This window comes from Talpa occidentalis, unplaced genomic scaffold, assembly GCF_014898055.3.
Source record: "Talpa occidentalis isolate TD23 unplaced genomic scaffold, MPIMG_talOcc4v2.1 talOcc4.3, whole genome shotgun sequence".
Taxonomy (NCBI): Eukaryota; Metazoa; Chordata; class Mammalia; order Eulipotyphla; family Talpidae; genus Talpa; species Talpa occidentalis.
Window position 1 is genome coordinate 57765747 of NW_023603184.1, and position 69247 is coordinate 57834993.

The 69247-nt window shown below is 55.6% G+C and overlaps 1 protein-coding gene across 12 annotated transcripts; it reads left to right on the plus strand.

The window, feature by feature from the left end:
* The first annotated feature begins 2946 nt into the window (after window positions 1–2946).
* BIN1 (bridging integrator 1) lies at window positions 2947–55440 on the plus strand. Of its 12 annotated transcripts, XM_037523189.2 has the most exons (19): window positions 2947–3079; window positions 27684–27764; window positions 33409–33463; window positions 33690–33784; window positions 34223–34318; window positions 35195–35302; window positions 36162–36254; window positions 40193–40278; window positions 40441–40516; window positions 42208–42290; window positions 45742–45880; window positions 47020–47148; window positions 50023–50130; window positions 50519–50542; window positions 51349–51456; window positions 52387–52476; window positions 52727–52837; window positions 53101–53202; window positions 54808–55440. In XM_037523189.2, exons 1-19 carry the CDS (start codon window positions 2996–2998, stop codon window positions 54913–54915), a joined length of 1776 nt encoding a protein of 591 aa, XP_037379086.1. In that variant the 5' UTR covers window positions 2947–2995; the 3' UTR covers window positions 54916–55440. The 12 variants fall into 12 exon arrangements, with proteins under 12 accessions (XP_037379086.1, XP_054555595.1, XP_037379087.1 ...); XM_054699620.1 differs by lacking the exon at window positions 50023–50130; XM_037523190.2 differs by lacking the exon at window positions 36162–36254.
* Window positions 55441–69247: the final 13807 nt, after the last annotated feature.

Genomic DNA, 69247 nt, shown 5'->3' on the forward strand with positions numbered 1-69247 from the left:
TGACATCACATCTGTTTCTGCAGAACTAAGCCCAAGATGGCACATAGTAGGTGCTCAGGAATGTACGGACCTGGAGAGAAGATGAACACCACAATAGTAATGTTAGTTAACACTCGTGTTCTGTTTTGTGCTGTAATAATGTATGAATAATGTGAACATTGTGTCATCAAAGCTTTCTAAAATTTTGAATTATTTTCTAGATTTGGGATGCTGGGTTGGAGATTAGGAGTATTTCGATGATTCTTAATACATATTGCAACATTTCTTTCCAGAAATTCTGTCTCTATTATACCCTCAGAAGCTGTATGTAAGCGTGTCTGCTTCTGATTTTAAGTAACAATTGAAAAATGATTGGCTGAATTGGTGCAAGTGGGGTGGGAATGGTATGTCATTGAGTCAATGAACATCTTTTTCTGGTAATACTGAACTTTTAATCTTGACTATTTCTCATCATCAGAATCTCCAATTATGTAAGCTGTCCATTGAGTTATTTTCTATTTATATGTCAGGATCTTCATTTTACTTGATGAATTGTAAGAGTTCTAGTTTATTTTCAGGAATATTTCTCTACTTTCTTAAGCTTTAATTTTTTATGTAAATTCATTTTTAAATTGGAATTAACTTTTTTTCTGATAGTAAAATCAAGGACTATCATGATGGAAAAAATCAGAGACTCTGGAAAATCATAATGAAAAAAGTAAAAATCGCCTACATTCTTGCTTTTGGACTTACATTAACATTTTTGGATATTTTCTTTTAAATTTTAGCCCTACATGCTGAAGGAATTTTTTGAAGTTTAAAAAATTTTGATTTTTAAGTATCACCTAGTTGGCATTTTTTATTTTAATATATCCTCCAATGATTTTGTGCTTAGAAAATTCTTTCTAATCTAGAGATCAGATCAAGAATAACCTTTAAAGATAGAGCTGTGTGTTTTTGGCTATGAGGCATTAGCATATTATAGCTGATTCAGGAAATTAAGGAAAAAACCAGCCAAATGCTTTCACCTTACCATGAGCATTTATTTTTAACTTTAGATGTTTTAATTGCATGCAAAATTTCCCATCTTTTTCTTTTTATTCATAATTATAAATATCATGTAGCTACATGATCTCTTTAAAAGTTATTTCAAGTGAATACCTACTGGCTTCTCCAATGGCTGTGTCATCTACCTGACCCCATCCCATGATAACCATTTAAGTTGCTTCCATTTTTTTTTGTCAAGAGATATTTTGGAACACTGAAGGCCAACAAAGCAGACTCTCTCACTGTTCCCTGGGGCTGGCTGGAAGGAGATGTGACTTGTGCATATTTCCTCTTTTCCTCAGAGGAGCCTTGGAAGAAAGTGCTTGAAGAGAATGGTCAGAAAAATGCCAAAGGTAAAATTAGGAGGAGTGAAGCCAGAGATGAAAGCAAACTGAGCTTTTAGGAGAAAGCTGCTTTAGAGAGACAGGCTGTACTATTTAGGTTTTTTCTTTTGTAGCTCCTAAATTGGGCATGAGTTTATAATAATGATTAGACAAAGTGCTTTCTACTTGGTGCCTTTTCTTGGGAGGTGTTTCCCTGTATCAGTTGGTGGATTTAGGGCAGAAGAGCTGGATTTGGATTCTGCCAATTGCTTGTGCAATGAAGCCACTTTGAAACCTTTGTCTGCAAAATAAAATTAGTAATAGGGCAGGGGCTGGCCCGTAGGCATGGAGAAGTGATGGGAAGAAGCAGGAGTAGCCAGAGAGAGTGCTTGCGGGTCGTCCAGGCCAAGTGAAGAGAGAACTGGCTCTGTAAACCCAGGTTGAAGAGTATTCCTGGGTCTGTTTGTATGGGAGCTTTGGTGAGTGGTAATGATGCGCAAGGATCCTTCCTGCCCCTTCCTGAAGCTCCCAGGGACCCAGTCCTGTGCCTCTGTGTGCACTGAAATATCTGGGCCTCCAAAGCAGGGTCCTCTCTGCCTTCCACTCAGTTCACAGGCCCTAGGAAACCCTGCAGGGCCAAGGTCCAGCCTCCATGGCATCAAAATGTTACTTACCATTCATAAGAGGCGCTATGATTTGGAGGACTGCTGTGGATGCGTTCAGCAGACTCAATACATATTTATTAATTTGGAATAATTGTTTTTGGGCTGTCGGTAAAGTCGGCTAGCAACAACCTTTTCTTGTCTTTGAATGATGATCCTTAACCCTTTTTTCTTTCAGCCAGAAATAGAAGCCCTCCTGGTCTGGGTCGGGTGTGTGGTTGGGGGGTCTCTCCTGGCCTGGCTTGTGGCATGGAAGTAAGAGTGCTGGGGCGGTCGTGGAGAGAAATGCGATGATGCCCCTGGAGCAGGGCCAGGCACACACACACCGAGCGCTCAGTCACGCGAGTCTGTGATCATAGTAATAATAATAATATTAATAAACGGGAAGTTCAAGGGGCTAGGACGGGCACAGGGTGCACCAGGCCGGGCGCAGGCACGGGGAGTCCCAGGACACCCCGGGTGGAGAAGGGTGCGCAGCGGCTGGCGGCCGCGCCGGTGCCAAGCAGAGTCAGCCCGGGGTGGGGGGGTGGCGAGGGGTCCGGTGCGCTCTCCCCGCACCCCTGGTTTTAGCAGCCCATTATCCTCTCCCCGGCCCAGTTCCCAGGCCGTGGGGGTGACTCCCGGGGAAGAGAACCCAGGATCGTCGCGGTCGTCCCCGCCCCGGGGCGGTGTCACCCTGCGCCCCCCCCCCCAGTCCTGCGCGCCGCCCGCCCCGCACCTGCGCGCGCCTCTCCCCCGCCCGCCCAGGCCGGGGCGCCGGGGTGGCCCTTTAAAAGGCCGCGTCCCGTCCAGGGGGGCGGGCGGGGGGCGCTGACCATCGCCCGAGGCCCGGCCCCGCCCCTCCCCGCCCCGGCCCGCGCTCGCCCGCGCACGCTCCGCCCCCCAGTCCGCCGGCGTCTCGGTGCGGCGCGGAGCCGGGGCGCGCGGGGCGCTGCCGGCTGGGGACGCGGATCGGGCCCGCCGCGGGGCGAGGGCTGCGCCGCGATGGCGGAGATGGGCAGCAAGGGGGTGTCGGCGGGGAAGATCGCCAGCAACGTGCAGAAGAAGCTCACCCGCGCGCAGGAGAAGGTGAGCCCGCCGCGCCCGCCGCACACCTGGCTCCCCGCCCCCACCCGGCGCCGGTCCCCCCGACCCCGCGGCCCCGGGGCCGCCGCCTGCGCCCTGGCGCTCTGGACGGCCTCTGCGGCCGGGGTCCTCCGCGGGGCCCGGAGGGGACGCGGCTGTCGCCGTCCCAGCCCCCACCCCGCCCCAGCGTCGTGTACCCCGCGGCGCGTCTGCGGCCAAGAGCGGCCCACGCACCGGGCGCCTCCGGGTCGCGAGGTCTGGGCGCCCCCCGCCCGGGGGCTGGAGACGAGGGGACCCCCAACCCTGCCAGGCCGCGCGGACTCGCCGGCGGGGCGGGCGCAGACCCGCGCCTCTCCCCGGGCACCCCGCGCGCCCGCCCCGCCCCGCCCCGGGCCCCGGGCGCCTCCTGCGCCGCCGGCCCCGGCCCCGCCGCTCCTCGTGCTCCCCTCCTGCCGGCGCGGGTCGGAGTCCCCTCCGAGGGGCGCCCGCGCCGACGCTCTGGCCTGCCCGGGAGCCGCGGGCTGCGCGCCCCGCCGGGAGGTGCCCGCTGGCCTCGGCGCTTCCGGCGGCCGGGAGGGGGGGCGGCTCGGACTTGGGGGCCCCGCGCCGGCCGGAGGGGGCGCGGCGGGGGCGTGGAGGGCCCGGCTGGGAATCCGGCCGCTTTGCGCCGGGAGTCGCGGCCCCTGGCGTGGGAACTGGGGCCGGGGCACCCCGACGGCGCAGGAAATGTGGGCTCGGGGGCGGGGGTCTGCGCGGCTCTGCTCTCTCCCCCTCGCCACCTTCGGGGTATTACGGGGATCACGCCAGCGGCTGACGCCACTTCCCCCGCCGGCTCCGGCTCTGAAACCTGATAGTGCAGAGACTGCGCTCGCGCCTGGGGGGACCCCGGGGTGCCCCTACCCCTAGCGGAGCGGGGCCCTCTCCCGACCGTCGGGAGGCCACGTGGGGACGGAGGGGCTGGCTGGGCCTCCACGGCCAGGCTTGCGGCTGTTTATAAACAATGACTTTTGCAGCTGAGACCTGCGGCTCCCCAAGGATGCGGTCACGTGACTGGGCGGGAGGGGGTGTGTGTGGGGTCGGGGGCGGCGGGCGCTTCCCCTGACTCTGGCTCACGGTCCTGTAGCTCGTCCTTACGGGCCTGGACGCAGGACGCTGAAGGGCCTGCAGCCTGGCTCCAGACCCGGCTGGCCTCCGCTGCCCAGGCCCTTCCCCCGACAGGAGGAGGGAGTGGAGTGCCACAGATAGCTGGCTGGGGGCTGGGAAGGCTGCAGTCGCCCAGGTTGGGGGTGGGGTGGCAGATGCTGCTCCCCACCCTCTTCCCAGCACTGGGTAATCCCTCTAGGTGCCTGGAGCAGGCTGCTCTGGGTGACAGCACTGCCTGCTTCGCAGGGGCCCTCGGAAAATGAATGGCAAGCAGGGGGTTAGCTGGACAAGGGCCTGGCCCCACTCCGCGCTGACCTACTGCGCCCCGGCGACCCTTTAAAGGCTCTTGCTGTGTCCTCTTCACCCTGATGGCCTCGTTTCTGTGGCAGTCTCTTCCAGGCATTTCAGGAGCAGCAGACATGGGCCCTGTTCCCTCCGTGTAAGTGGGATGTGTCATCACTGACCCCACCCCTTTCAGCCCCCTGTGCTGACCGGCAGCTGGTGGGGTATGGATGTGCGCCTGGGCCAAGGGCTGGCGCCCGCTGAGCCTGCAGGGTTTCATGACACTGGAGAGTCTTAGTGCCACTCTGCCCTGGGTGCTGGGTTAGCAGCAGCCAGAGCAGCGGGGCAGGTCTGCTGGCTGCATCTCTGAAAGCAGCCTTTCTTTCCTGCCTGCCCTTGGGCTCTGCCCCATCCACACCAGTCTGTCCTTTTTGCCATTCTGTGGCACGGAGCCTGTCACGCCCAGGTGCCCCTGACTCGGCTGCCCTCTTAGCTTGGTCTGGCTGCATTCAGGGCCAGCTTGCACTGTCGGTGGTGTTACAAGCACACATCCCTCCCACCCCCAACCCGTCACATCAGTGAATAATGAGGCAATGTCCTGTTTTTCTAGAAGGCTATTTCCTGATCTAGGATAAGCAGGGCTTTGTGCTAGATAGTGTAGATACCAGATAGCATCCCCATAGACGGGTCTCCTCTCCTCCCTCGATTTCTGCACTTCCCTTTCAACCCAAACACCCACCAGGATTCACTGGGTGACATTGTGGTCAAGGAGAGCTAGCGCTCCTCTGCCCTCCTGGCTTGGCATCACTCATCCACCTGCCTGCCTCCTGCGTTGCTCTGGGCGCTCCCGGAGGCCATGGTGTTCACCTGGCCCCAGCCCATGTTGAGTAACTGTTAATGAACAAATTGGCTGGGGAGCCTGGCACAGGCCTGTGGGCGGTCTGAGTGGTGAGGCTGCTCTACCATGTTCCCTCATTTAGCAAATCCTGCCTGGATACTTCCCTGTGCTGGTCCTGGGTGCAGCCTGTGGGGGGAGGGGGTACGCAGGGTTCTGTGCTGATTGTTCTCCGGCCCCTGGTGTAAGGAGGGCATGGGATGACATCAGCAGGGGCAGCCAGCATGTCTGTCCCTGCTGCGACTAGCCCCAGTTATCCCCAGAGTGCCGGTGCTGTGTGCCTGAAGCCCAGGCCCATGGGCGCCATGAGGTCATCTTCTCACAGTGTTTGGCTTGCTGGACCCTGTATAAATGTCTATGTCCATTTTTGGGCCTCAGAACGGTGGCTGGGCAGAGTCAGCTTTGGGTGGAACTGGATCAGATGACAGAGAGGATTAGAGTTGGCGGGCCGGGCCCCTGGGCAGTGGTTGGCATGGGATGCTTGGGGAGAAGGGACAGCTGGAGGTAGGAGTGAATCTGGCCTCCCGGCCCTGTGGTCCACCGCCCAGAAGTTGTCGTGGAGTGTGCTCGGGGGAGGCGGGCCTGGTACTGGTGGAACAGGGCTGAGGATGAGCACGAGGAGAAAGGCCCAGCAGGGTGTGTTCAAGTTCTCAGGGAGGGGCGCAGGCTGCTTGGTGGGGAGTCCAGCTGGGGGATGTGGGGCTCAGGGCTGTGAGTGGACACACAGCACAGGCCTGGAGGAACAGATGCTTGCTAGAGGAAGGCCCAGTGGCAGTTATTTATAGAGCCCTGACACATGGCCAGGGCAGTGCTGCTCATCTGGGGATCAGGGTCTCTTCACGCAGGAGCCATGTTGGCGGCCTCCACAGGGGGAGCTGGCCTTGTCCTCACGGCTGCTATATGAATAGCCATGCCCTGCCTGGAAGCCCCCCTAGGCCCCTGGAGGGTCTCTGAGGCCCCAGGCGCCTTCCACCTCCCTTCTTGCCCTGTCTCCAGTGATAGTCGCTCACCTCCACCGACATTCTCTCTTTCTCTCTTCAGGTCAGGGTCTGTCCTTGTTCTTGAGAAGCTGAGCCCTTTTCCTGCTCCTTTCTTGTCCGGCCCTGTGCTGTCTCTTCCTCTCTTCCTCCGGTCTACATAAACTTTTTTGTATCCCTCCAGTTTGGGCTCATTTACTTATGTAGATGAGCTCGAACTGACTCATGCAGATGAGCTCGAACTGACTTGTGTAGATGGCTCATCTCGCTTGCTGGAGGACACTCCTGAGTGTATCTTCCCAAAGTGGGGTGTATATGGGGGAGGTGGACGTTGAACTAAGGAATGAGAGCAAGAGTGGGTCGGAAGCACATCCTGCAGACGTCTCTGGTCCAGCAGCCCCTGAGTGGGGTGCAGAGGCCTAGCCTGCTGCTTCATGGGAGGGCTCACTGTCAGGCAAAGGCTGTTCTACCCATGGGCCTGTAGAGGTCAGTAACTCCTGGGCTTCGTGGGCCAAGAGAAGGTTCTCAGGAGGGACAGGTATGGGTCAAGGTGAAGGGTGAGAGCGACCATCTTAAGAGAGGGACGTCAGCACTGTGGGGGTGGCCGGAGTTAGGTTTGGGTCAGATACAGTTTTGAATGCAGGGGACATGTTTGTATCCCACAGAATCTCAGAGAAACTGAGGTTTCAACCCTTCTCCCCCTTTACTCACAAATGACTTTGTCCAATTCCCCTTCTCACCTTTGCTGTCTGGTTTCTGACCAGGCCCTTGTCCTGGACAGGTGATGGCAGCCCCACTCTAGCATCCTTATAAGCTGCGTGATTCGGACAGTGTGAGGCGAATGCTCTAGTCACTCCCTCTGGCCTTTACCCAAGAGCCAGGCCTTACATAGTTCTTTGACCATGATATTTAAGGATTCCTGGGTCCTACCCTGTACAGGCCTTTTGTCTTGCCATAGAAGAGAAGGCCCCACAGTGCCAGAAAACGCGTGGGTTTGGCGGGCAGGCTGTCCAGGTCTTCCACTGGGCCTTCCTGAGCCCTGTTCCCTCATGTATAAGTGGGGGTAGTCATGGTCTTCTTCACATGTCCATGGTAGAGAGTGAGGCCTCTGACAAGCACCCAGCCCCTAGCAAGTGCTCACACGGTGCGAAGCGGTACAGTGAGCCTGCACTGCAGCTCAGGCCCAGCCCAGGCCTCTCCCCAGCCCTCACCTGGGAGTGTCTGTTGCAGCTCTGTGGACAGCTAATCCAGGCTGAGCCTTAGCTGGTCAGGGTTTACGATGCCCATTCCTGTCCCATTCCTGGGTGTGTGGGGGGTGGGGTGCCCGAGTGCCTGCAGCAGGGGAGGGCTTGGACTCAGAACCACATAGTTCCAGGGTGACTCCTGACCCAGGGCAAGTTTTCTCCTTTCTGTGCTTCACTTTGGCCAACAGCACAGGGATCGTGGGTTTACTTATTCTTTCATTTATTTGTGAAACGCACACTGAGTCCCCCCTCTGTGCTGGGCACTGTTCTGAGGATGGGTGAGACCGGGGTGAATGAAACCAAGCCTCTGCCCTTAGGGAGCCTACATTTTATCTGGGGAGCCAAGGGAGAGAATGCCAGCTACCATGGCAGGTGGTTATAGGATCGGTGTGGTTGGGGTTTTCTGCAGTGGGATGGATTGCTGACTTCGCCTTTTGCCAGCGTCCCCTATCTGACCCTGCTACCGGAGCCCTGAGCTGGGGACTCAGGTGAACGTGACACTCACACAGTGTAAGGGGGATTTGGTGGTGAGAGGGCACCTGGGGGGTGCGGAGGGCTTCCTGTTGGGTGTCACCTGGCATGTTGTGTTTTTTTGAAGCTGCCTCTTCGGCAGGTCTTAGAATGAAGGCTGCAAAGAAAAGGACACCAGTGCTTCAGTCATTCATCAGGGTGCTGAGAGGGGGCAGGCCTGGGCAGATGCAGCATGGCTGGTTGGGGCTCTTGCCCAGGAGGTAGGATGGGCCGTGGGAGGGGCCCCTGAAAGTGGAGGAAAAGGCAGCAAAGATGGCCCCTACTGGGGGGTTGCGGGGGCATTTGCAGGATTTTCACATCAAGCAGTGCCTCGGTGTGGTAGAGGGCACCCAGGCCCTCGCCCCATGAGTTATGACCCTTGGGCAAGTTACGTTGATCTTTGCGAGCCTCAGTTTCCTGAGATAGGGGTGTGTGCTGTGGGGAGGTGGTCCAGACCTGCCGGGGAGCTGCTGACAAAGGCTGGGCCTGTGGTTCTGCTCCCTAAAGGCACCATTTTTGTGCTGTTGAGGGGTACCCTCCTGGGGCCTGACTGGCATGCAGGCCCCCTGGACCTCCCCAGAGAGGCCTCACTGTTCTGTACTGGGCCAGAAGTGGGCTTCATGTCTGGGGTGGACAGGGTCACGGCTGGGGAATTGGGAAGAGAAAGGCAGGATCTTCTCATCCCAAGGGAAAGTGTTGTCAAATACAGACTGAATAACAACAGCTGTGGGTTACTGCGCCCTCCCAGTGCAGGTGCTTGGGAAAAGTTCTCCTTCGATGCCCACTCAGTAGGGAAAAGTGAGGTTGAGCAGGGGTGTGACTTGCCCTAGGCCTATCCTGACCCTCCTTCTGGGTTGTCACCTCTCCTGTTAACCTTGGGGGCTGGGAAAAGGCTGAGACATGCAAATAGATGCTTGTCTCCATGAAGCCCTCTAAGGCCTATCTGTGGGGGGCTCATTGGCAGATTTTAGTCCCCAGGAGTTTCTTTCTCCTCCTGGATCTCTACTTGGGAATGCAGCCTCTCCCCTTCCAGAATGTGTGGTGGGCTGGGGAAGGGGATGGGGCTTCCTGATGCAGGTCTTAGAGACAGCAGTTTCTGCTTGCAAACAAGGACATACAAGGTTGTGTGTGTGTGTGTGTGTGTTTCTAAATATAAAATCTGCATCCAGCTGATTCAATATAAAGAAACACCTTTTATTCTGAGATTGCATCTATTTTTATGTTGTTGCGACAGAGTTTCTTTTATAAAATGATGGTAATACCAGTTGTTCCTTGATGTTCTTGGGGAGGAAGTTGTCATGCCCCTGACCACACACACTCTGGGAAGGCTTCATGGTGTGGGAGCTAAAGGCCTGGGACTCACTGCTTCTGGGGTTCTCTGTTCCACTCTGTGACTGACCCCATGAAGCGAGGAGGCCGCTGTTCTGGGTCCAGGCTGAAGGCACGCCCTGGCAGCCTGGGGGACCTGGGCTTCACTCCACAGCAGCTTCTCCCACAGCAGAATGACTCAGGGGCTTACCTGAGCAGGGGCTGCAGTGTCTGAGTGCAGAAACCTGGGTGCTTGGGAGCAGTAACTGGGCTGGGGCGGAGGCCACAGTATGGCGGGAGGGCTGGAGATGGGGCCTGGAACTGCTGTGGTGCCCCTGTGCTATGACTGATTCTGGAGGCATGGTAGGCTCTCCACTGCTGCCTCTGTCCTGTGAAGGCCAGTGAGCTGCAGATAACTCCCCCTCCGCAATGTGAGGGCCCAGCTTAAGGCAGAAGGCTGCAGTGATGCGGGGCCGCAGCTGCATCATGGGGCCACCAGCAGCACGGGCTACTGCGTTGTGGGCTAGGTGTGCGTGGGCGGCTGGTGGCAGCAGCCGCCACAGGACTGGGGGAAGGGACTCCGGGCTGGGCTGGGCTCTCAGGCCTTCGGAGGCCCTGCACTCCACCCCATCTTGGAGCCCCTGGGGCACCTTCCTGGGGGCATAGCCTTGGTGGGGGATGCTCAGTTTCTCACACTGAATAAGCTCCCAGAGACTGTGATGACTGTATTGACTGTGCTGTCATTCTCCTGCTTTTTGGCTTGCCCACTGTGGAGCCAGCAGGCGGGGTGCTGAGGGTTCTCACAGAAGGATCTTCGCCTGCCCTCAGAGGAGGTGGCATCCGAGCTAGACTTGAGGGCAAAAGAGGTAGGTCGTGGGTGGGGAGGGACGAGGTCTGAGTGGGAAAAGATAGGTGGAGGGGGGACCAGGCCCTTGTGGGCTGCGAGGGACTGACAGGAGCCCCTACCCATACAGTTTTCTTCTTCAGGCGTTGCCTGAGCCGTTCATCTTTCACCCAGTGATTCACCGTTGCTATGGGAGGTCCCCTGGCTTTTTGATGAAGAGGAGGAAGCTGGGGTTGTGGGGGATGAGTCCCCGAGTCCCCTGAGGGAGTGGTCTTGGCTTTGGGCAGGTTAGAATCCAGCCGTGCCCACAGCAGAATGACTCAGGGGCTTACCTGAGGCAGCAGGGGGTCTTAGTCAGGGCTGCTGTCCTGGAGGCCCCCCCAGACCTGGCAAGGCTGATGTGTATACGGTATCCATCACTGGCATAGCTGCTGCTTCTCTTTTCTGCATCTCTGCTTGAAGCCCCAAGGGCATGCCAACGGTGGGGTACACAACCTGGAGAGCTTGACAGCTTTGGGGCTGTCAGTAAATCTGTTCACCTCTCTTGTAGGCATCCCGTGGAGGCCAGGCTATTGACCAGTTGACTTTGTGGGCGTCTCCTTGTTCCTGGGTCAGGCGGGGGAGGGGTCCTCAGAGATAGAAAGGTCATGCCAACAGGTGGGGATCCCAGACCCCAATTGATACTTCAGGGGGAGGTGTGGACAACTGTAAGGTAATGTGAGGACGGAGATGTGAGGCATTGGCAGTGCTGGTCAGTGAGGGAGGTGGGGCTTCCATGGAGGCCTGCGGCTTGAGGCACTTTGCAGAGGTTGTGGGGCCAGAAGGGGGTGAGGTGACAGGCGAGCCTTTGCCAGTCCAGCCTCTTTTTCCAACAGCTGCTGCTGCTTTCTTTGGACCCTTTGCTCAGCTGGCCTCTCAGGACTATCTCCAACATGCCTGAGCCCTGGGCTAGCCTGGGCGCGCCATCGGGCCCTAGGGACAGACCTGGCCAGGGTGAGGCCCCTCCCGCTCCTGCCTGCTCCCCCTCCCGTGTCTCCCCTGTTTCCCTGTTCTGCTATGGTGTCGGCTCTCTTAGGATGCCATCCAGTCAATTGATAGCTATGGGTGGTAAAGATACAGGTGTTGGGGGAGAGGAGGGTGCCAACCCCACTGGCTCTGGGTGAAGGCAGGAATAGGGGCAAGGGGAGAAGAAAGTTCAAGGGGATGTGTGGGAGGGCAGACCCCAGGCAAGGGAGGAAGAGTGTGGGCCGAGGCCTATTCTGGGGCCCACAGGCAAGCTGTACACTGTGAACTGAGCCCTGTGTCTGTGACTGGGAACCAGAGTTCCTTCCCTTCCTGCCTTGCTGCCTTGTGAGGTATTCAAGAAGAAGTGAATGTGAGGGGGCCTGGCCCGTTGGAGGTAGGAGTTCTGACACCAGTGTTCTTTGCCAAGGAGCATTTTGGGGAAGTCCCTGAAAACTGTTAAAAAATTACAAACTGCTAAAAAAACAAAACAAAATTAAATTGATTACAGTTGGCCAGTCGGCGCACATGGCACAGCAGATCTTTCCTGTCGCGCCCGCTGCTCCCCTTAGCAGTGTGTTTCGTCAGTCTGCTTGTTCTGTGCACTGCTCTGTCTCTGGTGAGTCCTCTCACCCCCCCTGCACATCTGACCTGTACCCCGGTTCTTGTATAAATAAATAAATGTTAAATTTTTTTTTAAGATTTTATTGACTTTAGTCAATGATTTGTGAAAGGGACAGCATCGCATAGCATAGAGACAGACCACCTCCAAGAGCTTTTATAGGCAGAAGAGAAGGGGGGCAAAGAAATTCTACTAGTAAAAAGCGGGTAGGTCAAGGCAAGGTCACTTTCCTTTCCGGGAGACTGAGGTCTGTTAGGTAGGTGTCCTCCTGTGTGCGTTCAGGTAATTCCTGATTGACCGGTTTAAGATTCCATTTCTGGGAGAGCCAAAACTGTCATTACATCTTGGTTTGGTGACATGGGATTTAGCCTAAGGGATTCCATTTTGGGTCTTTTGTTTCTAACAGAACTCACAGATTTGAACCATTCTGGTTTTTGTGTTTTGAGCTGTTTGTCTTTGCTCATGACAGGATTCTTAAAATTGAACTGTAACATACATTTTTGTTTCCTGTTCCTGTAGAGACTGAAAAGCTAAATTGGGAGGTGTATTACCTTCCCTAGGGTATGTCAGGCCCTCTGGCCAGAGTATAATTGAATCAGGTTTGGGGTGAGCAAATGATTCCCGCTGGGCTCTGGTCTGAGGGGCCAGAGGAGGGGTATGGAGCTGGAGGCATTCATTCATTCATTCTCATGCATGCATGCATTCGTTCTAGGAGTCTGCTGTGCAGCAAAGAGCACAGGCTTGAGAGCCCTGGGTTGAACCCTACTAGGCCACCCAGCCTTATTGTGCCCTTCTGGGAAGTGGGAAGCAATTCTCCATTCGGTGACATAAAGGGAACTCCTGAACTCCTATACGTGATAATGGCCATGCTGAGCTCCTACTGCGTCCAGCTGGGCCTAGGTGGTTGAGGAGAAGAGGACACGGTGGCATTTGTAATTAACTAGGACCTGTTGCCATTTCTCATTTGTTTCTCTGGTCACCTGTGAAGTAGGCAAAACTGGATCATTTGGCAGAAAGAATGCTGGAGGTTCAGGAAACTCTGGGGTTTCCTCCCTTCTAGTCATCAGACTTGGCCCCAGGGTGATCTTTCCTGGGTGCTGCCACCCCCACCCATGAATCCAGGGAGTGGAGGGTGGTGTAGATGCTGGGAAGTGACAAAGAGTAAATTGTGTGCTGAAGCGTTTTCAAATGAAAATCCATGTGTGTGGGCCGCCTGTGGGGTGAACACCTGGGGTGTATGTGTATAGGGGGAAGGGTGGGACCCCTGGTGGGCCCTGGCACATGGGAGGTGAAGGTCTACCCACAGAGCTGACCCTTCACTGTGTTAAAGAGGCCCCCAGGTCCCCAGTGACTCCCTCTGTGAGGGCGGTGGAGAATGGAGGTAGGTGCCTGCGGAATCAAGGGACCGGGCCGGTCAGGGTCAGATTTGAATGGAGCTGGCCTCAGGGTACCGGGAGAGCCGGGCGCACATACCATGGTTCGTACCTTCCAGGAAGAGTTGTGGGGGGAGCCTGGAATGGGGGAGACTTAAGGGCAAATTGATGGCCAGGAATACAAACTAAGTCTTCATTTAAACTGAGAAACAGAATCCACCAGTAGTTGGATGTATTTGCTGAACCTGAGTTGGAACCCAAATATTGCTGTTTTTCTTAAATAGTAACTGAGCTAGGGGGTTATTTAAGTGTGTCAACCCCCACCCCCGCCCGGATTCAATAGACCAGTTCTGAAAGTGGGCCTGACTGAGCTGCCGTGTCAACACCTACCCCACATTGAACAGCCCAGCCCTCCTGGCGGGGTAGACTTTGGGCCTGGACAAGGCCACAACTGAGGGGGACCCCGTGCCCTTCTTGGGGGGCAGTGCTGCCCTGGATCTGGGGGACCAGGCAGGTGTCTCCCCCAGTAATCTGATGCCGGTGCTGTCAGCCTGGGACACTGCGGCAGGGTCCTGCAGTGCGGTGTGGGCCACAGGGCCCGGTGGGAGGGCTGAGTCAACGCTGGTTGGCAGCACCACTGACCTGGAAGCCTGCATCCCGTTCAGAATGCTCCGGTCACCCTGCCCATGGTGCACGCCATGAGACCAGAGGAGGCTGCCCCCAATTTCTGCAGCCTGGGCAGTGCCACTCCCGATCTAGGCAGCTGAGAGGGAGGCTACCAGGCAGCCACACTGGGCGGGGGTGGGGGGGTGGTTCCTGGGATCTTGTATATGACCGGGGCTCTGGCAGGGCAGCCCCTAGCACACTTCCTGGGCACGTGAGGACCTGTAAGTGACCACTGGGACTGGTGTCGTGTCTGTGTGTTTGCTAGGTGTGTAAGGCTGGCTGGGAGCTGTTAAGAGCTAATTCTGGACATCGGCTGCTTTGAAAAACAAAAATAACAACAATAACCAAAATGATAGTACTAACACGCTTGGAAAAATACCACATCTTTGCTCCTTTAGCTGCTGCCTCATAGCTCCATTTTCATGTATGTGCACGTGGAGGATTCCGATGGGTAACATGTGTGAATCACCCAGCTGCACATTTAGATTGGGCTTCTCACCAGGAACGGACAAATGCAAACAGCTGAGGGATCCAGTGGGACAAGTCCTCGTGCTTGGGGTGGAGTCTGAGAAGGCTGCCTGGAGGAGGCGATGTGCAGGGCCAGCATGACCTGGCATCAGTGGGAAGTGGGGTTTCCTAGTGAAGACTGTGGGGGTGCCCATGGTCAGATCTGTGCTTGGCAGATGGGTGAGCAGGGCCTTCACCTCCTCTGTGCAGTTCTGGCTTGGTGCTCTGCTGCTCCTCTGCACAGGCTGTTCCCCCACAAAGCTCAGGAGCAGGTGATGAAGGGTGGGTGGGAGGCGGGTGGGCTGAGGGGCAGATTCCTGCCCTGTGTTGATGCCCAGTGTCCTGGAGCCTGGGCTGAGAATAGCTCCCACAGTTGCATGGAGAGAACAGGTGGGGCCCTGGGGGTGACTGTGCTGACATCTGTGAACAGGTGGTTTGGGGGCTGGGCCTCAGTGGGATCTGGTCTATCCTTTGAAGGCCCACCCAGCCCTGCAGAAGAGGCCAGCGGGTACCTTGTGTCCCCGCCTGCTTGCCCCCACCCCCCCGGGGGTGCGTCCTCTCCTAGCCTCTCTATGAAGTGGGCTGTACGTACGCAGGCTTGGTACTGGGGTGTCCACTGCCAGGCCCATCCCAGGGCTGTTCATGGTGACCACTGCTGGTCCTAAGAGGCTGGTACTTAGGGCTGCTGTCTTCCTGGAGCCTTGGCTATTTTACTCTTTTACTGGATGGGAGGGGATCATGGGAGAGGCTGGTGATGGGTGGGTGGTGAGGGGCGGGCTTGCCAGGGTCCCGTGGGCAAAGAGGCTGCTGGGAGGAGGTTGGGTCTGGAGAGGGAGGCGGGTAGGAGGAACTTGCTGTCCACTAGCGATGTCGTGAGAGTGTAAGCCGGGATGAGTCATGGGGAGCAGGTGCTCTGAAGGCAGCACCCAGAGAGGCGAGGCGTGTGTGGGCTGGGGGTGGGGACTAGGGCGGAGAGGCTGCCAGAGCTTTCTGGCTTGGGTGGGAGGAATCTCAGGTCTGTTGAGGGGCCAGGGGGCAGGAAGGAAATCAGCCTGTGCTGGGCCGTGTTCTCCGCACAAGCTCATGTCATCTGAACTCCCTCCAGGGGTCTTGCTTCCATTTCACTGATGAGGCTCAGAACTCAGCAGGGTGAAGTTCCCTGATTAGGGGTGCACAGCCCAGGCCTGCCCCCATCTCTCTTGCCTTGGTGGCCTCTCCACTAGAAGGGGTGCAGGTCAGGTGGTGCGCCTCCTTCCCAGCTGTCCAGGCCAGACACTCGGAGCTGGTCACCCCCTGCACTGGTCAGCAGAGTGGGAGTGACTGCGGGGGTGGGTGGGCAGGAAGTGGGGGTGCCAGACCATGGGGTGTGCCCTGGCTGCCCCAGGCTTCCTGGCCGCTGCTTTCCCACCTTCCTCGCCCCAGCTTTCCCACCTTCCTCCTGATTCTCTGCATTCCTCAAACACACCAGGCCTTCCCCTCAGGTGTTAAGTCCCCTTGGCTGTCCGCCTCGGGTGTTTCCATCCCGGGCAATGACAGCTCTTTTCCTCATTGCTCAAACCATGGGGTCCCCTTCAGTTCTTTGTCACCCCACATTCGACCACTCGTCATCTGTCTTTTGCTCTCTCCTGCATCCTTTCAGTCTTCCTCTAAGGGCTCCCTGCGCCACCCTGCCTTGCTGTCTGTCCCTGCTCAGCCGCCTGGGATCCTCCAAGTTCTGGGTCAGCCCAAGCTCCCCAGGTGCTCCTTTTCCTGCTGGGTCTGCAATGCCAGAGTCTTGCCGGGGCCTCCCTTGCTTCAACCTGGCTGCCGGGCAGTTTTCCTGGTAGTCACAGGTTGTAGCCTCAGAGCCAGACTGGGGGTGAACCCCAGCCTCCCTGCGGGCTGACTGTGTGACCATGTGGAGTTTTTTTTTTTTTTTTAAGATTTATTTATTTATGCATACAAGAGCTGGGGTACAGGCCAGAGGTGAGGGGGGTCAGAGGACTCACCAGAGACAGAGCGGGGAACAGAACAGGCAGACTGACTGAAATACACTGCTGAGGGGAGCAGTGGGCAAGACAGGAGAGGTCTGCTGTGCCATGCGGCCTGCTCCCCGGCCAGCTGGGGATTGAACCTGCACTGCAGAGGCTGTGGACTGCCTCACAGTGCCATGCTCAACCCCTTGAGCCACCAGGGAGGCTCCCCCTGTGGAGTTTTTATTTTATTTTTTTTTAAGATTTATTTATTTACCTATACAAGCACTGGGTACAGTCAGAAGTGCGGGAGAATGAGAGAACTCACCAGAGCCAGAGCGGGGAACAAAACAGGCAGACTGATGAAGTACACTGCTGAGGGGAGCAGCGGTCGAGACAGGAGAGGTCTGCGCGCCATGTGGGACCCTCGCCCGTGGCCGGGCATGGAACCGGCACTGCAGAGGCTGCGGGCAGCTTCGCAGCCCAGCGCTCAACAGCTGCGCCACCAGGGGAGGCCCTCCCTGTAGAGTTTTTAAAGCAGTGTCTCAGTGTGCTCATCTGCAAAGTGGGATGATATTTCCTTCAAGAGGGTGTGGAGGGGATTGCTTGATGAACCTTGCTAAGTGCTCAGCATGAAACCTGGTACCTGGTGTTTCAGGGCATCCTCTTCCCTCCCACCTGTTCCCCTGGCTTGCTAGTCCCACCTCAGGGCCTTTGCACGTGCTGTGCCTCTGCCTGGCAGCCTTTTCTCCCTCTGTAGACAGGTAGGCCTCTGCTCTGAGGGCCTTCCCTCACTCACCTAAGTCCCTCCCTAAGGCAGCCCCTCCTCGCTCCCCTCCATGCCCTGTTAGGTTTTGTTCTGAGACCCCTGTCTCCAGTCCTCAGGCCTTCCCCTGGGAGTTTTGGCCCCACCAGGGTGGGAATCTTGCTTTGCTCCCTGCGGAGCGGGATCAGGAGGGTGTCCAAGAGGAGCCGGAGTCCAGACCCCTACCCGCAGTCAGAAGAGCAAGCCCTGGGGCTCAGGGGACTCTGGGATCTGGGTTGTGAGGGGCAAAATTAAGTCAGGCAGTCTTGAGGGAGGGAGTGAATGGGGCCCACTAAGAGAAACTGGTGAAAAGTTCTCTCATGGAGTGTGGGTTCAGTGGAGTGGGGGGGGCTGTGGGGGGGCTGGGTAGTTGAGGGGCTCTTGTTGGTGGAGAGGGGGGGCTCTGAAGGGAGGGGAAGGCTACCACCAACCCTGAGCCCCCTTCAGCAGCCTTCAGGGCTGCTGCCCCATGCCTGTGTGAGAAGAGGTTCTGTGGCTGCTAGAGACATTGGGTTTGGAAGCTGGGTGTCGTGTTCAAATTCAGCTCTCTGCTCAGGTAGCCTGAGACCAGGGCCATTGGGCCTGTTTGCCTATCTTGGCGCACCTCCCTTTCCTCACAGGATTTGGAGAACACTTGAACACTCCACCTGTGGCCTCCACCTCAGCGCCAGCAGCCCAGCCTGGCCCCTCTGAGGACTCCTAGCTCCTGCTGCCTCTGCTTCCCTTCCGTCTGTCTCCTGAACCCAACACCATAGCCCACCCCAACTTCCTCTGAGGCTCAGGCGGCCCCACCCCAGTCGCCAGCACAGGCTTATCTGCTGAACTGGCTGGAATTTCAGGCACCTGGGAGGGGAGGGAGGAGGGGCTTACTGGCCACCTCAGTTGGAAACTCCTCTCCTGGGGAGGCTCCCCTTCCACCTGGGGAGATGGGCGTGGGGGAGGGGAAGACCCCTCCACCCCCACCTTTGTCAGGGGCAGGCTTAAATAAGCCCAAGCCCCGGGCTGGAGAGGGTGTTGCTGCAGAAAGGCCATGGGCCCTCTGCACCCTGGCATTGCTCTGTGGGTGACATCGTGAAGGCAGAGTTTTTATGTGGCCAGCTAAGGCTATAAAAATGGCAGCCAAACATTCTTTCAACTCTAGCTGGTAGGAAAGAGAAAATCAGTAAAAGAAATGAGACGATAATGGTGGAGAGGGAATGCAAAGAAGTCAAGTTGACCTCCTCAGCCAGCTGCTCTTACGGGAGTGCCCTCAGAAAAGGATGAGTCTGTGCCGGCTGGTGTCAGGGGACAGCAGCTTCCAGAACACGGGGACTTGTAAAAGAACAGATCGCCACGTGTGGGTGAGGCTCAGGCGCCCCCCCCCCCAGTAGGGGGTAGCCTCAGTTGGCCAGGAGGAACCTGGAAAGGTTTTCCTTGTTTTGTATTTCATTGCAAAAATGTTGGCAAACTGCATTGTAATACCGTCTGTCTGTCGATGCTGGTTATGTCACAAGAGTGTTTTCTTTACCAGTGAAATCTTTGGAACAGAGCAAGATGGAGTGCGAAGCTTTCGCGGTAGGCCCTAGACACACTGCCTGTTGCTCCCGAGTGTCTGTGAGCGCCCGCTCGAGAATCACAAGTTGAGTTTGGGCTTGGGATTCCGTCAGGTGTGGGGGCCTGGCTGTGCCACTAGCTGGCAGCTCTGTGAGCCTCCATCTCCTCATCTGTAAAATGGCACCCATGGTGGCCCCTTCAGGACAGTCTGGTGCTTTGAGTGTAACCATAAGGGCATGTCAAGGCAGGAGGGCTCCTGTCAAGGTGGGTCCTTGGCCCAGGTTCCCTGGGGTCCTGTCTCGCAGAGTGATCTTTGTGGAACTTGGGGTGACTGATGCAATGATGCAATGCCCGCAGCTGGAACCCGCTGGGGGCTGGGCTGGGTGGGTGGGCGGTGTGGCAGAGGGCATCTGAAGGTGAGGGGGGCTCTCTGGAGCAGGAGCTGGGCTCCCAACTTTTCCCCCAAGGTGGAAAGCAGGATGGCAGATGACCCTTCTCCAGAGCCAGCCTGGGGTAGGGGGGTGGGGGAGGGACGGAGGTGCCCAGGGACAGGGGACCTCCAGCCAGGCGAGTCTGCTGGGGGCAGTCATGTGGGTATATCCGGTTGGGTCAGATTGGGGCAGCTGGAGTTGGGCGCCTCCCTTTCCTCCTGGAGTCCCGCCTGCCTGAGCTGGGCCCCCCTGGGCCTGGACCCCAGCTTACCATCCTGGGCCACTATTGGCAGTGTGTACGGGGGTCTGAGTGTGCCACGGGCATTGCATGGGCAGCCTGAATGTGGGGCACCATCCTTGCTTCCTGGGGGTGGAAAGTTATCCCTGGCTTTTGTCCAAGGCCAGTATTTCAACATGTATCATTCTTAAAAAGTCATCAAACCTTCCGGAAGTTTTAAGGCAAAGCAAGAATGTGGCGAGCATGGCTCTGTGGAAGGCCAAGAAGGTTTACTGCTGGGGCCTCTCCTGTGTTAGGGACCTGCTTTCCAGAACCCTGGGCTGCACTGCCAGACAGGAACTGGGTTGCTTCTCCCACTGTCAACCATGCTGGGCTGGGGCCCAGGAGCCTGACTCCATCCCAGGAAGGCCAGACTCCCCTTCTGCCTCCTTGCTCTCCTCTTGACCTAGGGGCCCTGCAGCAGCTCTGGAGCTGCTAGCCATGCCAAACTTGCCCCCAGATCACCAGCCTTTGGCATTAACATTGCAGCTCTGAAGGTAGGATGGCCCTCACAGGTGAAAGATGGTTTGCGGGGGTGTGGATGAGAAGGGGATGCACAGGTTCTGGCCTCTGCTCCTTCCTGGCTGTGGCTGATTCCTTGTGTTTCTTATCTCTGCAGTGGGGTAAGAACCGGTAACTCAAGGCATGGCCTAAGATGCCTAGGAGCAAGGGTACCCAGTAATACTGAGCACACCAACCCCTAAAGGCAAGCAGAGCTCCTTGAGGAATGACTGGGAAAGTGTGCACTGAGCCCTGGGTGTCTTGTGGAGCCGGGAAGCTGGGAGGTGCTCAAAGATGATGGGGGACATCCCCAGAGGCCCCTACTCGCTAAATTTGGGACCATTTGAGCATCGAAAGCAATAATGATGGCAGTAGGTTATAGCACGTTGAATGCACAATGGAGGCAGGGGTGCTTAGTGGTGTACCCACCCCACCCGCCACAAAGGCTCTGTGAGGGCGGGGTGGGAGGGGATCCTCTTCCTAGAGTTGGGGTAATATAGAGGAGAGAATGGATTCTCAGATGACCCTGTGGGCTCAGCGAAGACGAGAGGTGTGGGGTTGCTGACTGTCAGGTGCACACAGAACAGAGCACTGACTTCAGCAGGAGGCTGGAGCCTGAAATTCAGTGTTCCTCCTGGGCTCCCAGGTGACTGTGATGCTGCTGGTCTGTGGACCCCACTTTGAGAAGAAAAGTATTAATGGATATCACTATGGATTAAAGGAGGCAAGAGACAACCACTAGAAGCGTGTGTGAACCATGTTTGGATCCAGATGGACAAACACATAACCCAGACATAAGGGAATTTTGGGGGGACACCTGGAGATGTCTGACTATGGATTGCACATTAGATAATAGTATTAAATAAATACTAAACAGATTGGGCGTGTGAATGGTAATATGGATGTTTAGACTGTCCTTAGGAAACATGATGAAGTATTTTGGGGTGAAGGTCTATCTACAGCTTACTTTCCATTGGTTTGGTTAACATACAATGTATGGACCAGACTGCTCTTACACAGAAATGAAGATAAAATACATGTGGCCTGGTGGGTGACAGTTGGGTGGAGAGAGGATGGCTATTTGCTGTACGGTCCTTTCAGCTAGTTTTGAGGTCTATATTTTAAAGGAAGAAGCTGGGAGGGGGTTTATACAATCTGGCCTGAGCAAGGTGGGGGTTGAGGGGTTACCACCTCTTTCCCTTTGGCTCTCCCGTCAGTGTTGCTGAGGCCTTGCCCGCTTGGCTCCTGGGTCACTGCAGGGTCTGGGGACAGGCTCACACCACGTTTCTGTGGGCGTCCATCACGGCCACAGGACAGCTGCTGCGTCCTGGCAGGAGGAACACGAGGCCAGGTCTGTGCTGACCCTAGCTGTGCAGGAGAGAGGCTGGAGATGGAGGTGGCCAGGGGACACTCAGAGACAGAAAACCCTGGGTGTCCAGGGCAGTGAGCCAGAAGCCCAGAGGCCCAGCAGAATGGGCCGTCCTGGCCTGTCTGCCTGAGGGAGCCATCTGGCCTGATTTCAGGGGCCCCTTCCTGATGTTTGCCTCTTGGGGTGACTCCTTCAGGAGATGGTCCCCCTGAGTGTGCTGAGTGGTCGTGGGAAAACCTGATCATCTGCCTGTCTGTCTGCCTCTGTCTGGGAGTCTGTGTGAGGTGTGAGGATGTGCATCCTGTCTCTGTGGGCCCACTGCTGCCCTCCCCACCCCTGACCGCAGGCCCCACCAGGAGGAAGAGGTGAAGAAGTGACGCCCAGCTGCTGGGCCGCTCACTCCACAGCCAGCGTTTATGGAGGTCGGGCAGGTGCCTGAAGAAATGATCAGGAAGGTGAAGCTGGGTGGAGGTGCCTGGGGGAGCTGGATGAGGCCTCCCTGGTGTGTCTGAGCATGAGTGAGTGTGTGTGTGGGTTAGGGGGTGCGGGGGTGGGTGGGTCCTGGAGTGGGTGGCTCCCTATCCCTGCTGGGCATGAGTGATTCCTCCTGAGTGTCTGTGATGGGGTGCTGCGGCTGCTGGAGGAGCCCTGGCTTTCCCAGTTGACCCCAAACGAATGGGGAACCAGGACTGACTGGGAGTGGAGGCTCTGCCCCCAGTAGTGCTTCCCTCCCGGGCCTCTGGGCTCAGCTTTTCTCCCCAGCCTTGAGTTCTAGAAAGTAATTTCCCTTGCTATTCAGATGTGGGTGTATACCGCCACCAATCCAGGGGTCAGGTTACTCCCTGGGAGGAGGGGGTCCAAATCCCCAAGTAGGGATTTCTTGGAGCACAAGGCTCCAGACTGAGCTGCTCCAGCAGCTGAGCAGACTGGTTTTGCATGTGGTGTCCTGGCTGGATTGGCTCGGAGAGGGCAAGGCCTAGTTGCCCCTCATCCAGTTTTGGAACTTAGGAGCAGCTCAGGGCTCATTCGTGACTCTTAGACCGTAGGCTGTGTGGCCTGATTTATCTGTGCTCATTTGCTGTCTGTCACAGGCACGCAGACACTGAACTGTGAGTTAAGTGTGAGTTGTGGGGTGCATGCTGAGCTTCCCGGCTCAGGCAGGTCTGGCCCCGGGGGCCTGTGTGTGCTTTGGTGACTGTCGGGCGCAGCTGTGCTCATCGACTCGACTCGCCTTTTCCCCAGAGCCTTGGCTGGAGAAGGGGAGGAGAGGCTCCTGTGGGGATTGGCCGATCCGGGCCTCTGGGTGCGCCGAGCTGTGAGAAAGGCCACAGTTGGGAGGCTGGGGAAGGGGTGCTTCCTCCTTCGCAGTCCTGCCACAGGAAGGTTCCCTGCGGTGTGCTGGGCTGTGGCACCGAGGGGCAGTCATGTGTCTTGGGGAGCCTCCTACCCTACCCAGGCAGGGGCAGCTAGTACCAGTTCACAGCCAAAGAGGCCCAATTGTGGCTGATTTCAGCAACTTGCTCCTGCCACCAGTCCCTCTTTCCTCTGCCCTGCGCTGAATGGCCCCTTCTGTAGCCCTTCACCCCTATCTGGCCGAGCTGAGGATGTGCTGAGAGGAGCAGGGTGGTGCTAATGAGGCTTTCTGGCCTGCTGTGCCTCCGCACACCCTAGCCTGTGCTCCTGTCTCCTGTCACCTCATCATAGAGGCTTTCGTACAAAGGGAGACGAGGTGACAAGTGCGTGATGAGTGTGACACACATCATCTGCTCTCCTCCCAACAAGCCTCTGGACAGGGAGCAGAGTCCTTAGTGGGGTCTGTGTGAGCTCCTCGGCGGGGAGCCCCTGAGCCCCAAGCCTCCCCGCTGAATTCAGTCGTCTGTCCCCAAGCGTGGCACAGGTGGTCCCACTGACCCCACTAGCCATGTGTTTGATGGTTGGCACGCCCGTGTCCCCAAGGCCTGTGACCCCACGGCTTCCCGCTCAGTGAGTGGGACTCTGCGCATGCGCTTGTATTCTAGGTGAAACCTAGTGAGAGCAGCCTTGGGGCCTCTGTGTGGGGATGGGTGCAGATCTGGGCATGGCTGAGCTACTCTTAGGTGGCAGGGGTGGGAGCCGTTGGGTCCGGGCACCCCAGCACACAGGTGGAAGTTCCCTCCCGCTGCGGCTGGCAGGTTTCATAAGTCCCGCGTATGTAGGTGGGAAATGAAGCCAGTAGCCAGTGAGGCTGTGGGATTTTACTGGACAGAAATTTGTCTTGACCCTGTCCCGGGGCAGGTAGTGCCCAGTTTTGCTTTTCCCTCCAGTAGCCACACCCGCAGTTCCATGAGGATGGGGCCCCAGTCTTTGTGCCTTTTTTCCCTCATCTGTGAAGTGGTCTCAGGTACAGTAGGATTAAATGAGGCCTAGGCCAGGATGCACTCCTTGGTGGTCTCCCGAGCCCCTGCCATGCTGCGGTACAGTTGTTACTCCCACGTCAGAGGTGGTCACAGAGCTGTGGAGAGGTTAAGCGGTTAGTCTGGGGTCACACATGAGGGAACCAGCCCTGCCTCACGATGCTGGTCACCTCCCCGGCCCTTCGGGGCCAGGATCCATCAGAAGGGGCCTGATTACCCAAGACCAGAGCTCAGATTAACATGACTGCCAATTTGAATCCTTATTTTAATGGCTGCTTCTCAAGGTAGCTTTTTTTTTTAATTTAAACATTTATTTATTTATACAAGCACTGGGTACAGTCAGAAGCACCGGAGGGTGAGAGAATTCACAATAGCCAGAGTGGGGAGCAGAACAGGCAGACTGATGAAGTACACTGCTGAGGGGAGCAGCGGGCGACAGGAGAGGTCTGCGCGCCATGTGGGACCCTCTCTGGGGGCCAGGGATGGAACTGGCGCTGCCGAGGCTGCAGGCAGCTTTGCAGCCCAGTGCTCAACTGTTGCAAAACCAGGGGAGGCCCTTCTCCAGGTAGCTTTCTATGGGTCAGGCGTGGTACTTTCTGTCCATGAACCTCCCATTTTGTTTAAGAGGACTTGGGCCCTCAAGGCCCAAAGCTCAGATGTACCAGTGGTCCCTAAGAATATCTATACCTGGCCTATGCTGGCGACTGAGGAGGGCTGGGCATTGTCCCCCACCTCAGGCAGTTCATGCGGTTGGGCTGAAAGTAGACACTGGGGCTCATAGCACAGCACTGAGGAAGTTCCAGCCCCTTAATGGTATAGAGTGATTAGGTAGGAGGAAAAGTACAAGGCAGATTCACAGAGGTGGTGTCATCTGAGCAAGGTTTTGCAGGATGAATAGGAGTTTGTTGTGTGCATACATGCTGTGCATGTCCATACAGTGTGTATGTGCACCTAACTTAGGTCTAGCATCTTGGGATGCCATCGTGACCTGGTGTGAAAGTTAGTCTGTGTGAGCATGAGCCCCAACTATTTGAAGGCTGCTCTGAAGGCTTTTTTATGGGGCTGCTGTTAATTGACTACATTCTGTGGGCCATATATAGTCACATGTTTTACAGACATGAACATTATGGTGGGATAATGACAAATGTTAAGTTTTAAGGTGGGCTAATGCTTTCTTCATTTTCCAGACAAGGCACTTGATGCTCAGTCAGTAAGAGTTCCTTTTTTCGGGGTCTCTGCTTGGTGTGGTCTCACTCTGGTGGCTTCCCCTGTCTGGGCCAAGCGCAGAGCTACATTTGGGAGGTGGGCTGTGTGTGAGTTCATGGGCCTTGGGCCTTGGAGTCCTTACAGCAGGGCAGGGCCTGGCGCCCATGGAGTGCGTCTCCTCGGGGAGACAGAGAGGCAGTGGGGTATGGACAGGGCCACCTCCCTGGTTCTACCTTAAGAGCTGATGGGTCCTGACCCTGTTTGCTGGAAGCCTCCGGCTCATTCTGGTGGCCCCTGTAAATGTCTGGAAGTTTTTCCCACCTGGTGGTTCATTTCTGTCCTTGGAGGTGGTGGGACTATGGGGCTGGCATAGGATGGGGGGAGAGTCACCTACCCCAGCTCAGTGCTGAGTGGGTCAGGCACTCCCCAGCTGCACCCCGTTTCCACAGGACTACCTGGCTAGGACTTCCAAAGGAAATGGAGGGAGCCTGTGGATTGTGGAAAGTGCGGATGTTCTTGCTAATGCTGTTTCTGTTTTGCTTCTTTCCCTTCACCTCAGTGTCAGCCGTGGTTTCCTGCCGTACTTGTCTGATGAGGTGTGTCCTGATTCTCGTAACACAAAGTTGTTGGTGGGCCACTGCTAATGCCCTCCTGCCACTCCCGCCCTCCCTGATGGTCCTCTGTGACCTCTAGTAGCCCTGAACTATTCAAAATTCCCAGCTTATGTACCCCATCTCGCTCATCTCTTCTTTGCTGTAAGCGTGCCCTTCTGCTACCACTTCCCCCAGGAAGTATTTCTTGATTGCCCTGATTGAATGGGCTCGTCACCCTGGGACCAGAGTCCACTGTACTTCCTCTGCTCTTGCACTGGGCCCAGGTCTGATTCATCTTTGCTGCCTCTGCAGAGATGTCCAGGGCTGGCACAGAGCAAGTGATTTCTGAGAAAGGACCCAATGCACTGTGTGATGAGAAAAGCTGAGCGTTAACTGCATTTGCCGTGGCTCCTGGGTCAGCCAGAGAAGGGCTGGGAGGGCCCAGTCTGGAACTGGACATCCCTCGGTCCAGGACTGTGGCTTGGGTCCTGGGTGGCAGAGCTGGTTTCCTGGTGGTGTGGCCCATTTCAGGGTCTTTGAAGGGAGGACCTGTGTGAGGGGACCTACGAGCCTCAGATGGCTGCAGGACTTGGGTCCCCTGCTTACAGGGCAGCCCTGACTCTTGGGGCCACATCTGGTAATCATCTTTGCCCTGGGCCCACCTTTTTGTGGCTCCACCTGCCACCTCTACCCTTTACCATTTGTCCACCTTATTCTTGTTGGGTTTTGGCCGCTGCCTCTGCTGAATGTCTTGGACTTGCCCTTTTGCCCCTAGTGGAGGCGCCTGCCCAGGGCCGCTGGCAAGAGTCTGTCTCCATCTTGGTCTCTACTCCCTGCTGTCCCCGCAGAGCCTACCCCCATCTCTGCCTCGCCATCCCTCCGTCTCCCTTCTCTTTTGCCCTGCTCTGCCTCCATTGCCCTCCCCCGTCCTTGCTGTCTATTTTGTCTCCCCACCTCCCAATCATAGAAAACTCTGGGTGGGCCTCCCCGGTGGCGCAGCGGTTGAGCACTGGGCTGCAAAGCTGCCCGCAGCCTCTGCAGTGCCGGTTCAATGCCCGGCCGCCGGCAAGGGTCCCACATGGCGCGACAGACCTCTCCTGCTGCCCGCTGCTCCCCTCAGCAGTGTACTTCGTCAGTCTGCCTGTTCTGCTCTGCTCTCCGCTCTGGCTCTGGTGAATTCTCTCACTCTCCCGCGCTTCTTACTGTACCCAGTGCTTGTATAAATAAATAAATAAATTTTTAAAGAAAGAAAAAAGAAAAGAAAACTCTGGGATCCGAGGGAGCAGGAGCTGAGAAGAAATCTGGGAGACGCTTGGGGCTTCCTCTGATCAGGGCTTCCTTTCAGCCTCCTGCTCCAGCTCCCTTTTTTTAGGTCTCCCTCTCTGGCTTTCCCCACCCCACCCCCCTCTCCAGCTCTCCGACCCCCATCCCCCAGCATACACGCTGAGGAGGAACAGCTGTGACTCACCACAGGAGAGTCCTCCTCTGAGATTAACAGTGGGGAGTAGGGCCTTGACTGCAAGCATGAGTGCGTGCGTGTATGTGTGTGTGTGCGTGCGCGAGAACACACACGTCTGCTGGATCGTGGAGGAGGGAGCAGGTGGCTGAGTGGGTCAGCCTGGATGCTGAGTCCCAGTGACATGAGCAGCCTGACCCCCTTCCGCTGCAGCTCTCCATGCCCTCCATTCTGCAGGGGTCGGGGTATGGGCGTGTGGGGCTATGGGGGTGTGTGGTTACTTCTCAGTCCAGGGGCTGCCCTGTTTTGCTGCACCTCCCCCCCGCGGCACTGTTCCTCCCTCTGGTATTCATTAACCTGGGCCTAGGAAATGGAGTCATCCTTACCTGCCCCTCATGCCCACTCTCTCCCACCAGAGTGTAGCCCCCAGGGTGCAGTGTGAGATCAGCGTGGTGGGCTGTCTTTGATGCCCCCCTCCTCCTGGTTTTGGTCCGTACAGCAAGCCTGCCCTAAGCTCCTCCTGATCGAGGATGAGCCCTGGTTAAGGGTGGAGAGGCTTCATGACCCCAAGGACTCAGCCCTGCTCTTGGGAATCACAGCATCCTCCCCTTGCCTGGGGCCTGTGATTCTGGCCGTGGGTCCCCCAGACTCTGACTGGGCACTCTGGGCTGGCCACTTTCTTAAAATAACACTTGTGCCTTCTCCCTCTGCCTCGTAGGTCCTCCAGAAACTAGGAAAGGCGGATGAGACAAAAGATGAGCAGTTTGAACAGTGTGTCCAGAATTTCAACAAGCAGCTGGTGAGTATGGGTGCTCTTGGCCTCAGGGAGCTTGTGAAAATGGAAACGTGGCTGCCGGGTAGAAAATGTCAAGAGCTGGATTTGTGGAGTCAGGGAGCTTGGAGGAGGGGATCTACACAGGCTGCTGAGGTCACAGAGGACATCCTGGAGGAGGGAGCACTGACACTGGGTGTGAGCCTTGGGAAAGAGGAGGAAAGGGGTAGACTTAGGTCCTTGGTGAGTAGGATGGAGGGGGGCGGTGTTAGGGTGGAGGTTGGGTGGGAGCAGGCACAGACTTTGGCCAGACTTTGAATATTAAGGCAAGTGGGAGTTACCGAAGCTTCTTTCGAGGAGAGTGGCATCTGCAGGGTTTCACGCGAGCAGTCTGGATTGGATGTGGGCACCCGCTGGTCCTCTGTGCCTGGCTGTGTGGCAGGTTGCAGGCTGAGCCATCTGTAGCTGCTTTGTGGGCTCCTTCCAGCAACCCATAGGCAGCTGGTATCATCGTTCCGCTTTTACAAACAAAGCAATTGGGCCTCAGAGAACTTGGGTAATATGTTCAAGGCCATCCGGTGTCATAAGTGGTTTCAGACTCATACTCGCCTTGTTCCAAAGACTGTAAGTGATTCTAAGGACACCCTTATTTTTATAGGCCAGGGAGGAATTCCTGACTGAAGGGCTCTGACTATCCTGACTGTGTTCTCCCTGGAATTGTTGCCCCACGAATCTGCTACGTCCGGAATCAGCCACTTCCTTGGCTGTGTGCGAGGGCAGTAGAGAGGGCCTGAGGGCGGTAGAAGGGGAATGTCCCTGGAGATTCTCCCCTCACTGGGGAGGGCGAGGTAGCAGGAAGGAGGGGGAGCTGGGCCATGACTGTGGCTTCTGAGGCCAGCCGCAGTGAGTCACAGATGGGGATGGAGGCCTGAAGAGGCCACAAGGCATAGGAATGGTTGTGGGAGTGAGGTCAGGGTCTGCGCTCTGCTAGGAAAGAAGTTGGGGGCTCCAGGTGGGGGACTGCGAAGGCCGGGCCTCTTCCTCCCTCTCCCTCTCCATGGCTGAGGCCTTGGAAAGCACGGAAAGCCCCAGCCACAAGCATCTCTACAGCAGGAATGGTGCTCGGGGGATGGACCTGCTTTGGGAACTCCCATGGCCCTGGGACTGGGCACATGCTGGTAGATGGCCCCAGGCCAAGTCCCGCCTCACCTCCAGAGGAGCTCAGCTGAGAGGCATGAAGGGACTGAAGCGGGAGCCATGTCTGCCTGCCTCCCAGGCCAGTAAGTGGAGGGGTTTGCAGATCCCGGAAGGTGCCGCATGTTAAGAGTCTTCTGCGTCTGCTCTGCACAAGCCCCTGCCCCTTGGGTCTGCTTTCTTACCCGCAGAATGGATGCTTGCATAAGCGTCTGCTTCTGCTGACCCTGTCCCAGGAGCCCCTGGGGCATGATTCCCTATTCAGATGGCTTCCTCAGGTTGGAGGCTGCCTCTTTCAGGAGTCTCAGCTCCTTGAGCATCTCCTGTGGACCAGGCAACATGTGTCTTTCACAGACTGGAGCGTTTCATCCTTGATGGGTGTTGCTCTTTATTGTACAGATGAGGCCTCTGAGGTTAAGCAGCTGTCAAGGCTGCACTGCTGACGTGGGGTAGCTTGTGGGTTTTTATCCAGATTTGTCACTCTGAGGTTTCCTCTCTGGAGCTGAGCTCAAGCCCTGGGGTCATTGACTGGGCTGGGGAGAGCTGCAGTCCTTGGGTGGGAGTGCCTGAATGACCCCAAAGGCAGCTGGGCTGTTCGGTGGAAGGTGAGGAAAGCGTAGGTCTGGAGTAGAGGCTCTTTGAGGCCTGACCCCAGAGCTGTGGCCAGAGCATTCCCTCCCACCCCACCCCCCCATTTGTCCCTCAAAGTCACCCTCTCTGGCGCCCTGGCTCTGGGCAAGGAGTCACTCACTGGTCCGGGGCTAAAGATAGCCAGTGCTGGCGGCTGCCCAGTGGACATGGAGATCGTTTGAGTGGGGGCCCTGTCCACCCTCAGGTTGGGTGGGGCAGCTGCCTTTTTACGGCCCTGGGGTGGGAGCAGGAGTTGGCAAATTTAATAATTCATTTGAGGCTTGGGGTAATCCTCTTGGGCAGTTAGGGATTTGACTGTGGCCTAAGTATAGGCATCAGGGTTTAGAAGGGTGTGAGAATCACTCTCTCGCTTGTTTTTTAAGATTTTATTTTTATTTATTTATGCATACAAGGCCAGAGATGTGGGGGTTGAGAGGATTCACCAGAGACAGAGTGGGGAGCAGAACAGGTGGCTCTTCTGAAATACACTGCTGAGGGGAGCAGCAGGAAAGGTCTGCTGGGGGGCTGGAAATCATGCTGCAGTGGCTGCGGATAGCTTTATAGTGCTGAGACTGAACCCCTTGCATCACCAGGGAGGCCCGAGAATCACTCTTTTTTGAGGGAGTGAAGCAGGGAGCTGCACAGGGCTGGCCTCACTGGCCAGCCTGCCAGGCTTGCGGACCCTGGGAAAGGCAGAATGAAGACTGGTCTTGGGGAGGCTGGAAAGCTAAGGGTTCATCCACTCTGTCTGTGAACACCAAGCATAGAGGCCCAGCACTAGTCAGGGCCAAGAAGGGCAGGGAATTTGGTGTTCAAGAAAGGGTATTTCCTCCCCCTTCCTGTGGGAGTGGCCCTGGGACAGAGTGTAGGTCACCCTGCTGTCACCACCCAGTTTGCGTGACTCCTCTGGGCCCACTCGGCTCTGATCACAGCACTCCCGCCCTGTGTCCCTGCCCGAAAAACCCTAGGCCCACCTGCAAACCTAGCGCAGACCTCTGGGAAGCCACCCTGGGTCCTCCTGGTGGGCTGAGTGCCCTCATAGGGCTGCCTCCTTGCACCCCAGGGCTCATCATTGCTGTTCGCTCGTTCATCTGAGTTGGGGCAGTCTGAATCCCTCTTGTCCCTGAGACCCACCCAGTGGGCATCCTACTAAGCAAAGAGTCCCTGGCATTGACTGCAGAGGGGCGATAGTGGGGTTCACGTCAGAGGGGCTGTCCCTGGCCCCTAGTCCCGGGGGAAGATCAGGGCTAGGTGCTTGGGCCACTAGGGGGGGGATGATGTCAGAGGAGGTGGGAACACCCTGTGGAAGGAGATACAATGGGGATATGGGGCACCGACTGAGTCACCTCATGAGCTGTACTAGGTGTTGACTGTGGGCTGTGATGCTCTTCCCGATTTCTGAGTCTGGAGCCTGGAGAGCAAACCGAGGGGATATGGCTCTAGACCTTAGCCTTGCCTGCTGCTCTGTAAGGAGTGTGTTGGAGCCCCAGGAAGCCCCAGAGCTGTCTCTCAAATGTCCTGTTTGGGGGCCGTGAGAGCCCGTTTGGAATGGAACATGCATATGCTGTGTTGGTTGGCTGGCCTGCAGCTGCCCCGCAGGAGGCCCAGGTGGGGGAGGGCTGTGTCCAACCCTGGGGCTGACGGGGCATGAGGCCTCGGGGCCCAGCTGCAGCTGCAGCCGGGAGGCAGGACCCTGGGCAGCCCCTGGCACGCCTGTGCCCAGCACGCCTGCTCACAGCGTGGCCTTGTTAGGCAGCACAAGGGGCCCTGGTACAGCCTGAAGCTGGGCAGGCAGCCCACCCCAGGGAGGTCCCTTCCTGGGCTCTCCTGGAGGTACGGAGGGGAGTGAGCTGGTGAAAGCTTGGCAGGAGGAGAAGCTGTATCTGGAAGATTCAGTGACATCAGATGAATACAATAGCATCACATCAGAGTTTTATCCTTATGTCTCCCAACAAAACATTTCATTGTTAACACTAGGGAGGTGCATCAAGAGTGGGGTGACCCTTCCTCATATCCGAGGCCAGAGGGGTCCCGTCTGATTCCCTGACAGAATTCCAAGGATGGCTGCATGCTGTGGTTGGCCTTTTATCTCGTCTTTGATCTTGACTCAGCATGCCTCAGACCTCACAGTTCATATGAATAATGTGGTGCCAGGACTGTATGCTCTACTCCATGGAGATGAGGTTTTCCCCTCTTTAGCCTCCCCTTTTTAAAATTGTGCAAAATTTTAGTTGCTGCCTACCACCCTCCCTGCCCATGTCTGTGGCATGGAAGCTGCATGATAATAAACAGGCAGTCATGTGTGTTCTTGGGACCCATTCAACAAACCGTGGCTGGAGCCCTAGGCCTCGGAGGCTCTCGCCAGCTCACCCCCACTCTGTGTAACACCGAACCTCCTCATTTGTCAGGTGGGGATGGGGGTGTCGAGAAGGCATGCATGGAAAGGGCTGGCCCCAGCGTGCAGTGCTTGGGGGACACAGGGGAGGAGGACAGGTCCTAGGAGCAAGGGCCTGTTGGGGGTAGGGAGCAGGAGAGGTTTGAGGATGCTGGGGGTGAGCCTGGAAGTAAGGCCACATCTAAGGCCACATCTCTGCTTGTTTTTGGCAGGGGTGAGCACCCCCTTTGCCTGCAGGAACCCCAGGCTGGCCAGGCTGGTCTCCGAGACTGTGACTGGCTGCTGGGTTCAGATGCACATCCCTCCACGAGGAGGCCAGCCTCTTGTGCCTCCGTCCACGGCCCTCAGAGGACCTGCTCTTCTGTCCCTTCTCTGCTCCCCCTATGGTCTTCAGCATCACTCGTCTCCAGAGGCCGGCCTGCGAGGCTCCAGGCCCAGCCTGGCTTGCTGAGCCATGCCTGAGCGCTGTGTGGTGCTGGCGCTGTGTGAGTGCTCCAGGCATCTCTGCTCGTAGTCAGGGGTCATTCAGCCCAGCTGACAGATGAGGGGACTGAGGCTCAGAGTTTCAGGAACTGTGGCTAGTAAGGGATGGAGCTGGGTCTTCGTGGCTGCAAAGCCTGTGTGTGTTTTCTCCCCCTTTTCAAATAGCTTCTGGGAACTTTAGCAGTTCACTATTCTCATACTTCACCTGCTGGCCTCAGCCTGCTCACTTGTCCATCCACCTGGAGCTCAGCTTTCCTGCCCCTGCTCCTGTGGAATTGAGGTGACCCAGGCGACTCCACCCTCGGCTGGTTCTCTTTCCTGCTAAGGGGCTTCAGTAACTGGCTCCTCCCACATCAGTCTTTTCCTCCTACATCCTCTACATCCCCTCTCAGCTGGCCCTGTGTCCTGAGAGCCCTGCCATGACCCCGAACTTCTCCACACCCGCTGCAGCATCCCCTCTCAGAGGAGTCTCCCAGCAGGCTAGCCTCGGTGTCCTCCCTCAGGGCCCTGCAGACCCTGTGAAAGGCTTGCTCCAGGCCGCCTCTCCTTTCACAGTGCAGTGGAGGGGCTGGTCTCATGCACCAACTAAGCTTTCAGAACAAAGTGCAGGGCTCACTGCCGCCCCCAGCCAGTGTTTGTCTTGTCCAGGGCAGACGGGTCTCTCCCTTCATGTCTTCCTTACAGGGCTGAGTCTAGTGCTGGGAAGGCACAGGGGCTGGCAAACACAGGGTGGGTGTCCCTTTGGGCACAGGCTGCAGAGGCCAGGATGGGGCTGAGAACAGTCATGCAGTAGGTGGCCAGAGAGGAGCTGAGTGCCAGGCGGGCCTGGGAGCACGCACACGCTGTCCTCTAGTCTTCCCGGTGCAATAGATGGCTGATCACGGCGCTTTCCATGTGGGCCTGCAAGAAGGAGAGGGTCAGGGATGGGCTGCCTGCCAACCCTCATTGTGTCCTGTCTGTCTCTTGCAGACAGAGGGCACACGGCTGCAGAAAGATCTCCGGACCTACCTGGCCTCCGTCAAAGGTAAGGGGTGGGCCGGGCTTCCTGGGGTACAGCGAAGGCCATTCTGATGTGCAGTGATGGCAGCAGAACTGGGGAGTGAGAGGCCACAGAGTCAGTGGGGTGAGGCAAGGATTCAGTTGTGACCCACATACCTCCTGGGCCTTTGGGGGTGGGGCAAGCATGCTTGACCCCCCCATTTCCCTGGTACCCTGTGACTCTGGCTGCAGTGTGGTCTTTCTGTCTGCAGCCATGCACGAGGCCTCCAAGAAACTGAATGAGTGTCTGCAGGAGGTGTACGAGCCCGACTGGCCGGGCAGGGACGAAGCCAACAAGATCGCAGAGGTGAGCACATCCAGGTGGCCCGGCCCATCGCACCTGTCCTAGCCTCTGGAACAAGCCTTTCTCCTTTTCCACTGTGGGGTGCCTGTGGGCAAATGACCCTCCTGTGAGGGTCACAGTTCTCTGGTACACCCTCGCCCTCATACAGAGATGAGATAAAGAACCTGGGCTGGCCCTTTACCTCTGTGTCTTGCATAACTCAGGAAGCCACCCTCTATGCCCTACCCCAACCCTGGCTTATCCTGACCCTCAGTCCCCTGGGAGAGGCAATAGCTTCAGAATCGTTACCCCCATTTTACAGATGAGGAAACTGGTTCTAAGAAGCTGCTGAGCCGCTAAGTGATTGGGGTGGGGTGGAACCCCCAGGGCCTAGGAGGCAAGAGCTGGGTTGGGGTGGCCCAGCTCCCTGACGACACACTCACATGCTCTTGCCTCCTGCAGAACAATGACTTGCTCTGGCTGGATTACCATCAGAAGCTGGTGGACCAGGCACTGCTGACCATGGACACGTACCTGGGCCAGTTCCCTGACATCAAGGTGAGAAGCAGTCTTTTTCCACCTGGCTTGCTCTGGCCTGGAAGCCTGTGTGGGGGAGCTAGAGAGGAATGGGGGGCAGCTCAGACATTGCCATGACTCTGCTCTGAAGGCCAGCTCCCCTCCCCTGGCATCTCATCTCCTGCTCTGTGCCTTTCTGAGCTGAGGGCTTTGAACCCTATACCTTTGGGTCTCCAGGCTGTAGAAAAAGACCCCATGGTGGGTGTGTGTGTGTGTGTGTCCGTGTCACTGCGCATGGAATTACTGCATGTTCGTTCGCTTGTATCAGGTATGTTAAGAGGATGTGTATGCCTCTAGGTGCCTGGTGTTAGGCTGTGTACCTGAAAAGAAACATTTACACACACAGAGTTGAGTGTTTTGCCTCTTACCTGGGTGTGTTTGTCTTTGTATGTTCAAAAAGTCAGTTGGCGTGGTCTCCACTGAGAAGAATGGGTGCTCAGGCAATTGGAAGCAGGTGACCAGGTGGCTAATGTCATGCTAGACCTGATCCCCAGGGGTTGTGCTCCATGCTGGCCGCTGGGCTGACCTCAGGTTCCTAGGGGCCTCAGGGGCCCTGGAGAGAGAAGCCCGGGGGTCCCGGGAGACGTCTTTAAGGAGCTGAGGGCCAGGCCAGGGAAGCAGCCTGTTTGGCCTGTGGCCACTGACAGATGGCTGGGATAGCAAGGAAGTGGTTTGGCCTCTGGAAAGAAAGGGCGCAGACTGCCTGGAAGAGGTGAGCTCTGCCACCAGGAGATTTGAGCAACACTGCCTCAAGCATGCGTTCCAAGGACTTGTTGAGCCTGGGGTCTGGGTCTGAGGCACCCTCTCAGCGGGGGTGTGGACCCTGCTCAGTGCCCCCCTCCTGCATCTGTCCCCCAGTCGCGCATCGCCAAGAGAGGACGGAAGCTGGTGGACTATGACAGTGCACGGCACCATTTCGAGTCCCTCCAAACTGCCAAAAAGAAGGATGAAGCCAAAATTGCCAAGGTAAGGGCTGGAAGGGGTTTGGGGGAAGTTTTCAGGGAGGTGCAGCAGGGGGCCACGGGGGCTTGGGGCCACTGGGAAGACTGTCCTGTGCTTGGGGCCACTGGGAAGACTGTCCTGTGCTGCGCTCACCAACCCCTTTGCCTTCTGGCTTCTCTCAGCTCCACTGTTTGGGCTACGACCCCGACCCCCGACCCCGTAATATCAATGGGCGGCTGACTCAGGCCCCTGACTGGAGGGGGGTGCTGGGCCAGGGGTGGGTGAGTGAAAGGCCCCCGTGAGGGGCAGGTGAAGGCTCACCTCCTCCCCTGGACGGTGCCTGCCCTGCCCCTGGGCCTCTCTGCTCCACTCTGAAGCCACTTTCCAGAAAGAAAACAGGCCTGGCTTGGGTTTCACTGGAAGGGCCCCGCCCGCCTGGCACACACTGAGTGGAATTCCGTCACGGGATCCGGGATCATATGTGGCCCTGTCTCTGCTGGAACAAGTCTGGGGGCCGGGGAGGGGAGGCGGGTACTGGCCCTCTTCTGCATATGGCGGGGGCCGAGGGGGGAGCCTCTCCCCACCTCACCGGGACAGGACTCTGCTTGCCGAGGCCCTCTGGCCCTGCTAATGATTCTCACATTTTGCTTTGCAGTTGGAGTTCACCCCTTTTCTGCCCATGCTTGGGGTTTCCCTTATTCTCTCAACCTCAAGGGACCTTTGTCGGCTGTAGGGGGCTGGCCTCCTGGAGGGGCGGCCAGCATGTCTGTCACTGCGTGTTGGGTGTGTGGACTTGGTGTTTAATATCTGTGTCTCTGTTTCTCTCTCCCCGCCCCCTCCTGTCTCTCCTCTCTCCTTTGCCTTGACCTCCCCCCATCCCCAGCCCGTTTCGCTGCTTGAGAAAGCCGCCCCCCAGTGGTGCCAAGGCAAACTGCAGGCTCATCTCGTAGCTCAAACTAACCTGCTCCGAAATCAGGTGACACTGGCTTCTAACCTTGCACGTGCTGGCGCCTCTCGGTCTGTCATCCTGTCTGCCCAGCTGCCCTGCACTGCCCTGGGCTGCAGCGGGCGGGGGAGGGCTGGGCCCCTTTCCTGGATCTGGCAGCCGGGCTATTTTCAAATGGTCCTACTTGAGAGGAGACCTGAGGTCAAATGCAGGTGGCGACTAGGGGCTGGGGGCTCTGGCTCACGAGTGCGGGGTCTGGTCTGGTCGTGGAGACTGTCCTCGTGCTCTGGGAACTCAGACAGGTCGGGAAGCCATTCTGCCCTGTGCTCCTGCGGTGGACGTGCGGTCCCTAGGTTGCTGCCCTGGCCTGTGCCTTCTCGGTTTACCAAGGAGACACACTTGCACAGAGGCAGACTCTCCCGCCTGGACTTCTAGAGCCTGTTAGTGACTGAGCTGGGGCTCGCTCTATGGCCTCAAGCCCTGGGTTCTTATCCCCTGCCCGGGGCTCCCGGTGGGTAGGTGGGTCCCTGTCACAGACTCATGGTGACCCTTGGAACCCGTGGGCCCCCCCGATGCCCCTGGAGGGGATGCTGGTGGGCTCTTCAGTCTGGCTGGGTTGCTGAGACCTGCTTAGAGGCTTGACTTTTTGGGATTTCCGTGGAGAGCAAACAGTCTAGTCCATGGTGGTCCCAGAGGACTTGCTGGAGGAGGATCTTTGTACAAAACTCTCAAACATTCCTGCTACCCTGGCAAACCTTGACTTCTCTTAGTCCCTGCTCCTGGGACGAGCAGGGTGCTGGGTGAGCATGGGTGGTTCAGGGGCGTTGGGTACACTGGACTGGGAGAGGTGGCCTCATGGTCTGCTCTCCGGTAAAACGACTGTGATGCGACTGCAGCACCCCTTCACGGTTCTGGGGAGGGGCTGTCTGCAGAGACCGGACCTAGGAGGTTAGGTTTCTCTCCGGGCAGCTGCCCCGTTTTTCCTGGGCTGCCTCCTGATTTCATCATCTTCAACACACATGTATTAAATGCCTGCCATGTGGAGAGCTCCGGGCTCTGCATGGGCCTGTGGGCCAGTTCTTTACCTGACCTGCGGCCTGATTTCTTTCAGGCCAAAGCTGTGGGCTGACTTTGGAAGCACCCAGCTGCTGACGGCCTCACCCTGAGGTTGGGGTGACCCTGGTCTGGGGGAAATGGACTGGGGAGCCTTGGGAAGTAGAGGAGGAACTCGGGGGCTGGAAGGGTCTGTCCTGTAGAGTTCAGGGTTTCGACTGCAGGGGGAATGGAGCCAGTGATGTGCATTTCTACATGCTGTTTTTGCGATGGGCTTAGCAGGAGACTGGGCGAACCTTTTAGTGGGGTGGGGAAGTCCCTGGGGGACAATGGGGCCTAGAGTGGTGCCTGCGGCTGTTTTTTTTTTTTTTTTTTTTTTTTTAAAGATTTATTTATTTATTTATACAAGCACTGGGTACAGTCAGAAGCACGGGAGGGTGAGAGAATTCACCAGAGCCAGAGCGGAGAGCAGAGCAGGCAGAAGGACCGAAGCACACTGCTGAGGGGAGCAGCGGGCGGCAGGAGAGGTCCGCGTGCCATGTGGGACCCTCCTCCGGTGGCCGGGGAGCAGCCGGGAATCGAACTGATGCTGCAGAGGCTGCGGGCAGCTTCGCAACTCAGAGCTCAATTGCTGCGCCACCGGGGAGGCCCATGCAGCTGTTTTTGGGCTCCTGGGAGAATGTGGTTGGGTATCCTGCTGGAAGGGCACCAAACCTCCACTCTGGGGGCGTGGCGGTGGAGGCCGAGGCATGGGCTCCTATCTGTGGATGTTAGCCAGCGAGTGTTTTGCCTTTTGGCCAAATCGGTTTTCCCATTTGGATCTAATTTTTATTTTAGCACATCCACCTTCTGTCCCCACCCTGCCTCATGCCTGGGGGGAGGCCAGGAGCCTTCGGGTTTCCCAGGAGCAGCTGGCTGGCTGTGAGCTGCTACCCTGGGGCTGCCCTGCTAGCTGGTTTGACCTTGGCCAACTTTTGAGACCACTCTCACTTAAACCTGTTCTCTTACTTGTCCCTGAGTTGCTCTTCACCCTTGCCACAGTTTCTCAACCCTCCCTGCAGGACCCTGGGGTGCTGCTGTGGGCTGAGCAGATGGGCCTCCAGTCTGCTTTCTGCATCCATCAGCATGCAGTGGCACCTCAGGGGCTCTGTGATTGCTCTTACAGTGGACAGTTCACTCCTCACTCCCTGCCACCACGTGATTCTGAGGGCCAGAATATGAGGATGGGACCCACAGGGTAAAAAGACACAGGCCCTGACTTCCAAGAGTCCTAAAATGGAGTCATCCTGCTCTGAGCAGCATTGCTGGGATGTATGAACAGGGTGTGGCACATAGCCGAGCTGCTGAGCTGTCACCGTGCTTCACTTGGGGACTTAAGACCAGCATGATGGCTGCAGCTGAATCCTCACTGAGAGGTGGTCTTTGTGGGTGCAGAGGCTGGGGTGGGTAGGGTGGGTTCCCAGGGGGTGTGGGACTTGAGCCAGCCTTGTGGATGGTGGTGGACAAGGGAATGTATAACAGTGCAAGGTGCTTATAGCTCGCCTTGTGGGAGTCACTCATTTGTGGGTTTTGCGCACTGCCCTTAAGACCTTGTGGGGTGCCCAGAGGAGTAAGGCAGGATGACCCAGCCCGTGGCCTGGAGGCGCGCTACATCTGGCCATTCCCAGAGTGGCCAAGGTCTGAATATTTACAAAGATAGTACCCCCCTCCCCCCTTCTCCCTGTAATGTTTCGATGACATTTTAAAAGTTATGCAAAAGAACTCTCAGTAAGTTCCAACAATGCGATTGTAGTCGGGAGCATTGGTGGCCTCCGTCCCCTCCAGTCCTGCCACAGGTCATCAGGCTGGGCTGGGGCATAAAGGGGCCAGGGGCCAATGGGCTGCTCCTGGCCTGAAGCTGGAAGGGACAGCTGGGTGGGCTCAGGGGACATCACATGCCTGGTGGGAATTCGGTGATCCAGCCGGTTGGAGAGGCCTGAGAATGTGAGGCTGCTGGTGGGAAGCTTTCTTCTGGGCAGGGCCTGCTGCGTTCCTGGGCTGTGACTCAGACTGAATCCCATCACCCTCTGAGTCACCATTTCCAGCAGCGCCCTCCAGAAGGAGCCAGCAGAGCCCCTTCTCTGCAGGGGGTGGTGACTCACCTCCATCCTGGCCTGGTGCTCCACCATCAGGGGGTGCTGCTGCCCTTTCTCCCAAACCCAGGTCTGCCGTGGGGCCTTGGTGCCACCGCCTGGTGGGTATGAGCTGGGAGCGCCTGCTGCTCTGCCCTGGGAAGGCATGGGTGGAAGGCCCTGGGAGTGGGCCCAGCACTCTGTCAGCAGACCCTGCCCAGACCCTGCCCTCTCCCCCAACCTGCTGCCTCTGGCCTCTATCTAATGGGGACAGGTCACAGGAGAGAGAGGCGTCCAGGGTGGAAGCAGGAAAAGACTCCCAGGGAAGTGAAGTGCAGGTTGGTGGCTGAGGCCCAGTGGGAGCTGTCCTGAGAAGGCGGGAGCGCACTTGGGCAGGACCCCAGAGAGCCGGGCAGCAGGCTAGCACTTCATGAAATGGATCGGTCCCCCCTGGCTAGCTCTGGGGTCTGCCTCTGTACCCACTTTGCCCCAGCCGCCACCTCCAGTTGTTCCGTACTTATCCCTTGCCCACCGTAGGGCCAGATGGGGGCCCTGCATTTTGCTGTGGCTCTGCCCTGCTCTTCCTGAGCTGTCCCGTAGGCCTGGCTGCAGGGACCCTAGGGCCTTAACGGGGATGTCCGTCCAGACATCCGCATCCAGTTTAGCCCCCATCTTGCCCAGAGCCCTGGGTCCAGTGCATTGGTGGGCGCTCGGGAGGAGCAGGTCTTGGGGGTGGGCCTGGCCTGGCCTGGGCGGGCTGGGACAGAGGCCCAGCAGAGGGGAATGACGGGTCCTGCTCCTCAGGCCGAGGAAGAGCTCATCAAGGCCCAGAAGGTCTTTGAGGAGATGAATGTGGATCTGCAGGAGGAGCTGCCGTCCCTGTGGAACAGGTGAGGGCCAGGAGGAGGCGGGGCTGTGTCCCAGTGTCTACCTGCGGTGTCCTGGGCCCTCTCTGATGAGGGTGGAGGTGTGCCAGCATGTGTGTGGCTTCCCTGGGCTGACCTTTATGCTCACTTGTCCTTTTTCTTGCCTCCCCTCCCCACCCCCCACAGTCGTGTAGGTTTCTATGTCAATACCTTTCAGAGCATCGCGGGTCTGGAGGAAAACTTCCACAAGGAGATGAGTAAGGTAGGCACTGCTGACCTGTGGACCTAGGCCTCTGGGGATGTGCTCAGCCCTGCCAAGGGCCTGGGTCAGAAGCACAGAGGGGGTGGCCGAGCTTCCTTGTCCCTGCTGGGGTTCAGCACACATCAATGACTATAGCACCCCTTTTGGACCCCGGGAGGAGCTGGCTGGCCCTTGTCCTCAAGGAGCTCTGCCTCCAGAGTGTTTGGGCTGCTGCTGATGCCCGGGGAGGCTGTGAGTGGGCTCCCAAGTCCAGCTCACCCTCTCCCTCTCCTAGTCTTACTCTCCTAATCTGAACAGAGCGAGCACCCCTCAAACTGTACAGGGTTCTCAGCCTGGGCTGAGGGAGCAGTGTCAGGAAATGGTGGTGCTTTCCAAGTTTAGGCAAATGACAAATTGTTAGAATTATCTTGATTTTGAATTTTTCTCTCATTATGGGTTTTTATTTTTTTTGGGACCCTACCCTCGCCGGTGGCCGGGGATCGGACCGGCGCTGCAGAGGCTGCAGGAAGCCTCGCAGCCCAGCGCTCAACCGCTGCGCCGCCAGGGGAGGCCCCTCTCATTATGTTTTAAGACATTGAAGCAGGTCAGCTATATCCGCCAGTCAGATGTGAGAAGGGGTCTGATTATTGGGAGTTGATCTGCACTGATTACTGGAAGTTAAACTGAATTTGAGAAACCTGGTGTGGGCGGTCCTCCCTCCTCACAGTGGCTGCAGCGTCTGACTGTCACCCGAGCCCAGTGGGACAAAGTGGTGCAGTGGATTCCAGGCCCACCAGGGCAGGCTGGGGAAAAGCCAGCGTGGGGCCTCTTCTGAGTCACCACCCTGAGTGCAGTTCCTGCCTTGTAGGCCTCCCCTTTCCTTCCTGTTTTTCCTTCTCTTCCAAGATTTGAGATAATGCACGAAACATTTATAAAACAAGCAGGTGTTTTGAGGAAGGAAACATTTATTAAAGTGGGAGGAAAATTCCACCCTGAGCTTCCCAGTGGCCAAAGCAAAGAGGAAAATATTCTCAGTAAGGAGAGTCACTATGTGCGTGGGATAAACCTCTCTTGTGTCTATTCTTTGGTGAAATTTGCGCCAGTTGTAAAGCATCTTGGCAAAATGACTTTAACAATTAGGACCAACAATTAATTTGCAAAAGCAATTAAATTTTTTTTTAAAGAAGTATAAGTTTTATATGGCATTTTAGAAAATCTCTACAAGTTGAAAGAAAACTGTCCTCAAAAGAGTAACTGTTAGGGGCGTCCCCGGTGGCGCAGCAGTTGAGCGCTGGGTTGTGAAGCTGCCCGCAGCCTCTGCACCGCCGGTTCGATCCCCGGCTGCTCCCTGGCCACCAGAGGAGGGTCCCGCATGGCGCGCAGACCTCTCCTGCCACCCGCTGCTCCCCTCTAGCAGTGTATTTCATCAGTCTGCCTGTTCTGCTCCCCGCTCTGGCTCTGGTGAATTCTCTCACCCTCCCGTGCTTCTGACTGTACCAAAAAAAAGAGTAACTGTTAGCAAAGCAACATTCTTCCTCCTTTTTTCCGGGTTTGGTGTGCTGGGGAGTGAAGAGCTTGGTCATGGAGCAGGGGGCAGGGTAGGGGTACAGGAAAGCGACTGGAGTAGGAGGAGAAGCAAGGAAGTGATTGGGGGAGATTGGGGTTATTTGGTGGCCTCGGAGGTCTCCATCTCTTTGCTGTTCCTCCTGCAGCTCAACCAGAACCTCAACGACGTGCTGGTCAGCTTGGAGAAGCAGCACGGGAGCAACACCTTCACGGTCAAGGCCCAACCCAGGTGTGTGCCTTGCCCTACCCTCGCAGGGGTGGTGTGGGAGGGAGGGGTGGTCTGGGTGAGTGCCTGGTGCTCGCTGGCTCATGCAGGGCTGCACCAAGGCTCACTGCTATGGTCCTCTGTGGATTTGGTCTTCCTGAACTCTTGGTGCAGGGGAAGGTACCCCCACCCCTCCAGTGTGTTCCATTGAGGAACGAGCTCTCTCTGGGCAGTCTGCAGGTCTCTTGAGCTTGGCACGGCTTATCATCTGTGGAGAAGGAACAATCTGGTACCTTCATGGCTTTGGGGAAGGCCTGGAAAGTGAGCTGTCCTCTTACAGCTCTGGACAGTGATCTGCCTTCTTCCCGCAGGAGGGGAGCACCATTGTTTTCCTCTGCTACTCCTGTGGCAGCCCCTCCCTGGATGGCGTGTGCATCCTGCAGAGGCAGCCACATTCTTCTGCCCCACCTTCTGTGCCACCTAGGAGACCCCTGTTTCCTGTGGATAACCTGGGGGGACTAGGGGAAATATCTGCTTCTTTAGCTGTAGCGCACAGGGAGCAGTTGCAAGCCTGGGGGCTCCCTGCTTTCCAGCCATGTGTGCCCGTGTCACAGGACAGGGTGGGAATGCTGTGTACCTGGCTTTCCTGGCCTGTAAAAGAAGCGATTCTATTTGCTTCTTGGGGTAATTGGGGTATTACCTAGGGCTAAGAAGGCAGGTAAAGAATGGTTTGCCTTTTGTCTATCTAAAAATAAAATAAATGTGACTGACAGAGGGATCCCCACAGGATGCCCTGGGGGTTGGGGCCGGGATGGGGGTAGAAGAAAGACCGGAAGTTAACTTCCTGCAGGGAGGAATGTCCTCCCCTTGCTGCACCTTCTGGCCTGGAGGTAACTGCTTCTCCGGGAAGTGTGTGGAGGTGGTGGGCATGGTGAGCACAGGTTCCCATGGGAAAGGGACTGGTCTGCAGGGAGAGGCAAGAAAGTGGAGGCTGTGAGCCTCCTTTTCATCACAGTAGCCCATTTTGTGGTCTGGCTGCTTCCTCTCCCAGGGCCCCACCTGTGCCGGCAGACCCCCACTCCTTCTAGGCATTGGGACTCAGAGCCTCTGGGCTGGTCCACATGTGGGGTGATGCCATGGTCTCCCAGCCAGTGTCCTGCCACCTCCAGGCCCCGTTTCTGGGCGGCTCCTCTTCTGCTCATTTTCTCAGCCCCAGCACGCTGAGGGTGATGGGGGTAGGGCAGCTCTGTCCCTTTGCCCTCCTCTGATCAGAGGGGTTGCTGCTGAGGGGAGACAACAGGCCAAAATGAAGGCCTCCACATCCCGTCCATCCTCACAGAAAGAAAACTAAACTGTTCTCCCGGCTGCGCAGAAAGAAGACCAGGTACCAGCAGTGTGTGCTGCGTGGTGGGGCTCCAGGGCCAGCACCCTGGGCTGCCCGTGCATGCGCCCAGCGCCCTGCTCCCAGGGCTCCACTAACCTCTAACCTGCCTTCCAGAGTATGGTGCCGCCTGGGCAGGGCCACCGGTGGACAGGGCTATGGGGTGGCTGGGGTGGCACTGTCGTGTGTGTGTGTGTGTGTGTGTGTGTGTGTGTTGGGGGACAGGGGTTGCTGGGGGGCGGGGCAGATAGCCAGGACTCAGGTTAGCACAGTTCTCTGCACACTGTCTCGTGCCTACTGCGTGTCCATGTGGGAAGGCCTTGGAAGGATCGCTGTGCACGAGGCTGGTACTTTAGAGTCATGTGTGCCGTATTTAGGTGGACTCCTGCAGGACACACACGTTCCATAAAACACAGATCCGAGAAAGATGAGGTCCCAGTGCTGTGTCTCATGTCCTCCTGAAGGCCCTGGGTGACGTGGCTGGTAGGCTCTACTCAGTCCAACACCTTAGCTGCTCACCTCCAGATGTGGCCACTGTGACTAAGGAGCCAAATTTTACATTTTATTTATTTAGTTTTTTTTTTAAAGATTTTTACTTATTTATGCATCCAAGAACTGGGGTGTAGGCCAGAGGTGTGGGGGGTGAGAGGATTCACCAGAGACAGAGTGGGGAGCAGAACAGGCAGATTGACTGAAATGCACTGCTGAAGGGAGCAGCGGGTGAGGCAGGAGAGATCTGCTGCACCATGTGGGTTACCTCCCTGGCCGGGAATCGAACTCATGGCTCAGTGTCTGGTGATAGCTTCATAGTGCTGAGACTTTAACTAACCCCTGAGCCACTAGGGAGACCCCATTTTATTTAGTTTGACCCTAAGTTTAAATGGTCTTGGTCAGCCCTGTTCTAGCCCAGCTCTTCATGTAAGCATAGACATTTTCAATGCAAGGATGTATTTTCAATGCAAGGAAATACCTTCGTTTTTGCACCCAAGTGGCAGATTCTGCACACCCTTTGCCCTTGTTCTTGGTCCTGCCCTTTGTAGCCCGGAAACATCATCTGTCCTCAGTGCCGCTCCACCGGGAAGCCGCTGCCCATGTTCACCAGCCTGCCCATGGTCTCTGCTTAGGGAATCTGAGGGGCGTGTGGGAGCAAAAGTGGCTTGTCTGTGCATGTGGTGTGCGCAGGGAGTGTGGGCCCTCGAGCGGGGCTGTGGTTGGCCTTCCGGCGTGACTGGGTGACAGGCAGCAAGGTCAGCCAGGGAGTTCTTTGGGGTCTAGAGTCTAGGACCCTCCTGCTGTGTGACATTGGGGTGAGACTTACTTCGCCTCTAGGATGTTTGGCTTCTTCGTGCTGTGAGTCTGGCTCCTCCCAAGCCACGGTGCGAGCGCCACAGGCCTGCTGGGGACCTGCGTCTTTCTCCTGGGAGCTGCAGCTCTCCAGCGGGAGTGCTGTGTCGTGCTTCCACTGTGTCCGTGAGCGCTCCCTGCCCTGTCCCTCCATTTCTGCCCATCTCACGTATGAGTATATGCAGGGTCACACGTGGACACACGGACACACACTTATACACACAAGGTGGTCACTTTTTCACATTGAACCTGTGTGGACACATACATACACTTGCAGTTTCACACATTGATCCACATGGGTGCACACTCCTATGCATATGTGTCCATGGGCCCCAGGGCACCTGTGTGCACACTCTTCACACACTCCTTCACACACAAACGCACACCCCTTCTCACACACACACCTCCTTCCCATACTTACACCTCCTTCACACATTTACATCCCTTCACATATATGTCCCCTTCACACACACCCCTTACACACGCACACCTTTTTTTCTTCACACACCCCTTTACACACTCCCACCACTTCATCCTTCACACACATCTCTTTCAGCCCTTGCACCCCTTCACACACACCCCTTCTCACACACACACATTCCTTCACACACTCACATACCTCTTCACACACACACACCTTCACTCCTTCACACTCACACCCCTTCACATGCATGCCTGTGCATTGGCACCTTCTCTACCTAAACCGTGACCTCCCTCCACCTGCCGCCTTCTCTTGTCTTGCCTCCACAGTGACAACACCCCTGCAAAAGGAAACAGCCCTTCTCCTCCACCAGATGGCTCCCCTGCTGCCACCCCTGAGATCAGAGTCAACCACGAGCCCGAGCCCCCCACCACGCCCGGCGCGTCCCTCACCAAGTCCCCTTCTCAGGTATGCACTGGCCTCTCCCCTCCTTCCTCTTGCTCGTGCTCTGCTGTTCTCCCCCCTCCTGTTCTCTTGTCCTCTGCTGGGGCCTGGGCCTGGGCCTGGGCAGGTTTGGAGCCGGAGGCTTTGCCCAGCAGGGCTGGATGAGCTGGACCTGGACCCCAGTCTCCCTCACCCACTGCCCCAGGCTCCCCTCCTCAGCCCTTGGTCCTTTCTGGGGCATCTGTGACTGTGCGTCTCCTGCCACCCTCGCTGCACCCTCTCCTGCTCTGTCTCCCTGGTGCGTGGGCTTTTTGACTTTCTCCGTCTCCTGCCTCCCAGGACATAGGCTCCGGGTGCGCGGAGCTTCCAGGCTGCAAGCTGCCTGCCTTCCGCTCGTCTCGCCTCTCTTTCCAGCCTAGGCCGTGCAGGACCTTTAAAGGGGTAGCCAGAGGCGCTTGGTGAGCCCTCGCACACTTGGTCTCGGCCCTTCCTGGCAGCTTCTGGTTTCAGGCCACGGCCCTCCGACAGCTGCAGGGACGGCCTTACGCGCCTGGAGAGCCCACACTCGGGCCTCTTACCTAGGCTGGCCCTGTGCCAGCGCTTTCCATGCGGCCATTCACGGAATCCTCACGCTGTCCTGGAGGAAGGTGGTGTTATCATCCCAATTTGACAAATGAGGGCACCCATGCTGGGGGGGGTCTTGCTCGAGTTCCCCCAAGTGGGTGGACGTGTGGCCTCTTCCAGGCTCTCTCCACGGGTCCCCACGGGTGACAGGCTGAGCTGAGCTGCTCCACGGGGGTGGGCGGGGGCGGGTCCTGCAGAGCAGAGGCTTTGGGCACAGGGTGCTTCTTGCATCCTATTCTCTCTTAGTCTTCTCGCGGCGGGGTGCGAGCCAAGCACCCCCTCCAGCGGCCTGGCGCCTGGCAGGCCTCTCCTGTTCCCCCTTCTTCCACTTCCCCTCCTTTCCTCTCTGCTCCTTGACCTTCCTTCTGGGGTATCCCTGCGGTTCCGCTCTCTGTCTTGGGAAACAGCAGCTTTTGTGGCTTCGTGCTCCTTGGTTGCCTGGGTGTGACTAACGTGGCTTTGTCTCTGTCTGTCTCCCCCGACCCCCACGCTCTGCCGTGCCTCCCTGTGCGGTCCCCTCACCCGCCGCCGACCCACAGCTCCGGAAAGGCCCACCAGTCCCTCCGCCTCCCAAACACACCCCGTCCAAGGAGGTCAAGCAGGAGCAGATCCTCAGCCTGTTTGATGACACGTTTGTCCCCGAGATCAGCGTGACCACCCCCTCCCAGGTCAGCCGCGGCCGCCGCGGCCCAGCTCTCTCGGGCGTGCATGGCCTTCTCCCTCCATCCCACGCCCTGTGCCTTGCCTCAAGAATCAGGAATCTGGCTGGCGAGACTGACCCTGAGCTTCCCTCTTGCTCGTCCATCCATTCCCCCATCCGCCATTCTTCATCCGCCTCTGAGCATGTCCCATAGCCAGATGCAGGACACGGGTGAACAGTCCTCACTCGCCGGGGTCTTCAAGGTTCCTGTCATACTGTGGCCAACAGGGAGCATGGAGAACTTGGCCTGTCAGGGGAGGCTTCTGAAGGAGGTGATGTTTACCAGGTGTCTGGGGAAGACAGTGCTTTAACCAGAGGCAGTGAGGGGAGGCAGCAAGAGCGTAGTTGGGAAGATTCTAGAATGTCTGCCAGAAGCACCTAGATGTTAGCTCCCAGAGCTGCCAATAGCCACTTGGAGGTGGGGCAGTGGCTGAACTGCAGAGTATCAATATGAGTTGCAAAGGGTTTGTGCCCTAAGAAATGCCTGCTCCTAAATGCCCTGCTCATAAATGCACTAAGATAGCATGAAATGTCCATTTGCAGATGGACAAAGGGGTGGGGCTGGCACAAAAGGTTACTTTGGTGGCACTGGAGGGGGCTGGCACAATGTGAAGTCAGCTGACAAAGGTCACAGAACACAAATCGCTCTAAACCTGGTCTCCATACCTTAAGCCAGAGCCTCTTCCACAAGGGGCCTCACCTTGTGTGGGGGTGGCTGAGCATAGGCTGCTGCCAGGCCGGGCCCTCAGGGCTGTGCCTCTTGCAGGCTGCTTTGCAAAGGGTCAGAGGCCGGAGGGGAGGGCCGGCTGGAGGGGCGGGTATGGAGGGAGAGGCAGCTGGAGTAGTGATCAGTGCTGAAAGGGGTATATGGGTGAGTGGGTTTCAAGTTGCTGGGGGGATTAGATACTTTCAGTGTAGGGAGGCCAGGTGGGCGAGGCCCTGACTCAGGGTCCAGGAGTCTTGGGAGCCACTGGGAAGGTGGCCAGGCTGGCCCCAGGGTGCTCTTGGAGCCACCTGGAAATAGGAAGCAGGCCTCCAAGTAGCTGCTGGGATGCTCAGCATGCAGGCCCGGAGCCGACACCGCTAGCAATCACAGTGGTGTGCCAGCCCTTACCCGCAGGCCCTTGTTCTCCCCTGCCTGGCCCACTTGTTTGGTTTCAACCACCTCCCGAGAGGGGGTGTTGTCCCCATTTGACAAATGGGGAACCTGTGGGCCTAAAGTGCAGGCAGCCTGTCTGCAGGAGTGTGTCCCTCCCAGCTCACAGCATGCCTTCCAGCTCCCCCTCTGCCACCCCAGGGAGCAGGGTCTCTACCCAGCGGGGGCAGGACATGCACACTGTGGCTGCTGTTGCCAGGGCCTGGGTAGGCTGGTCCCTGTCCATGTTGCTGTGCTAACGGGGCTGCTCAAGTGGACCATGGTGAGTGGCCTGCATCCTGGTGCCAAGGACAGCTGTGCATGGGGGGAGGCTGGTCTGCCAGGAGGGGGGTCAAGGGGACATGTCTGCCCTTCTGCCTGGTGGCCCTAGGCCCTGGGAATGGGGGGGCACTGTCTGGTCTATGATGATGACTTGTGAGAAGGGGTGGGGTCGTGGGGCTCTTGGGGGATGCTGCCCGCCGGTGTGGGAGGGCACCTAGAGCTCATGTACCCACGGTGCCCTGGGCATTCGTTCCTTAGAGATGGCACCGTGGTGGGGACAGAACAGTGGCCTCCCTCCCCAGGCTCATCGGACTTGGCTCAGTCTGGAAGTCAGTGTCTGGGAGTGAGTCTGGGGACACGCCCCCTGTTCAGGAAGTGTGTCCACTTGGCCTGGACTCTCTGGACCCTGTGCCTTGTCACCTAAGCTGCGGGACAGCTGGCACCCAGTGTTCTTAGGACCGAGAGTCCTGGCTAGCTTCAGACAGGCTACGCCTCCCCAGAAGGCCCTTCTGGGCACGCCTGCACCATGCTTTCAGCTCTCTCGTCCTCCTCAACGAAGGGCACCTCCAGCCCCACCTGGGAGCCAGCCAGATCCTTCTCTCTATTTGGGCAAAGTCCTCTCTGGCCCCCAAGGGGAAAATGTGGTCCAAGATGGAGGCAAGTCCTCCCAGGGAGGCAGCGTGTCCTCTGGGCACTGTGGCCAGGCCGGCCATCCTCCTTGAGGGGGAGACCCTTTTCCCCCCTGGTTATCTGACTCAGCTCTCCATAGGACGGGCATGGGCCTGTGCCCTAGTCTTCCGGCACCGTGCTATTCCTTGTACATTCCTGGGCTGCACCCAGACCCCCTGGGACTCGGGGGGTGGCTGGGGTGGGGCCTGCAGTTTGCAAACAGATGTGGACATGTTGGGACTCAGTGTTGAAGACCGGACTTCCAGGTAGAGTGTGCTAGCTCAGCCTCAGCCCTGCTCCTGGAGCTGCTGGTGTTTGCATGGCACCATGTGTGATCTGTCTGTGGGGCAGTGAAGGGAGGTCAGTGCTCAGCCTAGGGCCCTACCAGACAGGGCAGGTGAGCTGGTCTAGTCCATCAGGCTGTAGCCTGTGATCTTCTGGGGCAAAGGGCAAGGTTGGGGAGTTCGTGGGATGGGAGAGAAGTGATGTGGGCACTGGGAGGCCTCTGCTGGCCTGCAGGAGGGAGACAGGTGGTGGGATTGGGGGCTGGGTATTGGTCTGGCGGGTGGCTGTCCTGGCAGCCTATTGTTGATTCTGAGGTGGATGCCAGGATCATCCGGTGTGGATGGAGCCTGTGCCAGGGCAGTGCCCGTGTGTGTGAGTGTGAGTGTCTGTGTGCTGGATGTATCTGAGTGCCGTTGTCAGATGTTCCCAGCTTATCACTAACTGCCTTCCTCCTCTGCTGCTGCTGCCAAGTTCGAGGCCCCGGGGCCTTTCTCGGAGCAGGCTAGTCTGCTGGACCTGGACCTTGACCCCCTCCCACCTGTGGCGAGCCCCGTGAAGGCACCCACGCCCGCTGGTCAGGTTGGTCTGAGTCCACTGCCACCCACCAGCCGCTAGACCAGGCCCGAGGGTCCTGGGGTCACCAGATGCTCTCCCTGGTGCCCTGGCCGCGGCTCTTGCCTCCTCAGCTCCAGACACAGGCCAGCCAGAGACCCTCAGGTGGAGAGGCCGCTGAGCACTTGGCCTGGCTCACACACTGCCTCTGTCCTGCAGCGGCCCTGTGCGTGGGCACCCCTCGGCCTGGGGTCATAGCCCCTGGGAGGTCAAGGACGCGCCCCTCTGGAGATCTCCGAGTCCAACTGCACGCCTCCCTGTGCCTGCTGGACAGTTGGTGGGTGGGGGTCCCTGGAACTTCTTACCCGCACACCCATCTCTAACCTCTGTGCTTCTCCCCTACTGCTGCGCTCAGCCAATTCCGTGGGACCTCTGGGAGGTAAGCCGTGCTTGCTCTGCACCCACCCCCGCCCTGGGGAGCTGCTCTGGTACAGTGCCAGCTCCTCCACCTGTGCCTGCCCCGGTCACAGGTGCCCTCACACACGTGGGTCTGGGCCTGGATCGCTGGGAGCTGTCTGGCTGCTGACCCCTCTGTGGATAGGCTGTGTCCGGTGCCAGCCCCAAGCACAAGGCTCCACAGTGTAGCCTGCGGAGAGGGCCATCCGTGTGCAGTAGGCAGCCCCCTGAGGCACCCTGGATAGCCGTTAGCTGGTCACCCAGATGGAGGGGGTGTCCTTGTGCTTGTTGGGGCCTGTGTGCTGGGGGTCTCTTGGGGTGGAGAGTCTCAACGCTTGAGGACCTTCCTGTCAGTGGGGCACCGTTGGGCAGTGGCATCAGGGACCTGTTGGGACAGAGGGGGAGGAAGGGATGACTCAAGGGACAGGAAGGGCAGGTGAGGCCAGGTGCTCTCTCGTGGGGGTGCCTAGTGTCATTATCTTCAGAGGACTCCAAAGAAAGCCAGGTGAGGGTGTGCAGAGGCATTTGGCAAGGTTTTGGTGGGTGCTGAGCTGTGTGCATTGTATTTGCACCTGCTGCCCCTGGCAGTGGTAAGAACAAGGTCATGGGAGTGGACCTCCTTCCAGGGGTTCTCTGATGTCCCCCATCAGCCAGACTGCCCACTTTCACCACGCTGCCCCCCTGCCAATACTGGGCTCACGACTGTCTTCTCTTGTCTCGTGTCCCCACCTGACACCTCCTCCCTGGCCCTGCCCCTCCTGCCCTGCTCTCCCGGTGGCCCTTCACTAGTCCACAGAGAGTCCAGCTGGCAGCCTGCCTTCCAGGGAGCCCAGCGCTGCCGAGGGCACCTTTGCGGTGGCCTGGCCCAGCCAGACGGCCGAGCCAGGTCCTGCCCAAGTAAGTGCCTGCCCACAGCGCCCCCATCTGTCCTTGGCCTCTGGGGGTGTAGCATGCAGAGCTCAGAGGAGAGGGCACTGATAGATAAGGCCACCATGGGCCCGAGGGTGAGACGGGCATGAGCCCCAGTGAGAGGCATGTCATTTGTGCTGGGGGGAGGGGCTGAGGTCACATGTGCCCTTCGCTCACCAGCCCCGCTCCAGCCTCCCGGTTCAGTCTCTACAGAGGGAGGGATGAGCATTTAGAGCACTCAGCGGCTTACGGTAGACACTTTCTGGAATTTTCTATTTGATATCCACCCTAATCTAGATATTTCCTCCTCTGACAGATGAGGGCAGGCAGCTAGGAAGGTTGAGTAATTGCTCCCAAAGCTCGGAAATGGCCGAGGCTCAGGTTGGCCCCGGTCAGCTGGACTGTGACCTGGCATCGTGCGCTTTGCCTTGCTGGCCGTGCCTGCCACCATGTTGCCTGGTGCTGTGCCTCTCCCTTCTGGGGGAGCTGGCATCCAGCGTTGGCAAGGGCTGCTCTGGCCAGCCTAGCGTTGTGTTCAGGCAGGGACAGTGTGCTTCTGGTGCCGAGCGTGGGGCTCCGGAGGGACTGGGTGGATCGGATCAGGGGAGGGTGGGAAAGCTGAGGTTTGGCCAGGTCTTGGGCTTGGCGGGCAAGGTATGTGAGGGCGAGTCAGGGTGGCATCCAGGGCTCTGTGCCTGTCTTCTCCACAGCAAGTCATTCAGCATTCTCGTGCCTACCAGCACCTCCTGCAGCTGCTTCCGGAGCCCAGGACCCAGCCTTCCCCCCGGCTCCCTGTGCTGAGTGGCGGCACTGGTCTGCTCCAGACACCACTTGGGGTGCTGCTCCACATGGTCCTTTCTCTTGTCCCATCGAGTTGTCCAGCCTGTGCCTGACCCCTTGCCGGCATTTATGTTGCAGCCAACAGAGGCCTCGGAAGTAGCGGGTGGGACCCAACCTGCGGCCAGAGCCCAGGAGCCCGGGGAGACGGCAGCCAGTGAAGCAGCTTCCGTAAGGCGACAGGACCACAGCCCTGTCTTCTCTTCCCTGCTGTCTGTTGGTCTGCTGCCCGCCCACGGCCCCCTGGCCCTGTGTCTTGCCCATGCACCTTGCTCCTTGCTGGCCCAGGTCGCAGTTCCCGTCGGCGAACCCAGAGGCAGGCCGTTCTGGCTTTGGGCACAGAACCCTCTTCCCCTGCCTGGTCACCCCTGCCCTCTGGTACCCCCTCCCTGCCTGCACTGACTTGTGCTCCCTCCCCCAGAGCTCCCTTCCTGCTGTGGTGGTGGAGACCTTCTCAGCAACTGTGAACGGCACCGTGGAGGGTGGCAGCGGGGCTGGGCGCTTGGACCTGCCCCCGGGGTTCATGTTCAAGGTGAGCTCAGGCTAGCTGATCCCTCAACTGGGGACTTCCACCTTCTGGTAGGGCCCCCCCGGGTGCAGTTACTGTTTGCACAAGCATGACATTGAGCAGGAGGCTATGTGGTTTTCCAGAGTCCTATCCCTGTGCTCCCGACCACCCAGCCTGTGAGGCCTGAGTCTCGCGGCTTTCCTGGGTCGCCAAAGCCACCCCGGACCTAAAGCCCAGGGTAGCCCAGGGCGTCAGAGGAAGGGGTGTCGAGCTCTCAACCTTTGCAGGTGCAGGCCCAGCATGACTACACAGCCACGGACACTGATGAGCTGCAGCTCAAGGCAGGGGACGTGGTGCTGGTGATCCCCTTCCAGAACCCAGAAGAGCAGGTGAACTTGCGTGGTGCTTGCACAGCTGTGTGGGGAGCGGCCAGCAGGGGGCAGCAGAGGCCTGCGCACTGGGCCTCCTTCGTGCAGCTCCTGATTTCAGCTGTTCCTCCCTTCCTGGCTCTTTCCTCTCTCCCTTCCTTTTGGCCTGGTTCCCAGGGCATCACATTTCTCCTTCTGTTGCTCTCTTCCTGTCTCCCTTTCTCTCGGCTGCCTCACGTTCTTCTTTCCCCCATCACTGTCTTCTGTCCTTTTCCTGGACTCCACTTTCCCCAGGCTCCGCTTTTCTCCCCTTCCCGCCCTTGGCAGAGGCCTCCTTCCTCCTCCTTCCTCCCATGACGGGATCTCTGATCTCCTCGCCATGAGCCTCTGGATTCCCCCAGCCCTGTCCTCAGCTGTCCTCACTCCAGCTGCCTCCCCGGTGCCCCTCCTTCTGCCCTCAGAGTGGGCTCCCCCAGCAGGGCAGGCCACCAGAGCTGGGCACAGGTGCCCCCTGGGTCTGGACAGTTGCTTTGTTCATGAGTCATGGCCCTTTGGTAGGGTCCTCCGTGGGGGTGTAGGTGGTGGGGTGGGGGTGCCCACGTTGATATCAAGGTATCATCATGTCGTGTAGGAGTCCTGGTAGATTTTCTTCCTTTTAGAGACTCCAGGGAGTCGCCAGCACATCTGTGTGATTTCCATTGTCGGGGTGTCTGAAAGTGGAAGGAGGGTGCAACAGGGCCTGGGATGTGACCCCCCCCCACCCCGTATGAGGCCCTGGGCTGGGACTTGAGGGCACAGGTGTTTATGAGGCTGTAGTGTGCTGGGAGATTTAAGAAACAAGGGTTTCTTGTGCCTAGTTCTGAATCAGTGTCTCTTTGCTCTCCCTTGCTTCCCTGGGGGCTGGCCACAGGCTGGGTGGGATTTTCAGAGGCAGAATCCTGCCAGCCCACAGCAGGAATGGGGGGGGTGGGAGTGGCTCAGGTTGAAGACACACTACGCGGGTGATGACAAGACTGAAACACCAGAAAGACCCAGGTGGCTCCCAGCTGCAGCCCGGCAGCAGGGCAGCGAGGGCCTCAGCCATGAGTGGGGCTGAGAGGCCATGCAGCCCAGCCTGGGTCAGGGTGGACGACCGCTGTGAAGGGTCAGCAGTAAAGCAAAGGCTGAATCTGAGTTGGAGGGCTCGGTGGGGCGGTCTCAGGTCACTCTTAGAAGCTTTTAACTGTTCAGCAATCACCAACATTTTCTGGTATTTGTGGGCAGTCTGGAAGGACCGCTGATGTCCTCCTCAGGACACGTCCTCTGTGGCTCAGGAGCCTGGGGTTGGGAGAGGTGTTAGATGCGCTCAGGCAAGTGCACTAGTCAGGCTGCCTTTCTGAGATGGGGAGGACTCCCCAAACAGCAAAGGGTCACATCCACCCCACCCACGGGCGGGAAGACTGGTGCGGGTCGGTGGCTTTGGGAAGCAGGAAGCAGGGTCTCCCTGGGGAAGCCGGAAGGCTGCCTGGAGGAGGAGGTCTTTGGCATCTGTGACAGGCTGGAACCTTTTGTAGGAGGGGCAGCTCCTGGGGCCCACACCCTGTGGGGCTCCCCCCTTCCTGTGCCAACTGGTGCTGTGCTCCCCAGGATGAAGGCTGGCTCATGGGTGTGAAGGAGAGCGACTGGAACCAGCACAAGGAGCTGGAGAAATGCCGGGGCGTCTTCCCCGAGAACTTCACCGAGCGGGTCCAGTGAGGGCAGCTTTCTGTGCGTGTGAAGAACACCTTTTCCCGAAAAATGTGTGTTTCTTTTCTTTTTTTTTTTCCGTTTTGTTTTTAAACTTTTGAAAAGTGAAGGGAAATCGCGGGGAGAGACCGGAGTCGAGAGGTGTTCTCCCAAAGATTGGGTGGTTTTCCAAAGAGCCTGGTGCCGGCAAGTCCAGCAGAATCGCCAGCGTTCCTGAAGCTGCTGTGTCCCCTAGTTGAGTTCCTGGCCGCCCTGCCCTGCTCCCCCCAGGGCGACGCCGCATGTGAGCCCGGCCGCAGGGGCCGGGGCGCTGAGCCACCACGCTTGCCTGAGCTTCGGCCCCGCCACCGCCACCCGGGCACGGTCCTCTTGTCCTGGCAGCTGCTGGGGGAGGGGCCCAGTGTCTCCAGAGACCTCAGGGCCCAGACGACAGCCAGGCCCGGCCCTGGCCCGCAGACTGTCCGTGTGCTGTTTGAAAATAAATCTTAGTGTTCAAAACAAAATGAAACAAACAAAAAAATTGATGAAAACACTATAAAAATGTGTGTTTCTTTTTTCACCCTCCACGTCTGTCTTCAGGGCAGTGGACTGTGATTATCTGTGACTTTTCTGCTGAGCTAATCCTGTCACCCTCTGCTCCGGCAGGTGCTGGGGGCAGGAGACTGGATCCTATGGTCCCTCCAGCTGTGGCCTGCCATTTGTTTGGAGTTTGACTGGGCGGGCCCTGGCAGGCCTTGGCCCTGCCCCGGTGTGCAGATGGCAGTTGGTTGGGAAGCAGGTGATGGGAACTGGTGATAGGCGGGGAGGACGGGCCGGGTGGCCGGCTTCATGTCTTGGTGGGTGCCGCTCGGTGATGTTTCATACATCTGAGCCCTAAGTGCCAGCACGCCATTGCAAAGATGAGAAGGAAGTCTGGGGTCTTGCGGGGGGCCTGTAGGGGCCTGAGAAGTTGGCCCTGTAAGAGGCTGAGTTTGGTGGCCATGAGCCCAAGCTTGGCAGCCGAGCGCCACTTCCTCCAGCCGTCTGCCTCCCTTTCCTCTACCCACAGCAGAGGGTTCTGCAGCTCCTCAGCAATATGCCACACAGCGGTGGCCCAGCTCCTTCCCAGCACCCCCTGGAGCATGAACAGCGGAATCTTAGCTTGCTTTTTGGGTAAAAACTCTGGCTTTGCTTCAGGTGGCAGCACTGTCACTGCTCTAGCCCTGCCTTGTCCTGTGGCTGGCAGCGTTAGTTAGCCCTCTGCTGGTTAGCTCTCTGCCAACCATAGTATCTGTAAGCAATAAAAGTTACAAAGTCGGGTGCAAGGAGCTTCTTTCTAGTTATTTCACTGGAAATTTAACTCCTTCCATTCATTCCCTCTGTCACTCCCTCCCACACAGACAGGTGGTTTTCTTGCCCAAGGCCACACGTAATTGTTGGTGCAGCCAGGGGTGCAGCCCGGACAGCTCTCCTGTGCTGTACAGGGGGTGTGTGCCCGGGGCAGGTGGGGGGCAGCCAGGGGCAACACTCCTCTCTCTCCATGAGGTGAATGAAGCACAGAAGTCATTAGTGTGAAGTTGGTCACACTGAGATTCGAAGATCTGTCGGACAGTGGCCGTGGACTTGAACCTGTGCCCCTCGAGGGGTCCCTGGAAGCTGGGGCAATTAGACAGGAGAAACCTGTATCACAGGGGAAGCCACAGGGAGGCTCCTGCAGAGACCGCTCCCCCGGATGGGAGCCCAGGGCAGTGCCCTGTCTGGTGGGTCGGGACAGCCTGCCCGAAGGAGCCTGGGAGCTGGGGCACTACCATGTTCCTGTCAGCCCAAGAGAATTCAGGGCCACGCAGCCTGAACAAGCAGGCCAGAGAGGTAGGCAGAGATCCAGGCTGAGGGCGGGATGGGCAAGAGGCAGAGTGAGGCTGGGGAGCGTAGACCCCTCAACAACCATTTGGGAATGACGTCCTTTGGGGAAGGGGGAGTGTCTACTCCCCGTGGCTTCTAGAAAGGGCGAGGGCCAGGGAATATGGAGGGAGAGAGAATGTGTGTGTGTGTGTGTGTGTGTGTGTGTGTGTGTGTGAGTGAGTGAGCTTTGCGGAGCCAGGGAACAGCCCACATAGGTAGGTTTGTTCCTCCATGTTCCAGGGGAAATTTCATTGGCTTTGTCCCAGAGCCCGTCCTGCCCTGGAGTCTATAGACATTGGGTGGCTTTTCTCATGAGCGTTCACTCACCTCTGCCTGGCTCCCGACCCCCGGGCATGCGTTCACTCGTTCATTCATTCACTTAACGCGCTCAGCGTTTCCCAGAGGTACTGAGGTCACGGAGATGAACGTGTGGTTCTGCCACCTGATCACTCACAGCTTTGGGGGAAGCCAACAAGAACTGTTTTGGCCACAGTGATGCTGCACAGTGGTGTGTTTAAGATGGGCAGTGACAAAAAGGAGCCACCCTCGCACGGGAGGGGCATGGCTGCTGAGGCCTTAGAGTCGGGGGTTTCTAGAGCTGATGCACAGACACACGCGCGTGCACACAAACACACACATGCATGCATACACACACATGGGAAACTCACACCTCAGGCAGAAGAGCAGGTGCAAAAGCAGGTCACATTGGAGAGGCCGGCAGGGAAGCCTGATGCCTAGGAGAGAGATGGAGGCTAATGGTGTCGAGGTGGAGATGGGGGAGCAACGAGGCCATGTGGGAGAACTTGCAATCCAGGAGGAAGGAGGCTCCCAGAAGGGGTCCTGGCCACAAACATGAGGGGAAGGGTGGGGGAAGTTGCGTGAGCATGCCATGCCAAAGAGCTGTGAAGTGCTCTTTTGAGAAGAAATCCCTCTCCAAGAAGCTGTGTGTGGGGAATGAAGCCAGAGAGCGTGGAAAAGAGTCAAGATCGGCTTGCCCGGCCCACTCTTAGGTCCCAGGGGCTCCCCAACAGGGGCTGCTGTGGAGCTGCCAGAGAACACAGCAGGCTGCCCCCTCCCAGGCCTGCTCTGGGTATGCCGAACAGCAAGTCGCTGAGGATAGAAAGTCCCTTCTCAGCATAATTAAAAAGGATAATTAACAGCGAGCCAGGAGGCTGCCTTCCCGACAGGCGCTGATTGCAATTGAGAATCCAGACTGTGATGGGAAGGGTGCAAAGGACATCCCCCCTCGATCAGCCAAGGGTAACAGCGGTTAAGATGCTCGTGGGGTCTCACCAAAGGAAGGACTCTGCACCACGGAGGGAGCAGAGGCGCTGTGTGCTGTGTGACTGCCAAGCTCACTGCGGGCCAGTGTTCCTTCACGGGAGCCATCCAGAGCCTTGGCAGCACTCTCTTCTAGAAGTCTGGTCCAGCACCTCCTGCTTACTTCGGTAGTCTAGAGGACACATCGTTTCCATAGGGCAGAGTCATGGGACGGGCTGGGAAACTTCTAGAAGCAGCTGGCCACCCTGAACTTCTGGCTTCAGGTGGGTGTCCCCACCCGACAGTGTACATAATTGCTCACTCTCCCCATGCCCACGGGCACCTCAAACTTTATGTGACTCTTGAGCTTGTCACACCTGGGGCATCCCCTAGATCCTGCCAGGTACTCACCCCTTACTCATCCACTCCTCCTCCCGAAATGAGCTCTGATTCAGGGCACCAAGGAACCCCTCTAGTGTCACCCACCCTTCCTTGCAGTGATGGGTGTCCTCACAACACAGTCTTGGCCAAGGAGAAGAGCGAGGGGAATCCCTTCCACCCAGCCCACCTCCCCAAGTCAAAGCCTTCTTCAAAGAGAGGTGCTTGCCTGTTTCTGGAGGTAGTGTGCCCCACAAAGTGGCATGCCAAGGGATGATGGTGACTGGTCACGGGGGATTGGTGGTGGGGATTTTATGGGGACTGCATTTGAAAGGAGAAAGCATGCAAACATACATTGTACAAAAATAAACAAAGATGTAGAATATGCATATATAAATAAGTAAATAGAAAAAAATAAAGCAGTGCTCATCCCAGCACCACTGCCAGCCTCTCACTAGTGTGTGTGTGTGTGTGTGTGTGTGTGTTAGGAGTTGGTGCCTCAACTCCGTCCGGGGTTCCCAAAGACCACACGGAGCCAGAGATGCAAAAGCAAAAAGGCTTTATTGCTAGCTTAAGCTAGGGCCTGACTCTGCCTGGAGTACTGACACAGCAGTCTCACCAGGTTGAGAGAGGGACCCCCTCCCAGAGCAACCAGCTGTTTTTGTACTTTGTTGACAGGATGCGGGTACTTTTCACACCTGGGGCGGGGTCCACCCTGATTGGATAGCTCTCATGGTGCCAGCTAGGTTTCGTTTACCCTTGGCTGTGGTTTTTGCCCCGAAACGAAACCTAGCTGTGCCCTTCTGAGATGGCAGTTATTTCTCAAAATGCCTGCAGTCTTGCTCATCTTACGTGTGTGTGTGTGTGTGTGTGTGTGTGTGTGTAGACCCTGAAGCTGGTGTGCACTGTTACTGCTGCTGCGCCTGTGACTGCTGCTGCTTCTCACTCTGGTCTAATTGTGAAAAGCAGAATTTTTGTTTAATTTTTTTAAAGATTTATTTATTCATGCATACAAGAACTGGGATACAGGCCAGAGGTGCGGGGTGAGAGGATTCACCAGAGACAGAGTGGGAGCAGAACAGGCGGACTGACTGAAATACACTGCTGAGGGGAGCAATGGGGAGACAGGAGAGGTCTCTGCACCATGTGGGTAGCTCCCTGGCCTGTGGGGATTGAACTCATGCTGCAGAGGCTGTGGACAGCTTCATAGGTTGCTTATTAACCCCTTCCGCACCAGGGAGGCCCAAGAAGCAGAAATTTAACCCTCAAACCACCACAGGTTCTTGTCCCACGAAGCTGTTAAAAGGAATCTAAAGACTTTATCTCTTGATAGGTGAGCAGAGAGAAGCAAACTTTACTCAAGAAAGTAAAGAACAGTTTATTTAAAGGAAGCAAGCAAGGTCTCCCTGGTGTACCGTGACTGGGAGGGACAAGGAAGCCTCTATGAGCCTGTGTCTAGGGGTACTGAAACCTATTTTCTCTACTCTAAAATCTCATCCTCCTACTTTGTGACTGTCTCTCTCCCTCAGTGGCCCTACTCCTCTCGGCACATAAGCCCATTTTCCCAGCTCTTATCTTAGAGTTTCTCCTTTTACCTCCCCTATCCAAGGTCTTATTCTCTAAAGACTTACTGTCCTTGTTTATTTAGTCCTCCTGGATTTCTGCCCTCATCTCGGGAGTGTGTTAGCACCTCTGAGAATTTACTGTCCTTGTAAGACTGGCACATATCAAAAAAAAAAAAAACAAAAAAACAAAAAACAAACAAAAAAAAAAACAACCAAAAAACTAGCAACAACAAATGTTGGCGAGGGTGTGGAGAAAAAGGAACTCTCCTGCACTGCTGGTGGGAGTGCAAACTGGTCCAACCGCTATGGAAAGTTGTGTGGAAATTCCTCAACCTACTAAAGATGGAGCTTCCATATGATCCCGCAATTTCACTCCTAGGGATCTACCCAAAGGACACAGAAACACTGATTCAAAAGATCACCTGTAACCCTATGTTTATTGTAGCACTATTTACAATAGGTAAAACCTGGAAACAACCCAAATGCCCCAAAAATAGATGACTGGATCAAGAAGATATTGTTTATATACACAAGGGAATATTACTCAGCAATCAAAAAAGATAAACTCATGCCATTCGCAGCAACGTGGATGGAGCTAGAAGGAATGATGCTCAGTGAAATAAGCCAGAAGGAAAAAGAAACATATCGGATGGTTTCACTTATAGGGGGAATATAGGGGAACCAAATAAGACATCAGTGTAAAAAATAATAACAGTACAAAACACAACAAAGCAAAAATGGACAATTATAAATCAGAGACATCCTGCAGGGGAGGAGGCGGGAGAGGGATCAGAGGGAGGGAGGGAGGAGCACAGGGGACTGAGGTGATGGTGCACGGGAGCATTGGTGGAGGAAATTCTATGGGGACTACACCTGAGAAAAGAAAGCAAACATTGTTTAAAATTGAATAATATAAAATATATAAATAAAAAATAATAAAAAAGAGAATTTACTGCCCTTATCTCAGAAGTCCCTGTAATTCTCCCCCAATTCCCTGCCTGTGCTGTCCTTGAAGCTGCCTCCTTAACCCTGACTTGCCCTAGGACTCAAAGCCAATAAGCCCCTCACATTTGTGGGGGCTCTGACTCTTGAAGCAGTCACACCTGCTCTGTGTCCCCATGTCTATCTCATGACCTCTTAAGGAATTCTGAATCCATTTCTCCCTTGCTCCGCCCCTCCTTGCTCAGGCCACGTCACCTTCTCTGGCACTATGCCACAGTGACCCGGTCAGTGTCCCTTCCTCAGTGGCACGTTTGCCTAGTCTATCCTGGGGTGAGCCATAGCTGCCAGGGTGATTTTTCAGCAACTCATTGCTGGCCACATGGCTGCCATGTTTGAACCCTCCAGCAGTCTCTGTTTCCCACACCCGCCCAAATCCTGTACCCATGTCCTTCAGGGTTTGCGCACTGACTGTCTCTACCCCTGTCTTCATTGCCTCCCTGCATTGAATTTACTGTCCTGGAGACGTAGCCGGACTGCCCACCTTCCCACCTGCCCAGCTTTTCTCTGCCACGCTGCAGCCAAGCCCCAGGCCCAGATGTGGGCTGCGTCCTCGGTCCAGCTGTCTGTCGCAGCACATGTTGTGCTGCGTGAGGGGACTGAGTTGCCCATTCTCTTATCCCCGCCTTGTGTGCACCCAGGTCCAGTCCAGGTGTGGGGTGTTCTGGGGTGCTCCACTCCACTGCAGTCCTGCTGTGCTGTCACCGCAGCTCTTCCAGAAACCTTGGAACACTGTTTATTAAAAAGTGGGATAAACTCATCACCTAACCCAGGAACCTGTTTCATTTTTGCCTTGTTGGCTGTCGATATAAAAACTCAAGGGCAGGCTGGTGCTTTTGCTTGCCACACCTGACCATATTTAAGGAAGAAGTTGTTGAAGGGATCAGTTATAAAAAAACAAAAACAAAAACGCTGACATGGAATCAACCACCCCCAGGGCCCTGGGACACACGCCCCAGAGAGTATTTTCTTCCGAAGTGTAGGTTTCCCTCATTTTGGTCCCCTTTCAGTGCCTGTGTTCTGCTAATCTTTTTGTATTTTATTCACCAGAATTCTTTGAGAAACTAGGAGATTCCCAAGGGAGGAATTACATTTTAAGATGTGTGTCCATAAATTTTGGGGCCAACATTTCATCCAATGAACATTCATCTTACAAAATAGTGTGTGTGTGTATGTCCTTATTCCAACAAAAGACTGCTGTCTTTTGGCACGTTCTAGAATTTTCTCTCTAGGAAGCATCTTCAGGCTGGCTGCATTGTTTGGATGCATCCCATGCTGACAGTTTATCGTTTCTGACAGGAAATTTGATTTTTGTGTAATAGGAAGAAAACATTTTCTATTTGAAAAGTTGCTTGAAGTTAGAAGTTGGAACGGATTGGCCCAGAAGGAAAAACAAAAACTTTCTCTCGCAGGGTCAAAAAGTCATTTGGCTCTGAAAGATGATCCTTCCTTCACCCCTTCCCTTCTCTCCGCCCACCTCCACCCCACCGTGGCCTGGATGGGAGAAGTCAAAGAAGTGAATTGTTTTCTTTTTTTTTTTTAAGATTTATTTAATTATGCATACAGGCCAGAGATGCAGGGGGTGAGAGGACTCGCCAGAGACAGTGGGGAACAGAACAGGCAGACTGACCGAAATACACTGCTGAGGGGAGCAGCAGGTGAGTCTGGAGAGGTCTGCTGCGCCATGTGTGTTGTTCCCTGGCCAGCCGGGGATCGAACTCGTGCTGCAGAGGCTGCGGATTGCTTCATAGTGCAGTGCTTAACGCCTTGTGCCACCAGGGAGGCCCAGAAGTGAATTGTATTCATGACAATTTTCTTCTGCTTGTGCATGATGAGCAAGTGGGTGTGAGGACCCCAGAAGGGGAAGGGGAAGGAGGTAATGAAAACAATCTGGAGGGAGAGAGGGGCCTTGAGGAGCACTTTGAAGACAGGCCTGAGGCAGGGCCGGGCCACAACAAATACCCTTGGTAGCCCCCGCTGGTGAGGTTTGTAGGACACTGAGGAGTGACACTCAGTTTAAGTTGCTCCTAATTCTGTGCTGAGCTGAAAATCCCACCTGTAATCTGAACCTTTATTGTGTCCGTGTTGCTTTGAGGAGCTCCAGGAGAAGGGGCTGAGTCCCTGGTCCCTGGTGGAGAGATGTGGCCGGGAGAGAGCCGAGAGCCACTGCAGAGAGCCGGGACTTGCCAGGAGCCGGAATGGAAATGTCATCTCTCCCCAGCTCTGCCAGCAAAGTTCCCCTCGGACCCTGGGGCAGGAAGTGAAACTTTCAAAACATGTAGGAAGGGATAGTCAGGCACATCACATGGGAGTGAAGGGCAGAGTGATTCCAGAAGATGCAGGGCACTGGGCACGGGCAAGGCCCACATGGGGTTGGACTGGGCACCTGGAACACCTAGAAGCAAGTGTTGGGTGGTTAAGGGCTGGGCTGTGGTGCCAGAGGCCTCTCACCTTTTTCATGCAACACTGCCTTGGCCTCAATCTGTTTTTCCTCAGACAGTGGTGATAAGGCGATTCTTAATACACAGGGTTGTTGTGTGGATTAAGAAGTGTTATAGAATATTTTTTAAAGTAAAATCATACCATATATATATGCATTTGTTCATACAAATAGAAAAGCAACATATTTTAATTAATGAGGAGCTAGTAAGATGCTACAGGCAATTTAAATGAGTGCTGTGCATTTATAGAGATTTAGTGTCTCCTGACAAGATTCATATGTGTTGCTTAGAAAAAGAATGCTGTACATTTCCCACGGTCCCCGTGAGCTGACTCAGTCTCCACAAAACTGCAAAACAGCCAGTCCCAGTCAAAAACATCTACCCTATGGACTCTCCCCGTACCCCAGCCCCCTACTAGGAGCTGCTAGGTGATGCCCAGAATTTTACTCAGTAATTTTTTTATTTTACCATTTAAACTTTCACGACTTTAAAAAGAACATTCTTCCTTTATCTCCCCCAGGATCATCGTAATCTCCAAAAATTATTCTTGATAACAAAACAGCAGGCCTCCTTAGGTTTGGCCTGATTATTTATACAGGTGTAGTGAGAATGTTCATGAACTTAAAGTCATGCTCTAGTTGGCTCCCAAATCCAAGCAGGCATGCCGCCTGGAATTGGCTTCTGTCTAGAAGTTTCACAAAGAGTCTCAGCCTAGATTTTAAAAAGTCTCTTTATTTGCTAGGAAACCCACCCCAGGGTACTGGTGCCCGAATGGTTTCCTCTCCACTGAAGCCCCCAGGCTGGGCAAGCCCTTGGTGCTCAGGAAATGACCTTTGTACCACCTGTGAGACTGGGAGGGCGTGTCCTCCTGGCAGGGCTCTGTGGCCTTGACTCCGTGTATAGAGTGCCTCAGTCACACCAGATGGAATGAGAGTCATCTCCAAGTATGCTATCCCAAAGGCATAATCCTATTATATCCTAGGAAAGGGAGTGGTTTCTCATTGAACCCATGGAAATGACTACATGTCTATGAAAAGTTGAGGATACTAAGCAAAAGTGTCTGAATTTGAGGGGCCCAGTGAAAATCAAATAACCATGTCACATCTGCAAGCAGAGAATGGCCAATAGCAAGGGCAGTAATAGGCTGTCGGGAGCTATGGCTTTGGGAGTCAAAAGTTACACTTGACTTTTTTTTTTCCAAAAAATAATCTCACATATTTATGACTAGGCCAACCTGCTAGGCACAGAAGCATACTAAGAGAAAATTAATTTCCTAAATATGTTCAAACAGCAATGTTTTCCTTTTTTTTTTTAAAGATTTATTTATTTATACAAGAACTGGGGTACAGGCCAGAGGTGAGGGGGTGAGAAAATTCACCAGAGACAGAGCAGGGAACAGAACAAGCAGACTGAGTGAAATACACTGCTGAGGGGAGCAGTGGGGATACAGGCGAATTCTGCTTAGCCATGTGGGAATCTCCCTGGCCATCTGGGAATCGAACCTGCACTGCAAAGGTTGCAGACAGCTTCACAGCGCTGCACTCAACCCGTTACGCCACTGGGGAGGCCCTGTTTTCCATGTTTTATAAGATGCTAGTGATCTTGGTATGGCAATTGTCCTTATAGACCCAGCTGGATCTTCTCCATGTCTCCTTTTGGAGTGCTCCTGACCTCATTACTAGTCTTTGTTCCAATCCATGGGGGATGGGGCTATTCTGATTTTGTTCCATGGCCAGGAACTGCTTGATCCTGAAAGTGTCATGAGAAGACATGGTGAGGAACAGCTTCTACCACATACAAGTCAATGCTGGAGAACAGGAAAGAAAGACTATACTTGAATTTTTCACAGTTCCAGGTCAATTGTATATGCCAAATTCAGAACAACAGCTGCCATTGAGGAAGGAGAACGTGGAGAAAAGGATCCAGGGACTTTAGTGGTTTTTTTTTTTTAATAACTTTTTTTAATCTACAAAAGCAAAGTATGTTTAATTATAGACTAAGAAAAAGAGAAAGGACTTCCTCATAGACTTATACATAAGACTAAAGCAACATCAACAATATTTCACAAATAATCACAATGAAATGGCCTCATTTCATCTTAAGTAATTTATTCTCATTTCTTGATCTTGGAAATGTCTGCTTTCAAGAAGCTTCTGTTCTGAATATAAGTCCTGGAAATCCTGATTCATCTATTGGTGTAGCCTGATGATTATCCAGTGGTCATTCACTGAAGTGTCAGTGGCCAGTCCTTTCCAGAGGCCCTCAGACTGCCCCTCTCTGCTGACAGCTCAGCAGCCTCTGGCCTGTAGCTGATAGCAGAGCTCTCAAAAGGTAGTATTGTGATATATTAGAAATATATATGTGGTTGTTCAAATGACCTAAAAGTGTATTTGTTTGTATATTTGGACTTCATCCACAGTTCTTGACTCATAGTTCCACAAATGCTTGAAATTTCTTTTTTTTTTTTAAAGATTTGTTTATTTATTTATACAAACACTAGGTACAGTCAGAAGCGCGGGAGGGTGAGAGGATTCACCAGAGCCAGAGAGGGGAACAGAACAGGCAGACTGACGAAGTACACTGCTGAGGGGAGCAGCAGGCAGCAGGAGAGGTCTGAGTGCCATGTGGGACCCTCGCCGGCGGCCGGGGATCGAACCGGCGTTGCAGAGGCTGAGGGAAGCTTCGCAAGCCAGCGCTCAACCGCTGTGTCACTGGGGAGGCCCAACCCTTGAAATTTCTTAAGTGGGGAGAATGATCTAGGCGTCTTTTGTTGTGTTAATTCGGTGTAGTTGGGGATGTTCCTAAGGATGGGGGCTGGTTGCCAGGGGAACCAATTTTGAGAAAATGGGCTAGGACTTCCAGTCCCATTCTCAGACCTACAGAAGGCAAGAGAACTGGACTTTGAGTTCAGTTGCCAAGAACCGGTGAGTTAATCAATCACGCCTATGAAACCTTCATCAAAACCCAGGAGGAGAGGATCTAGAGAGCCCCAGGTCAGTGAGCACTGGTGGTCTGGGGAGAGGGGCGTGTATGGAGGGGCATGGAAGAGCTGCCCCCTGCCCCCATACCTTGCCCTATACATCTTTTCCGACTGATTAATATCATCTGTCCTAAATTGGTAATCTAGTAAGCAAACGAGTGTCCTGAATCCTACAAGCTGTAGTAGCAAATTTATCACACCCGAGGAGGGCATCATGGGAACCTCTGGTTTATAGTCATTTTTTTCAGAAGCACATATAAAAATGTGGGCTTGCGACAAACATCTAAGGTCTGAGGAGTGGTGATGGGACCTCTGTGGAGGTTGGTCAGAAGCATAGTTCCAGCCTGGACACAGGTACCAGATGTGACTGGCATTTGAAGGCTGGTCTTGGGAGACTGAGGCCTGAAATTGTGAAATCTGATGTAATCTCCCCGTAGATGGTGTGAGAACTGAGCAGATTGAATTGAATTCTTCCATACCCAGCTGGTGTTTGAGAACCACTTGTTTCTGTGGGAAAGCCTCTACACACACACACACACACACACACACACACACACACACACAGACACACACACACAGAGGGGTGAGTGTGCACACACACTGGAATTGGGTCTTGGCACCATAGGACAGAGAAGTAGCATAGTAAACTAAAAACCATTTGTAGATGACAAAACCATATTTATTTATTACAGTAATGCAAGAATGGAGGAGAATGAAACTTTCTATGGGAAATAACTATTTCCTAAGGTTTTTGAACAGTGTTTGCCTGAGGTAAAGTATAGGTGTACAGATGGACCTTCAGGACTTCCCCATTGAGTGTGAAACATCTGGAATATTTATATTGATGACATTCATGAACATAATCTTAACTTAGGAAGGGATGAGGTCTCTTCTGATGTGACAACTATCAGGACCCAAAATAAATCATTCCATACCCCTCTGGGCTATTCTCAGGCTGCACCAGTAATGAAAACAGTATCAGATGGGCTAGGAAAGGAAAAACAATGTATTTAACAAAATACATAGGGAGAATTCATATATTTGTAAATTCTAGAAAATAGTAGAATGAATCAGGTATATTTGTCCTGCCTTTCAAGACCTGAGGCATCAAGGAGAAGGGGAGAATGCACAGGAAAAAGAATGGGTGACCTCATCCCTACTCTGAGAGTAAAGATGACATTTTTAGAGAGGACATATTTACTGATAAACCCAGAACTGACATTCTGATAACCCAAACTAACAATCTTATAGGTCATAAAACGGAGAACAATGATTGTGTCTTCATTTGGCAAAAGGGCAGATGGACATACTGATCACTTCTTTGATAAGTGAGGGGGTAAGGACATGGGTAAGAACAGAAGCTTCTCCTAGCCTTCAGGGCCCTCACTTAGCTCTCCACCCAAAACATTCTGCTTTCTTTTTGTATTAATAATAAACCTCCTGAGACTCTCAAGGCCTCCACTGATCTCTAGCCCCCATGCCCAGGTGACAAGAAGACTATTCTGATCCTACTGAGAAAAGTGTATCTGACTCTTTTTGGAGGATTGACCCCACCAACTCTTCCCACAAATCTCTCATAGAGAAATATAGAACCCATCAAATAAGCATAATCACTTCTAGCACCCCTCTGATTTCATAAGGTGAACGAACACATCTTTATGAGTTTCCAGGGGTCCTCTGGGAACTTTTAAAGGATGTTTTAGTTAAAGATATCTGAAAATTTTATTTCACTGTTTCTATATTTAGGATCTGATCTTGGGAAGGAGTGATCAAAGAGCTGTCAGAAAGATTTAGGCACTTGATTAAGAGGGAGCCTCATGGGCACTGAGAAGCAATGCCTGCTCACCTCTTTAGTAATAAAAAATTGTCATGTAAACACAGAAGGTGAGAGATTTGGAAAATGGCATCTCTTTCACAAGTGAGGCTTTGTGTGTGTTTTGTATTTTAATAATCAAAGATGTAATAAAGTCAGCCCAAAGCACAGCAATTTGTTTTCCCATGATGTCCTTTTTCTGTTCCAGAATTCCATCCAGGATCCCACATTACCTTTAGTTGTCATATCTTCTACGCTTCTCTTGGCGGGGACAGGTTCTCAGACTTTCCTCATTTTTGAGAACTCTACTGAGGGGTCAGTTATTTTATGGAATATATTACATTGGGGTTATATGTTTTGGGGATTACATCACAGAGTTAGAGTGCGCCTTCAATGCATCATATGAAGAGTGCATGGTGTCACCATGACTCATCACTGCTGGTGTTGACCTTGATCACCTGGCTGAGTACTGTTAGGTTTCTCCACCATCAAGTTCTGGGAAGGAAGTAACTGTGCACAACTCACACTTAAGGGATACATTCCATCTCTTTGGTGGGGGAGTATTACGCAAATTGTTTTGATCATTTAATTATTTATTTATTTTTATTTAATTATTTATTTAAATATTATTTTTATTCACTGGTTGCTCTTTCAATTGAGTCTTTTTTTAATAATAAATTTTATTTTTATATTCCCCATACAATTGCAACCCCCTTATTTTGACCACAATCCCTCCCCTCCCGCCCTCTACCCCCCATAGAGTGTCTCTGGTTCATAGTTGTTTGTTGATTTTGATTTTCACTTTCTTATAGTTATTCATTTTCCTGGTCCCTTATTTAAGATTTCTAGATTCCTGCTATGAGTGAGACCATCCGGTATTTTCCTTTTTCTTTCTGGCTTATTTCGCTGAGCATGATCCCTTCCAGCGCCATCCATGTTGCTGCAAATTGCATGTGTTTATCTTTTTTGAATGCTGAGTAATATTCCATGGTGTATATGTACCACATCTTCTTGATCCAGTCAT

Excerpts from the sequence above, each read along its gene's own strand:
- BIN1 (XM_037523189.2), top strand. The coding sequence starts at position 2,996 with ATGGCGGAGATGGGCAGCAAGGGGGTGTCGGCGGGGAAGATCGCCAGC. Across the intron at positions 40,517-42,207 it reads TCCACAAGGAGATGAGTAAG|CTCAACCAGAACCTCAACGA; the intron begins GTAGGCACTGCT and ends TTCCTCCTGCAG. Across the intron at positions 42,291-45,741 it reads ACGGTCAAGGCCCAACCCAG|TGACAACACCCCTGCAAAAG; the intron begins GTGTGTGCCTTG and ends TTGCCTCCACAG.